Genomic DNA, 72,089 nt, shown 5'->3' with positions numbered 1-72,089 from the left:
CTTAGCCTTGTTCTTATCATATACATGTGGATAGGTACAAATAAATGATGAACCCAAGAATCCCACACAATAAGAACATATACGCGGCTTACTCTGTGCTATTGATAAACACCGTGCGTAGGCACAGATAAACTTTGTACCCAAAACTCCCACACAATAAGTACATATATGCAGCCTACTCTGTACTATTGCTTAAAACTGTGGGTAGGCACAGATAAACTTGTACCCAAAAACTCCCACACAATTAGTACATATATGCGGCATACTTTGTACATTATGTACTATTGCTAACTGAAAACAATACTAAAATCGTGTAAAACATACCAAAATGATAGAATCTTGATTATAACGTTTACCTGTTACCCAACAATCACTTTATATATCTTGTTGCCTTACGATGTGCAAATTAATGAAAAATCTAATTCAACTGAATACTGGGTAACGTATCAACAATTACTTAAGTGAAGCACACAGTGCAATCGCAATTGAACTTCCTCAAACAATCATTAGCAATAAAACAATAAAGAAGCTATAAATCCAATGTTTATCCCTAGGTACAAACCATAAACATAAGCACAGTTTAGAAACTTGATAGACAAAACCATTTAATCAAGTGCCACTGGTAAAAAAAAAAAAAAAACATGAAGGAAGACTACAATTCTGTGCTATTATCAAATACTTGGATAGATAGGTACATAACAACTTTGAACCTAAACTCCCACACAATAAGTACATATATGCGGCCTACTCCGTACCAGTGTTAAACATGGGTAGGCACAGATAAACTTTGTACCTAAAACTCCCATACAATGAGTACATATATGCGGCCTTAACTCAGTACCATTGTTAAACATGGGTAAGCACAGATAAACTTTGCACCTAGACTCCCATACAATGAGTACATATATGCGGCCTTAACTCTGTACCATTGTTAAACATGGGTAGGCACAGATAAACTTTGCACCTAGACTCCCATACACTGAGTACTTATATGCGGCCTACTCCGTACCATTGTTAAACATGGGTAGGCACATATAAACTTTGCACTTAGACTCCCATACAATGAGTACTTATACGGGGCCTACTCCGTACCATTGTTAAACATGGGTAAGCACAGATAAACTTTGCACCTAGACTCCCATACAATGAGTACTTATACGGGGCCTACTCCGTACCATTGTTAAACATGGGTAAGCACAGATAAACTTTGCACCTAGACTCCCATACAATGAGTACTTATACGGGGCCTACTCCGTACCATTGTTAAACATGGGTAAGCACAGATAAACTTTGCACCTAGACTCCCATACAATGAGTACTTATATGCGGCCTACTTTGTACTATTGCTTAACACGTGGGTAGGTTCATATGTTGACTGTGTACCTATACTTTCAAACGATAAGTACATAAGATCTATAAACGTCATACCGATTGTAATTAATAATAATCAGACAGAATATATACTTTGACTTCTAGTTTCCTACCTATATTGTACGAAAGAATCAACAATAAAGAAACGAGATAATGCGAAACAATGCCCAGATAAATAACTGCTTCATAAGACGAAACCATTGTCATTATGAGCCACCTGGTCCTGAATATGTCTCGTCAGTAACAAGTTCACCAAACATGCATGCATGATTCTAAATATTTCGAACATTGATTTTATTGCCTAACAGCAAACAACCATCAAGACATCAACTAGCCTTTAACGAACAGCACTGACTGACAGAGCAATTAATTCTCTCATATGACCTTAAAACTTGGTAGCCTACCACAAACATAAGCTCCCCAGTGTGCATTTCATGTAGAATGAGACAAAAAGTTATACTGGCCTTAATATGCTTGGCGATTGAATAACTGCATTCCTTATACTTCAAAGGAACTTCCGCTGAAACCTCTGTGGCTCCAAAAGTGAACCCTGACAAAGACCGTCATGATCTCCAGCTGCGTATTTGTTTTCCATCAACGCCATCCTGCAGATACTGCCTTTGATGAATATTATCACAACTTCTCGCCAAACAAATCCGTGTCTCCATTGATATAAATGTGTTCAGTTTTAGTCGTTTAGTTTAACAAACAACAAAAATCAGAAATCACGCGCATTATGTGGGTATATGGAAATCTCTGTCCTTTAATTAACGAACGAATGCCAGTTCAAAACACAACACAAAGTTAATAAAGTCCAGTTCAAAACACAACACAAAGTTAATAAAGACCAATCATCAGAAAATTATACTCCACATGACTCCACATGGGCATTGCAAAATCTGCACATGTGAATAACACACACGTCTATCACCAATTGTGGGCAACACCCTCGGTTAAGTAAACAAAAAATAATCTCAAACAGCACAAATCTTGCAAATTGTGACAATAATCAACAAATGATGGAATAAGAAAGCACTTCTCTTGGCTGACTATAACGATCACAAAAAATTGTGATTTCTTCAAAATAGACGTGCTTCATGTTAGCGGTGGTGAGCGCGCGAGTGCGAATGACTCGCTGAGCTGACCACGTGACCTTACACATTCCATTACAATTAGGCAAGGCGTGGATCTGAGAATTTTCACAATTTACCAACGTAAATGTTCCGAAAACCTCCAAACAAATTATCGCATTAAATACATAAATACAATTATTATTCTAATAATTGATGTTATAAGTTGGAAAGGATAAGATTGCATATAAAAAATTCCCCACTACTTGGATTTGAAAGTATGAAAAAATCAGGAGACACATATACAAGGTTTTATTGTATAAAATATAGGGGGGTCAAATTTCTATGAGGGTCATTTTTCAACGTGTGTGAAGTCGTAGAATTAATGGTTTGGAATGTTTTTCTACAGTCGAAAAATGACCCTACTTGTCGTAGAATATTGACCGGGGGGTCATTTTTTTACGTAGAAAAATGACCCCCCGGTCAATATTCTACGGGGGTCACTTTTCGTCGTTACACCGGCATCCTTTCAGTGTTTGCACATAACACGATAACGCATCTAAATTACGTATAGGTCGGAAAGTGGGCCGCATTCCAAAATGCAAATCTTGTTCCTTGGACGGGGACTGTACTTAATAAGAATATATTTATTTGTTTGCGGCTCTTAGTTTATGTAGATTTCTTCTCGGGGGTTCAAATGACCGTAGAAATTGTATTGTTCTGTTCATTAAACGGTTGCAGGATATTGTTCGAGCTACACTTCATCCGTTTTTATTACTGCTTACATCACAATACCTGCATAAGCGAGCGAAGTGAGGCGGAAATACTTTTTATCATATTTCATTTCGATTTGAGAAATTAAATTGTTGAAAACCCTTAGTAAAGACTGAATTCAAATTTACTATTAAAGAAATATGACACTGGATAAAGATATACCTCAATTGATACATCAGCATGACGCATGAGTTTTGTAATCTGAGGTGGATTTTTGTCTCAACTTTTTAAAAAATGTTTGTAAAGAGTAGGTAACAGTCAGTAAAAATTGTTATATTTCAAAGTTAAAGAAATCGTATATTCTTCCATTAGCTACTTTAACTGTAAGTAAAACTGAGTGAAATAAACCTGATAACTGTAAGTAATGGTGAATAACTAGAACATTATAATTAAGTGTCAAAAAACTTATCAGATAAATAACGAAGTAAGATATATAAAGCGACAGGTTATTTTATTTACCTATATCTTACACAAGCTCAGGTAAGCAATCAACAGCGATAAAATAAAATAATCAGGTCACACAGAGACCACAACAAGCTCCAGTGACATAATCAAACAAGATATCAAAGGGGTAGATCTATTTATATCATTGCGTCAGCGTACTTCTACAATAACGATAACTATTCAAAATTCAGATGTTAGGCTTGATATGTTTCCACCTGTTTTTCAGTTCATTCTTATCTTCATAAAAACAGCAAAAAAGTTAATTTCTCTAATTCATTGGAAAAAATGGAAGGTTTAAGATCATTGTGTATACATTGTGAGTGGTATACATGTATATATACCATATGTACACTTTAAATTACGGAGATGTACATCCCTGAGTTGATACATGTAAAGTTCTGTCAATACATATACTTATGATTTTTCGGTTTAACCCCCTTCCCCGCAGTCACGCATTTTAACGCATATACCATTTCCTATTTCTAACGCAAAATCACGCATATACCGTTTCCCCGCAATCACGCATTTTCACGCACTTTAAAAAGTTCATTTAACCGTTAACTTCATACCAATTTCCTTTTATTTTATACTTGCAAAAATTTCATCAAAAAAGAAAAGTTATTTTTGTATTAAAATATAGCGACATAATATTATTTACGTTAAACTTTAGAGAAACGTGTACCACGCTAAAACTTGCTTGCGGGGAAATGGTAAATTTCTATTTCTATGACGTGAACATTTAGTGTATGTTGCATAACAGTTCAATAAGTTGTAAAGAGTTAAGCTCGTAAGTAAGCTGGTCTGATCAATGTTCCTGTGTCCCTCAATCTGTAAACTTTCACTTTTTTGTCTTAAGAACCACCAGGCCAATTTTAACCAAAACTAGCACAAAGGATCCTAGGGTACAGGAAATTCTAAATTATGTTATGCAAGATCTAGCCCCTTGCAGGGGGGAGATTATCGAGGAATCTAATTTTTTTCCCAAAATCTACTTCTCAAGAACTATTGTACCAGAAACTGTAAAGTTTTCTGAAATTGTCTAGAGTTCAATAAAAAAAATCATTCCCCAGTCGTTGAGAGAGGCAGCAAAATTTTGCATTGAAAAACGTAAATACGCGATAATACAAATATATAAATTCATTATATTATCTATATCAGACATTGAATTTAAAAAGAAATTAAAATGAAAAGCAATGTTGGTCTTCAATGACTGTTCGAAAAATTTCAACCGACTCAAAAATCATGTCTCATCAATGGTGATGTATTTCACCCTCCTACATGCAGCAAAGTTATGTAGACATGTGACTTAAATATGTAAACATGTATAATAAATACGTTAATATGCAAGTTGCCAATCTCTTTAGAGAATCTAATTTTAATAGTGGTGAAATTACTTACGCACACCAGTATACATCATAATACTGGCATCATACAAACAAGATGTGACAGAATTATGTTGACATGATACTTATTAAGTTAACATGATGGATACTGGTAATTGGGTAATTGTGTACATGCAACTTTTCAATGTAACAATGCAAGATGTTGATGTTTATATGTATGCGAGTTAATTAAATAATTATGTCAACATAATGTATATTGTAAATGTATAAGTAGAAATGCAACTTATTTTCTTGCATGTTGACATACATATTTTGCATGTTAAAATATAATTTGTATGTTGACATGAATAAGTCGTGGCATAAAAAAGTCGCATGTTGACATAAATATTTTGCATGTTTACATAAATAAATCGAATGTCAACATCCATGTAATTATGTTCCATCTTTTTTTGTATGATGTTGTATACTGGCGTTAGTAAGTAAGTTTACCAAAATTAAAATTCGGTTCTCTAAAAGGGTTGGTAACTTGCATGCCAACATTATTTTTATGCATGTAGACATATGTTAAAATGTAACATAATTATGTAGACTTGTGATTTATTTTTGTCAACATGCAAGATAATTTTGTTTACATGCAACGTATGTTCAGTTCAGTTCAGTTCAGTTCAGTTTATTCACCCAGACCAATCTATTGGTACATGGGGTATTGTGCATAAATAACATATATACATTATATACAATATAAACAGTCTGGTCAGAGGTACATACACAATATAGAAAACATAACAAAATATTAATGGTAGAAAAAAAAGAGTGGGGAAACATATCAAGGAGGACAGACAGCAGCATAGATTTTTTGGATAAATATACAAAGTTTTTTCATCACTTTTTCGTTTGAGGTTGACATAATTTCAGTGAATTTAATAACATTCGGTCTAGAAGAATAATAATTGCCCAGGTAATTCTTTCTCACATTAGATAAAGTTTTACATTCTAAAATATAATGAAATTCATCTGCAATTTGATTGTTTTTACAAAGTGTACATATTCTATCGCACAGTGGTAAACCTTGCCATCTTCCTGTCTCTATCGGTAAACGGTGATTTGTGGTACGAAATTTCATAAATATTGCTCTAAATTTAGGAGATAACTTATTAATATAATTTTCAAATCCAAAATTTTGTTTAAAGATTCTGTAAGTTTGTCCTTTTGAAGAATTATTAACGTCACTAGACCACTTTTGAATAAATTGATCTTGTAATATTTGTTTTACGGTAGCAGTTATCCATTTATAATTCATATTGGCACTCTGTTCGTACCATACATTTGGTAAACCACATATATTACATATTTTCTGTATACAATCTAACCATCGGTTTGTTAAATTTCCATCACAGTACAATTTAAACATATGTTTGTATAAAACATTTACAATTTTAGTTTGTGGGCCTGAAAAAAGCTTTGCCCAAAATGAAATCATTCTACAGTATACCGAGATGTACAGAGGAAAGCGACCTGTTTCACCATAGACCATGTATGTCAACATGCGACTTATTTGTGTCATCGTGCAAGTTATAGTTTCAACATGCAAGATAATACTATAATAAGTTGCATGTCAACATACATATCTCACATGTTGACATAATTAACTCGCTAGTTAATTTAACTACCCTCTTCGCTCACATTGGAGCATAAGTTCAACACGAGACTTCACCACTCAGCTTTCATCTGGTTTTCGGTCCGTTCTGGCCCCCATAAACATAAGCGGAGCAGAGCGGACTGAAAACCCTAGTCTAGCGACGATGCTTAGCTCTCTTCTTGGTTACAGTCTGCCTCTCACGAAGTCAGGTGAAGGTCTCTCAGTTCACCCTCGACTGTCTTACGCCAGGTTGTTTTTGGTCTTCTCTTAGGACTTTTTCCTGATGATGTCCCTCTGACAATTCGAAATTCTGGTATTCTCCATTCTAAGGAAGTGTCCTAGTCATCTTAATCTCAATTATAATATTATTGTAATTAACTCGCATTAACATAATTATCCTGCATGTTGCCATAAATAACTTGCATGTTTATGTAATTATCTGACATGTTTTAATAAATATGTTGTATATGAATATAATCCCGTTCCATGATATCAAACAAATGCGTTAGTAAGTAAGTTTACAAACATTCAATGAAAGAGATGGAGATAACGAACAGTTTTCAAGATCAAAAGTCCATAAAATGAGTTTCTCAGAAGAGACTAGTAACTTGAATGTAAACATTACATTATTCTTTTGCCTGTGTACATACATGTAAAAAGTTACATGTGAGTTTCATCTCAACACGATTTATCTTGCTTGTATAGGATAGAACTTTTACACAATATTTTTTTTAAAAACCATGTATAAAATTAAGAATATAAGCTGGAACCACATTTCAACACCTGTAATTTTTAAGTCACTATAATATATTATAGGAAAGCGTTTCTTGGGAACAGCAAACCTCTGTGTCATCCATATACATGTGTAGGGTAAGTGCATGATAACATAATACTTTAAGTTAGTAATGATAGATATTATACTATTATAGAATAATTAGTATTTACAAAAATTAATAATTGGAAGACTTCGATGACCAACTACCTTTAAGCGAACAACTGCTATCTTTCTGTATAATTGCATGAGACCTGTGTTAAATTCAACTGTTAATCTTCATCATTTTAAACAATGCTTTGCTCAATGGCCCTTTACGTTTATATACGCAATGTACTCTAAAGAGCTTTAACTTCCTGTTTTTTTTTTTTTGCAGAAAGAGTAATCTTCCTTAGATCAGTAATGAAAGTATTAGAATTTATAGTGTATTATTTATACAGAGAAAATTGACACAAAACTCAATATAGAATTTATACTTATTTATTGTGGCGTATATTGGCCGTGGCACAATACAAAATTGTGGGATGCCATTTCAATTGGGCAAACCCACCAAATTCAAAGATCAACAATGTGTGTTTCTTTTTTCTAACCGTCCCGGGTTAACCGCGGAGGGTCAGCACACATACAAATTGTTCAAATCAATCAATCAATCAATCAAATCAATCAAATCAATCAATCAATATGTCATATCTCAAATTCCAATATCAAGCATATCAACTTATTTTATCAAATCTTGCATATCAATATCATTAATATCTCAAACTTCATAGATCAAACATCTCAAACTTCAAATATCAACATTTTTCATATTTCAAACCTGTACGATGTAGTACAGTTCTAAAGTATATATTACTGTCACCAAGAGTAAGCTTATTAGCTTAGTTTACACTAGCATTAGCATTTCAACAAGGTGACAGTTTATTACAAGTTTCACACAAACATTCAGTTATCAGTTGACTTGGTGTGCGCAGACATATGTCATATCTCAAATTCCAATATCAAGCATATCAACTTATTTTATCAAATCTTGCATATCAATATCATTAATATCTCAAACTTCATAGATCAAACATCTCAAACTTCAAATATCAACATTTTTCATATTTCAAACCTGTACGATGTAGTACAGTTCTAAAGTATATATTACTGTCACCAAGAGTAAGCTTATTAGCTTAGTTTACACTAGCATTAGCATTTCAACAAGGTGACAGTTTATTACAAGTTTCACACAAACATTCAGTTATCAGTTGACTTGGTGTGCGCAGACGCCACATGGCTGCAAGTTGGCACAGCTTGCAGTCACCCCACACATTGGGGGAAGCAAAGCAAGTCAACTGGACCACGACCAATACTGCCAAGACCCCCCTTCCCAGCAAGATACTTGCACACATCTTGATTCGTAGATGTGCAGGCCTTTAGCAGACTTAGAATTTCCCATTATTAAGAAAAGGTTTTACAACACATAAGGCAATTAATCCTTTACCAAATGTGATGTATCTCACTTAATTCCTCAATGCCTAATAAAGCTCTGTCTTGTAGAAACTTACATGTCTATTAATTCCTTCTGAAATGTTTGAGCAACCTTGCAATGCTCTTTACCCCCACTGTTTTTTGTTTCTCCATTATTCAAGGCATGTAAGATCTAAATGGTTGTAGTTAATCAAAATTAAAGTTTCCAAATAGGGAATATTTCACTCAAGAGAACTACCTACATCATAATTCCTGTTTAAAATTTGCTAGGAAAGCCATGTCCTGCTGTTTGAAAAGAACCAAATTTTATATCTCCGAAAGCGACACATTCACCCTCTAATTACCGGTAAACAATTTAAGCAGAGCAATTTGAAATTCTTAGTCATATTCAATTACAAGAAGGTACAACACTACTTAGTGGTGGTTACAAATGCCTGTAAAAAACAATACTACCATTTTGGAAGCATACTGGCCTTGTTTAATATTCCTACAAAAAATACATTACCTAGTATTCCAATTTGTATATCATACTTACCAATTAAGCTGCCATGAAGATATTTGGCACTTAATAGATCCCGATTTAAAACTAGGATTTTTTGGCTGCAATTTCATTACCCATGCTTGCAGTACTTGTGTACTCGACTAATCTTATTGATGTGCTAATTGACTAAATCCCTTCCCTCTTACATATTCTTTCAATAAATATTATCAATGCCTGTGAGACATGTATGTGCATCTGAGCTCTACAGCTCTATATGACCACAATCTTCCACTGTGTAGCCCAAATGCATAGCAAAGTCTAAAATTCTTTAAGGTATAGATGTTTAATTATTAATTACATCAAATGGAAATATTTTATTTTACACAATATGCAATGAGCCTGAATACACCTATTACATGTACTGCTATCAATATGTGCTTGACCTTTCTTAATAGTATTTGATTAAAAACATACACCAAGTGAAACTCATTTTAAATGCAACCCCAGGGGACAATGCAAAGTCTTAAGTTTTAAAGTCTGCATAATAAGAACAGAGTTACAAAATATAAGCACCCTGTGAGGAACTTTAATAGCCCGAACATCTCAAAATTGAAGCCAAATGCAAATTCAAGGTTGAGCAATTTGTATAAAATTCCAAAAACATATAAACTTCCTGTGAGAGCTCTTCCGAAAAATTATCGATACATTGTTATCGATTTAAGGAACTTGCCTAATTGTGTCACTTCTTGTGTGTAAAATTAACCAGAGTTTTATTAGGACCATATATTTTATTTGCAACATACATTCTGTCTACCTACATTTCAAAATCCAATATCTCTACTGAAAGCTTTTCCTGATCATCCCAAAAACTTTAAGAAAATAAGATTTAACATTTTCTTTTTGCTTTAATTATTAAGAACCAAAATATATTCATTTATAAATGATTTCAAAACATCCTTAACATTCGTTGGGCTACATATTGCAATTTCCATCCTTTCATTTCCACTTTATTAGAGCAAAACAAAGCTATCCTAGTAATTCCAGTCTTAGGCAATGGATGGTTTATGGTTATAAATAAGTATTTTGTATTTTCATTTTCATTCAAGAATTAATATGAATTGATACATTATGTTGTTTAACAATTAAGATGTCCCCCCTTCCTCATTTTCACCTTTGTATTACTATATTTCAATGACTGTCTCCAATTGAATAGCTAGCAAATGGAATCAATGACGAGAAAGCTCCAACAAATACTGACTTGAAAAAGGCACTTTCCAGAGGATCATTGCTCCCGGCTCCAAATTTAGATCTCTTTACTTTTTAAAGTCATCTATAATGAGTAGGATGCCCAATTTCAGTGTAAATCTATAAAATTTATGATATGCAACTGATCTTATCATTTGCTTTATAAATATCAGGGGCTTTCACAACATTAGAGAGTAATATTTCATGAATGCAAAGAACTAAACTCAAGGAAAATTGGGTGCATTTAAATAGCTATAACAAAACTCTACTCTGGAAAAGATATGTAGTTCATGCTCCTTTTTACTTACATTCATCACAAACTTGAGATATATATACTATATCCGCCTGAAAATTTTGGCATTAATGCATAATAGTTTTTAGCCATGTTGAAATGCCTAACAGTTCTGAGTCATGTTGTAAGTAATGCCTAATAATTCTGAGCCATATTGTAAGTAATGCCTAATAGTTCTGAGCCAGGTTGATCCATGTTGTATTTAATGCATGGTAGTTTTTAAGCCATGTTGTAATTAATGCCTAATTGTTCTGAGCCATGTTGTAAATAATGCCCCATACCTCTGAGCCAGGTTGAGCCATGTAGTTAGTTGTACCTAGTAGTTTCCAGATATATTGTAGTTAATGCCTAATTGTTCCGAGCATGCTGCAGATAATGCCCAATAGTTTGAGCCACATAGAGCCATGCTGTAAGTAATGCCTAGTAGTTTTCAGCCAAGCTGTCATTAATGCCTAATTGTTCTTAGCCACATTCTGAGCCATATTTTAAATAATGCCTTAAGCCTAATAGTTCTTAGCCATGCTTTACATAATGCCTAATATTCTACAATCAAACAAAACGTTGCAACTGTTTACATTCAAACCTGAATATCTACAATAGAAAAACTGAATATAATCTCACAAATAGAAAGTTAATGAAAATGTGCAATGGATCTGAAACATTCTTCTTATGTTACATATGAAAAATTAAGCTGCTGTATTATCTGCACCTAACATCACCTAGCATTACAAGAGCATATATCAAAACAATCTATAGGGTTATTTTGACCATAATTTCAGGCAACTGCAAGTCCTTATTCTGAGAGATATCAAAGTTAAATTTAATGATTTTTAAAATTGTAGATCTGCAGCTATTTTAGGAAATTATTTTATTGTAACCTAATTTGTAAGATTTACAGGTTGTCAAAATTCTCCCTCTAATTTTGAAAGTTAACATTTCTTAAACAAATTATTAGTTATAAAAGCAACATCAAAAGCCATGCTGACAGACTTTGTTTATGATTTTGTTTCAATCTACAGTGGAAAAGACAACATGTATACACACTCAGCTATTAAAGCAATACAAAGGTGACTGATGTACCTGATATACTGGACTGTGAATCTGTGATGATACTTATACTTATGTCTGGTTTTCCAAACGGTTTAAAGATAATTTTCTATGCTTTTCTCTGACTTTTAGTCTTGTATTTGGGTCCATGTCCACGAGAAGGTCCGACCGAGTTTCCTTATTGTTGTTTCATAGGACCTATTTTAGTTTGCATTTGCCGGGTTTCGAAGCAGTATGAAACAAAAAGAAAGTTATTAATGTTAATAACCAACATTACATCATTGTAAAACAATACAAAGGTACAAGTAAACGATTTTTGGTATAACCGCGTGCGCGTCGTCTGCTTTGTAAAATGTTTGAATCCAATCTCATCCGTCATAATTAATGCACATCGATATTAATAACAGCGTTAAAATGGTTGAGAACAATGCATAAATGAAAAATCATACGATTTTTTAAAGTTACAAAACAACATTTCATGTATTTTATTGCAATCAATTGTTATGCGTCTTTACCTTTGAAAGGTTCAGGAGAAAGGAATGTGAATAACAATCCCGACCTTTTATATACTACACTTGATGTGTCAACCGAACCCGACCCTTAAAAGCCAACGTTCAAATAACAAATACTTGGGACCTATAAACTAGGATATAGGTCCCTTCAAATATACTTTTCTCGTAAAATAAAGGCATCTATTTTGTATACAAAATAGATGCTATTAATGCATTACTTAAGTTTCTATCTAATTCTATTTGTCAAATTAAGATGCTTTAATTGAACACATTATATGCAAGTATTTTCCAGTGTTAAGTAAGAAACTGTATTATTCATCAATTTTAAATGCTTTGTCGTCTTTTTCAAAACATTTTTCTTGGGTGTAAACGTCTGAAAAATTGTAACTTTTGTTGAAAATGAAATACATGTACATGTATAGATCAACTCTATAACTATAATTCTATAACTCTATACATTACCCTTATGCAGTTTACATGTAATTATCCAAATGTACAATAACGTTCTTTTAATATTGTAAAGAGGTTCTGTAAGCTTACAAATTCAATTTTGTTTTATTCTAATTCATCAAAGTATGTTTATCCTTAATATTCTTACCTTCACCTTTCCCCCAAATGGAATACATATTTTAACTTAGCATTTATCAGAATTACCATTACTAATTTAATTATTGGCTAAGATTAAAGATACAAGAAACGAGCATACCGACTTTTTTTAAAATAAATTCTTCTGGAAGCGTGCATATCCTCCATACTACTGTATCATGAATTATAGATAAACAATGCAACATTACGTAGTTAAGTCAATAATTTAATTTGAATTCTTCGTTGCACCTGCCCATGACACCTGCTGCATACCGTCAGACATGGACGATAAGAATTTGATAGAAATTCTAGGTACCTGTCACAGAAGTTTTTACTATGGAAACATACATGATTCTTGTTAACACATTTTTTACTTTACTTTTTGTGAACTTTTCCCTGGAACAATGTATATTCACAGGTAAATATTTGATACGTTTTTCAATTTTTCATTTGTAAAATTCAGCATACTTTCCACTTTATCATTAATGATAGGTATACATATATATGGTGCTACTTCAACTAAGTTCTTAATAAACGGCTTAATTTCGTTTTTAAGCTTTAAGTTCTCAATTAAAAGTAATTTAATTGTACTTTTTAAGTTATTTATATTATAATTAGTAATGTAACTTCATTAAAATTATTCCAGGAAAAATTAATAGACAAAATGATGATAATACATGTAAAAAATAAAATGCTGCTATTTCATGTTCTCTTTTCAAATCCAACCATTTGAAGACAAGTGTGTTTCCGTTATCGATAAAGGAAGATACTATAGAGGAAAAGTCTCACTGACAAATAAAGCAGAAACCTGTCTAAACTGGGACAGTCATGATTATGACGTCACTCCAAAACAGTACCCGGATGAAGGATTAGAGAACAATTACTGTAGAAATCCTTTAGGTAGTGGCAACAAACCGTGGTGTTATACAAAGCTGAACCACACATCTAACGACTACTGGGGGTATTGCGACATTCCTGCTTGTGGTAAAAATATTTCTGTATCTACATGCATAATGTATGTTTACGATGTTCATTCGCTTTTTGCTCTCTTTAATATGAAATTTAGCATGTATAAATAAAGGAAATTCACATCATAAAGCAAGACAGAATATTAGATGTTACTTAACTTTCACGCAGTGTGTAGAAGCATCTGTTTGTAGTGAATAAAGCAAAAATTAACCATACATTTAGTTTGTGTGAATATATTGCAAATAATAAGCCTTTTTTTCTTTGGAGTTAAAGTATTAAAAGTTAAAGGAAAATGTTAAAATATTCAGAAAAGATTTTTTATTCGTTTCCAGATCCCTGCTACTTCAGAGGAATACAGTTTAAACAAGAAGACGCCTTCCATGATGGTTGTTCGCAATGTATCTGTTTAGCGGATGGGTTTCACTGTTATCGGTAAGTCTTGGTGGCCAGAAGATCCAATTCCAAAACATTAAACGACTAAGAAAAAAATGTGGATACCTGTGTTATTCTTTTATTTTATTTAGATATAAAAGATAATACATGAAATAGTCTTGAAGAATAGGGAAAGTTTAGACGAATTTTCTTAAGGTATTCTCTGAAAATATTCGCGAAAATCTCTTTGAAAGAGGGTCGAATAATATATTCCTCCAATATATTGCTATGGAATCTTTATGATGCTAAAGATTTTTGTATATATCAAATATATTTTGCTTTAAGTATTTCAACTTACACTCAAGGAGAGATTCGGTTCATATTTGTGAAATGTTCACACATACAAGGAAGGAGACAATACTACTAAGTGATAACGCCATTTCAGTTTAAATTGATCGTCTTTTTAATGGCAAGGACTCGAAAATTGGAAGAGTAAAAAATTACAGAAACTTATCTTGCCATTTTTTCTACAGCAAATAAATCAAAGATTTTTTTTCTATGCTGCTCTTTGCCAAAAATGTAGTCCCTTTTAAATTTTCAACCCGATAAACTAATTCTTTCTCATGTTTAATATTGGTAAGAGGGAGAAAATGTTATCCTGACAGGTAAAATTTCTCATACCTCAAAATAAAGGATACTAATACAAATATACTTCAGTATTTTAATAGGTTAGAAGCTAAACAAGAGTGACAACTTTACTGTATGACTTTGCACGGATTTTGACTGTTGTAGTATCTTCTTTTACATCATTGTACACCGATGTGTGACATAATTTAAAACAAGCTGAATATCAATCACAGAAATAAAAGATACGTGTACTCCTTGAAACATATTCTTTTTACTATAATTAATCAATGATAATTTTGTAGTTGTCGAGATGACCCTCCTCCAGCCAATGGAACAGACCTAGCTTGTTACATTAAAGAAAATCCCAGAGCTAAATATCCAGCCTGCTGCAAGAGAACGGTCTGCCATGGCAGGGATGCAGATTTTAACTTCGAAGAGTTCACAAAGTTCCTTAAACAAAAACTTCACATTTAACATAGTGAAGTTTGAAAAAAAAATTAGAAAATTATGCAATTCTGGATTTTCAGTTACATTAGACAAAATGATTGCCTTATATTATTTAATTCTTGTGACAAATGTCTTTTAAGATACTATCGACCAGTCTGGTATAGATATTCTTTCATTTTACCAACTTCACTAAAGTAGACAAAATTAGATGGAAATTAATAAAATTCTACTTAATGTCAGATTAGTGTTGTTTTCGCCGGAAAGCCTTAAGATGTTACTTAACTTCACATAACCTCTTGGAAATAATAAGGCCGTCATTTTAATCTACACACATTTATTTTTATTTGTGATCAATTAATAAGCAATTACATCTAATACTATAATTGAAGTTGTTGATACATAACTTTGAGAAAAAGTGAATTCAGATCATTGGAAAGCTCAAGGTAAAAAAAATTGATCGATGATGTACTTGAATAGCTACTATAATTTTGAGTGAACATATAAAGTTTGATAACAATATCTTGAATAGTTTCTTTCAAATATTTAATTGTGCTAAGCACGAAACGGAAGAAAGAAAGATGGGCATTTCAAACACTATATCCCCGGTCATATTTATGGCGGGGCATTGAATCGTTTTTAAAGTGACTTCGATTTGACTTTGTAAAGCTTCTTATATTCTAAGTCAATCTCGTAATACACGTCAAATAATTATTCCTTTGCAAAAGGAAACAAGAGACTGGACAACCTTTTCCGCTTAGATTTTTTCAGTTTCATTGAAAATACAGAATCACGTGCTCCGATCGTCTGTTTCTCAGGACAAAACAACAATTTGTTTGAGGAAGAATGGTAGAAGATCAAAAATGGAGAACACGATTTATGCATTTCCGTGTCAATAGTACGAATCATCTTTCCGGAAAACGAGAAGCACTTAAAAGATGTGGACTCTTCAGAAGCCACTACAATGCGATTTTTGCCAACTATGGTGAGTGACTTTGGAATGGATAGGTCAGTTGCCTCCCATTTTATCGATCCATCTTGATCTAGCGCCACAATTGTCCGATTTCGTTGATCTGTTAGAAAAATGTGTTTCCCATCTGCACTACACACAACATATTTTGGCGAAGCTAACCTTGGGATTTCAAAAGTTTTCAGTAAGCCACCTCTCAGATCATACACTCGAATGAGTGGCTTGGGTACAATGCAATCTGTCTGAAGTTTGCAAGAGATATAGAATTGATTTGCAGCAAAGTGTATGCCGTGTATGGAAGCTTGCCCTGGAAAGATACATTTAATACATTTTTCGGGAAGCTCGACAATCTGTGCATTTCCGATGGTAAATATTTTGATATTGCAACCACAGGTTGCGGCTACATCCGTCTTATTCATTGTTGTGATATCCTCAAAACGATCGGTAAACTCTTTCTGAAACAAAAACTTTCCTTCTAATCCGAAGATTAGCAACTTGCCATCTCTTGTCGTGATGGCGATTCGGCCATCATTTAAGGCAACCATTCCAGTGCATGAAAGCTTTAACTTTTTGTGTGACGCCTTCCTCTCTTTTTTCTCTATTGGTTTTGGTGGTTGGCAGACCTCTCCAACCTTACTATATGGACCCTCTCCAAAAGTGCTAGTTCTACATCGATGTTTCGCGTTGTAAAGCTCGGTTTCTAGTTCCATATCAAGGTAGGAATGAGTATCGGAAGAAGAATCGTTAGGTTCCTCATCCGTTAACAGTTCAAGCTTCTCAAACAATCCTTCTTCAATGTTGTCCCCAAATTCAGCACTAGTGTGGTGGTTTGGAGAATACGCATAAACTGGTCCTTCTTCAAACACACAATATGCTTGATGAGAAGAGTGAAAACATCCTCTGTCAAATACTAAATCAGCGTACACGATATTAAAACGACTTTCATTGGTATGTGTGGTGTTCACGTAGTCAGCCATGCTCACAAGTATTGTCTTAAAACTAAATATCAAAGTGTGAGATTAATTGTTTGTGCGCATTTTTTAATCAGGCCATTACGTGGAAATGTATCGTTATGAATAAAACTATTTCATTTTCGATTGAATTCGGAATGGAAAGATAGGGATTGTATCACTCAAATACATCACTTTAAGTGTTTTGTTTCCTTATTGTATATATTCTCGTCGAAATTTTAAGGATGTAGAAATGAAAGCATAATTATTGGAATTTCCTTGTTCCTCAACAAAAATCTATTTTAGAAAGTCAAAAACGTCCTTATTTAAAAAAAATTACATACAGATGTTAACATTTTAGTTAAATTTAAATATTTTTAACAATTGTCTAATAAGCTTTTTTAGTCAAAATTAACATCCTCTACTTTTAAATTTAAAGAAATGAAAACATAGAAGCAAAATTCTTCTTTTTTGAACTCTTCATCTTCAGAAAGAAAATGAAATCCTTTTTTCCAACAATATGTACTGTTGGACAGAAAAGCAGCAGTTCAGATTGAGTATGGTATGACAAAAGAATAGGCAGAGGTATCCCATCAGACTCAGCAAGTACTACTCGCCGTAAAGTACCTTGATAAGAATAGAGTTTCAATGAAGACGTTCTTTGAAAAGACACAACAAGCGTCTCTTCTGGAAGATTTGCTAGTGATGTAGGAATTTCTTCATCTTCCTTCTTCCACCTAATTTGTCCGTCTCTGTTAAGGGCATATAATGTCTTTATTTTCGGATCTGTGACAAAAATATGTTTCTTGTCAAGACTAAATGCTACATCCTCTGGTGATACAAGTCCGGGAATCTGGATTGTCTTTGTAATTTTTCCTTTCTTGTCAACAACTCCAATAAAAGGGCTTGGATTCACGGATTGCAAATTGCATGTTACAACAAATTCTTTGTGATCGTAATGAATGGCATGAACAGTCATAAATCCATTGCATTCAAAGTCAAGGCATTTGTCTGTTATTTCATAAACATTGCTTTCCTTTACTTTGTAAAAACGAATACAGAATCCACAAGTTGCAGCTATACTTGAGTCCGGTACTGTCGTTACATCCTCAAAATGTTCCTCAAAATCTCTCAAAAACGAAAAGGAACCAGTGACCCCGAAAACGATAATTTCTCCGTCAAAGGTAACTACAACAACACGATGATCATCCAACACTGTCATGCCAGTGCATGCCAATTTTGAAGTTTTTAACATCGTTTTACGTTTGTTAGAGGGGGAACTTGGAGGAGATCCTCTTTCATAAGGACCTTCTCCAAAAGTATTGGTACGACATCGCATTGTTTGAATCTTGATCTCCTCATCAACATCTATATACGAATGTGAGCTTCCTTCGGAATCAGAATCGGAATTTTCATTGTCTGATATAAGGATCACGTGTTCTTCAAAACATTGGTTTTCATACACGGGTTCCTTTTGTGATATCAGGATTTCATCTGCATCCCCATTGCTTTCGTAGACACAAAATGCTTGATGACAAGAGCTTAGTGATCCATCATCAAATACTAAATCGGCATATACCAGACAGTTTGTATTTTTCTTCGTTTCATTAACATATACAGAGCTTTCATCTATATTTTCATCTATGCTTTCATAATTTTCATCCTCGGCAACGTCGCTTGGAGAAGATTTAACCATTTGAGGATGACGGACTGACGGAATGCTTTTTGATTCGTTGAAATAATCATGATTTGTGTCATCATTTATCTCATTATACTCCTCGCTGTCGCTACTCCTTCTATCTTCTGTTGTAGAAAGGTCCGCCATTCTATTCAGAATGATAGCGATTAATGTCAAATTTCAATTATCACATTTAGATATATCCAATATAACAAAATTGGATTCACACGAATAGTTTCCCTTTAAGTCATCTAAAATAAATCTCGATTATAAATTTTCTTCCTCTGTTTTTGGAGTAAAACATTTTTTCTGGTGAGCAATTTTTTTTTCCGGACAAAATGAAGCAAAAAATAAGAGCAAGCTGATTTTTAAGTATATGTTTATATTAAAATCAAACCATTTTTAAAAAAAAAGTAATGATAAAACATCTATATAAACATGTGTTTCTGCATATATGCTATAATCAGGAAATACTTTATTTCAGGAAATAAGTCGAGAATAACTGATTGAGAATTCTGTACCACTAAAAATAGGAAAAGATTAAACATTCATTACCCAATCAAATAAACTGAGGTGTTCCGCAAAGATGTATAACAAAGAGTTTGATAAAGGGTGAAATAGGGAATGCGCGTCCGTTTTTATATTACATTTTCAAAACTCTTGTATAATAAAACACATAAAATAATATTCGATAAAAACATTCATATAAGGAATTTCAAATCGGTCAAAATTTTAGAATCGACTACTCCAAGTTTGATCTTGTTTGAGAGATTCTGGGGGATATGAGATTAATGGCCAGATGGATCCGACATGTTGGTCGACAAATTTGCTGCAGAGAACTGAAAGTTAATAGATTTAAGACATACATGCACAATGGTAATCAAGAAAACTGCTTAATTTTCTTCTCTCAGAGTAAACAAAAACTGCAATAACTCGGCATGTCATGATTGTATTTTGATATATTACGAGAAGAGATGGTTTATATTGTAGATTCACATAGTTCTCCTGTGTATCCGATTGGACAAAAGCAGTAAAATTCGCCATCACCGGCCGCGCTGATGTCTGAACACGAGCCGTTATTTTGACACGGAGCAGAGGCACAGTTCACTAAAAAAAAAATCTGACAAGTTCATACAGTAAAGAATAATTGACAATTGTTAATTTCTTCATTTTATGAAAATATTCCATTATGTGTTTTGCTATATAACATTGACTATTGGTGGCTATACATTTTATTCTATAATAACTCTGCTATACTTGAGCATGTCTTCAAATTATATATCAATTTTAAAAATACCTTTCTCTTCGCATCGTGTTCCACCATATTGTATACCACACAAACATTTGTAGAAATCTCGATATTGTTGACAACTCGAATGATTTAAGCACGGGCTACTGTCACAAAGATTGGCTACAAAACATTGTGATTTATACATAATTCCATGGCCGAATCAATTTCAAAAGTAAGGCGAAAGGTAGTATATTGAGTTAAAGTTAGTACTCGTATTATTGTATCAATTGGAAAAGTTTAGTGGCGATTTTGAAAAGGCTCTCTGAAACCATTTTGAACTGTCTGAACACAAAATTTGAATATTTTAAATTTTTGCACCTGCTGGTTTTTTTTTCTTTGAATTGATTATGATTAATTGAGAAAAAAATGGCCAACCCTTCTCTTCAAGAATTTTTGGAAGGTTTTTTTTTTAATTTTAAAGATGAGAGTCTCTTATTTTAGAAAAAATAATTCCAAAATGAAAATCATTTAAGATAATTCAAAACAGAAGGTTGTGCATTTAAGGGGGCCGAGTGGGGTTTTATTGTGTGAAAACTACAATAGCGAAACTCTTCATTTTTATACCATATATATAACTTACATTAACTTTAGTGCACATGTAAAGTTTGGGCGAAATCTACCGTCCAAGTATTTTTAAGGGACCGTCTCAAAATATAGGTACATTTACTATAGGATTATATAGGAAAGTGTCAATTTTTAACACTTTAAAGCAACTTATACAAATACAAAAACAAATAGAGTTTTTGTTCAAATTATAATATATGATGAGTAATACTATATTGTACGTTATGTGTAAGAGACACAAAATTCTACCGTCTTTTTACTAGAGGGGGCATCTCAAAAGGCAAAAAATTAACGAATTTTCCTGTTTTTATCGAGTGCTCCAAATTATGACGGGCACAAAGGTATTATATGAAAAAATGTATATATGTTTATTTCTTTTTATTTAATAACATTTTTATTACCCCTCTCCTTAAGAGTTTCAGATTATCTTAACGTCAAAAACAAACTATAACGACGTTAACCTACCCACTTGTATCATTTGCAAAATCGGTTAAAACTTCAGTTATATAAAATTGTAATCACATTTTTAAACCTGTAATTTCTTAATTTTGTTTAATTTTATTAATCAGGAGAAAAAAGCTGGTTTAAAACAGTAAAAACGTGTCATTTTACTATGATGCGCGAAATATTGCGCAATGAAAACTACAGTCGGCCCCCTTAAAATTATAAACATGTATTAATACTATGCATTATATAATCATGTAAATCAAATAACTGAGAATAACAGAATCTTTATAAATTGTTTCGCGGAAATAGATCTAGACTTTGAAAGAAAAAAATATCTCCCAAAATGGCACTCTCAACATTTAAACAAGAACAAAACTTAAAGAACAGTCATATTTCTTCTAAATCATAGCAGTATTTTAATTTTTTTGTATAATTATATGGTAATTATTGAATAGATACAAGTTTGACAGATGGATTGGAAATCGAAATCAATTGCAACGAATTAATTACAGGATTCAATTGAGGCACTCCCCTTTTATGAAAATTTTCCAAAGTTAGACAACTATTTTACATTTTGACTACTCATTAAACTTACAACTTTAAATACATTTGGTTTGACATAATAATACTTCTTAATGTACATACTTCTCAAATTTTCATAAAATGTACGTTTTAATATGAAATGAAATTCATTTTCAATATCATTAGAGGAGCATAGTGTGCAAATTCTTTGAGATCTAAGTGTATTATTATATATCTATCAATTCCATTCTTAATTGGTGGTTTGATAATCTTATTCTCTTATATCTATCATCAATAGGTTTTGTTAAATATCTTTGTAATACAAAATTATTTACAACGCACTGGTACAATTGTCCTTTTGAAGATGAAGTTACAAATGAAAAAAATATTTTGTCTATAAGTATCAGCCATCCTTTGCTCATTATTTTATATAATATATATATTTACATATGTTAAATAACTTGCTCCCCAGCTCCTCTTTAATACACATAATCCAATGTATTTATGTATTCTTATGCTTATATGCAAATAAAACAAATAAAACTTTCATAGAGATGAATAATGTCATTTATTAAAATGACGGTATAAATGTGAACAATTTAACAAACAAGAAGGGGATCAGATTCACAAGCTTTGATTAGCAGTTACGTAAAATATGATAATGTCTGATCCCCCAAAACTGACTAGAAAAAAGTATCTGTAAGACAAGACAATGAAAACTTCATATGAAAAAGTTAGCAAAAAGATGGCACATCAAAACAAAATAGGCACTTCATATGAAAAAGTTAGCAAAAAGATGGCACATCAAAACAAAAACAAAGTAGAATCAAAACATCATATTAAAAAGTTAGCAAAAAGATAGCACATCGAAACAAAATAGGCCAAGGATAGTAGTGAAACAAAATACATAAAACAGTATAAACAAATCGAGTCAGAACTAATGAAATATATGATTTTACATGACACATTAATACCCATTTTTAGGGGTAGGAATGCAGGGGTGGTGGAGGGTCTTCAAAATAGACTTGCTTCATTTTAGCGTGGTCAGCATGCGGGTTATCACAATACAAATAAATGACTCGCTTAGCTGACCACGTGACCTTACACCTTCTATCACACGTAATACATCAACCAAGGCGTGGATCTAAGAATTTTCACATTTTACCAAAATTAATCCTATCGAAAACCTCCAACTAAGTTATCGCATTCAATACACAAATACAATTATTATTCTAATAATTGTTGTTTTATGTATTCTTATGCTTATATGCAAGCTCACCGCAGCTTGTTTTTGCTAATTTTGTATAAGTCAAATAAAACACTTTCATAGAGATGAATAATGTCATTTATTAAAATGACGGTATAAATGTGAACAATTTAACAAACAAGAAGGGGATCAGATTCACAAGCTTTGATTAGCAGTTACGTAAAATATGATAATGTCTGATCCCCCAAAACTGACTAGAAAAAAGTATCTGTAAGACAAGACAATGAAAACTTCATATGAAAAAGTTAGCAAAAAGATGGCACATCAAAACAAAATAGGCCACAAGATGTGACATGCAAGTCACATCCATGTTAGATGTGACATGCAGATCACATCCGTGCCATCCAAGGTGAGCTTGCACACAATACGAATTATTCATGGAAGCAGTTAATCACTGGCCTCTCCATACATTTCGTTTTAAAGTAATGAAATGAAAAATCTTCCTATCATTATTCCAAAATCACGGTTTACACGAAATTGTCATATGTAATACAAAATGAAGGAAGAACATCTAATGATATAATATCCGAGAAATGTTAAGAAATATAGGCATTACTAAGTAATTAAAAGTATGAAAGAACAATAATTTCAGAATAAATGATATAACAATCACAAAGTATTCTATGAGCCAGCAAGCAAGCTAGGTGAAGAGGGTTGTATTTTAATATCTAACAGCAGTTATTCACTGACCTGTCAGTGTGCAAAAGAACATGTTCTTTAAGGTACTATACTTGTAGGAGTAAAACAATACAGCAGTTAATCACTGACCTGTATTTATACTACATTCTATTAGCTGACTATTTATCATGAGTAGAACAAAACAACAGTTAATCACTGACCTGTATTGAACTACCTCCTAGAATCTGACTATTTATTGTTTATAGAACAAACAGCAGTTAATCACTGACCTGTATTTTAAGTACATCCTAGTATCTGACTATCTATCATGAGTGGAACAAAACAGCAATTAAACACTGACCATCATTTGAAGTATCGGTACATTATAGAATCCATTCTAGAATCTGGCTATCCATTGGGAGTAGAACAAAATTTATATGTTTGAGGTCTAGTAATTTAAGCAAACTTAAATTTTGCAATTTCTACCTTGTGATGAGTGATAGTGTCCTTGAGTATGACACAAGGTTAGTGAAAATTTTACATACTCAACCTTGAATTATTTAATTTTCCCTACTTATACTACTTTTAACTGTTTAGTTCCAATTTGTAAATTATAGATTTGAATTAGAAATTGAACAAAATCTTCAACAATCCCAATAATACCTGCAAAACAACTGTTCCTCTTAGAACTGTAGAACCAACTGTGGTATACATTAATTTCATGAATTATTTCCTTTTAATGGAGGAACATACCATGCGGTTATTCCAGACAGTATGAATAAGTTTTACAAGGTGAAGGTTAATATTATTATTATGATCTTAAGCAAATCGTGAATATAATGTGAACTTCCCAGATTATACTGAATTTTGTAAATAGCATCTAATATCCCTAAAATAAGATTGCATGGAAAGTCGCCTTAATTTTAAACTAGCAAACTTAAAGGTGTTTAAAGTCTTAAAATCTTATTACTAAAGGCATAGTACAGAGGTAATTAATTGAAGGGGTATAATTAGCCTATACCAAAGCCTATTTAAGCAAACGATAAAATATTTTCTTGCAAGATACATAACCTATGATTTTATTTGTAAGAATACTTTGTTTAAGGACAAATTCCTTCCCTATAGATTATGTTTATTATTAAAGACACATTATTTAATTTGTTGCATTAAAGGAACATTAATCCTGATTTTGTCATGTTCAAATTTGTCACATCTTTAATCTTGATTCCAAACAAGATTACTCATTCCTTTGACTGGATAGTCCTAGCATATAGAGTGGATTGTTTACCTGTTGAAGGACATATCCCTCCCATAAGTATTTAAAACTGAAGAAGTGAGAATCCTATCCTTAATTTATTAATAGAAAGGTCAGTTGTAAAAGGGGATCATTTGTGATGTGGATAATTGGAATCTGTAATACAATTTGCTTGCTGACTCACCTGCAAATGTTTTATAAGAAACCAAGTTTCAAGATCTAGCTAGTATGGATGCTTTCTCAACCAACGTTAGCGGATATCCTGGTCATTCAGCTGATATAGGGCACATCCATGGCAGCACTGCTGCAGTTTTGCTGGCACATACATGTATCTGCATCTTATATAAGGTTATTGCATGGTAAAGTCAAAAAGTGTCAACCAAGTTTTGAACTTTTAAATATAGATATAATATATAAAATTCACGGCATTAGGCACAGCTTCATTTGGTTCCCTAGGCTATGGAGATTATCTCAGTTCCCTCTTAACTGGAATTAGTGGAATGTTATGATGAGGGTTATAAGGATTCTTTCCTGAGGATCTGTGTTCTCACCGATTGTTTGGGATGTATCTACAATGTACTTTAAAGTTAATTTTTTATCATTACTCATCCAAGTACAAAGTGCTCACAAGGGAGGATACAACCTTAAAACTGGGATGCAAAATTAGGTCTACATGAGCAAACAATGCAACAACAAAAGAAAGGAAACTTTCTTTAGAATGAATGTACTATTAATAACATTAATATTAGCTTCAATAGGAAAAACCGTGCCAAAAGTTAGATATGCTTTATAAGACACAATTTGAATGTTATTACGAGCAATTAACAATCAACACTATAAGTAACTTTGACCCAACCAACAGATGTGCTTCATAAGACACCATTTGATCAAGTTGATTGTCATTATAAGCGAATAAAAACAATATGGGTAATTCTGACACAACCATAAACAGATATGATATTTTTAGTAACCACGGCACATAAGATGCCAATTGAGGAGGAGTAGTATTTTGAAACAATTTTACAGTTATTAGAGGCAGTAAATAATCAACAACATCAGAAGAAAAATTGTAACATTTTGAAAGAATTTCACAGAAATTTCTATTTTTAGTAACCAACAATGAAATCAGATATGCTTCATAAGTTACGTCAATTGATTGTCATTATTTTTAGTAACCACGAACACCTTTCATCGAAATCAAAAACCGATACACGGAATTATGAAACTTACTACTTGTGTGCCAAGTTATACTGAAATCAGACCAAAACAATAGCATTTTGAAACAATTTTACAGAAATTTCTATTTTTAATAACCACGGCAACACTCTGACCCATTATGTATCTTAGTGTAGTCTACTTGTGTGCCAAGTTATACAATAAACAAGTATAAAAACCGATACACAGAATTATGGTGTAACTTGTGTGCCAAGTTATACTGAAATCAGACCAAAACTAAATAAACAATATGGGTAACACCGTTCACCGAAATCAAAAACCGATACACAGAATTATGTATCTTAGTGTAGTCTACAAGTGTGCCAAGTTATATTGAAATTAGACCAAAACTGTAATAGACAATATGGGTAACTGTGATGCTAACAATAAATAATCAACAACATATGGGTATGCTTCATAAGACGTCAATTGATTGTCATTATGAGCAGACAACAAAAGACACTCTGACCCATCAATAAACAATATAGGAAACTCTGACCCAACAATAAATAAACAATATGGGTATAAACAATATGATGGGTAACTGTGATCTAACAATCTGACCCAACAATAAATAAACAACAACATGGGTAATTCCGACGGAACCATAAGCAGTATGGATAAATCTGACGCAACAATAAACAATAAAGGTAACTCTGACCCAACAATAGACAATATGGACAAGTCCGACCCAAACAATAAACAATATAAGTAACTCCGACCCAACAATAAACCGAAAAGCTTCATACGACGCCAATTGATTGTCAGTATGAGCATCCAACAATAAAACAATATGGGTAACTCCGACCCAAACAATAAACAATATAAGTAACTGAGACCCAACAATTAACAATGTGTGTATCATCGACCCAACAATAAACCGAAAAGCTTCATACGACACCAATTGATTGTCAGTATGAGCATCCAACAAAAAAAAAACAATATGGGTATACTGACCCAGAAGGTACAAATCTACTGTGTACCAAAACAATATGGGTATACTGACCCAAAAGGTACAAATCTACTGTGTACCAAAGCCAAACAAATTTGGGTATACTGACCCAAAAGGTACAAATCTACTGTGTACCAAAACCAAACAAATTTGGGTATACTGACCCAGAAGGTACAAATCTACTGTGTACCAAAACCAAACAAATTTGGGTATACTGACCCAGAAGGTACAAATCTACTGTGTACCAAAACCAAACAAATTTGGGTATACTGACCCAAAAGGTACAAATCTACTGTGTACCAAAACCAAACAAATTTGGGTATACTGACCCAGAAGGTACAAATCTACTGTGTACCAAAACCAAACAAATTTGGGTATACTGACCCAAAAGGTACAAATCTACTGTGTACCAAAACCAAACAAATTTGGGTATACTGACCCAAAAGGTACAAATCTACTGTGTACCAAAACCAAACAAATTTGGGTATACTGACCCAAAGGGTACAAATCTACTGTGTACCAAAACCAAACAAATTTGGGTATACTGACCCAGAAGGTACAAATCTACTGTGTACCAAAACCAAACAAATTTGGGTATACTGACCCAAAAGGTACATTCTACTGTGTACCAAAACAATGTGGGTATACTAACCCACAAGTACAAATATTGTGCACCAAAACAATATGGGTATACTGACCCAAAAGGTACAAATCTACTGTGTACCAGACAATAAACAACAAAGGTAACTATGATCCAATAAGTAAATATCTACTGTGTACCAAACAATATGGGTAACTCTGACCCAATAAGTACCTATCTACTATGTACCAAACCAATAAACAATTAATATGCCAATGAATAACTTTGACTCAATAGGTAAAACCTTGTACCAAAACAATAAACAACTTAAGCAACACTGATCAAATAGCTACATATCAACTTTTTATCAAAACCATAAACTTGAAAGAGTAATACTGATCCCATTAGTACATAATTATAAACTTTGTACAATGTACTAAAATAATCAACCACTTGAGTAACACCGATTCAATTTGTAAGTATCAACTTTGTATCAACAGTTTAAACCATTAACAACACCAACCCAATAAGTACATAAATTATCCACTATGTACCGAAATGATAAACATCTTGAGTAATCATGTAAATATTGTCTACACCAACCAATTTAGTACATATATTTTGACTACATATTACATGTACAATATTCATTTAATATTTATCAATATACAAAACATGAAATGTTACCTATAAACTTTGTACCAAAACTGATCAAACAATAACGGGCAATTCAAGAAATACCACAGTATAGTAACTATTTGAACTATGTATATAAAGCTTAGTCCACAACCCTTAAACTCCCAAGAGTGAAAATGAGATGTTGGTACCTGTATTAACATGATTACAATACACATTTCTCAACTAACTGTACAAGATAGCTGACATTACCTATCAGATGCCTGTTAAGGAGGGACAGTGTCTTAACGATGCTGCCTAGCTGTTTTACATCATGTTGAATGCAAAAACTTGAAATATGCAGACTATGATAGGTAATTCTTGTAGTTCAACAAAACTAAATAACTTTGCATAAAGTTGCTAACTTAAAAGCTTACACCATAGAGCATGATAGAGTATATATGATTTGAGTATTAAACAATGCCTTTGAATAAATGAAAGTGATAACTTGTACAGAAAAACTATTTGGGAAACCCCAAACGCGTTATGTATAATTGTAAATCACTTATATTTAGTAAACATAATACTGGCCTTCGTCCTCAATTACACGGGAAGGCAAACTCTCTTATGCACGCGGAGAAGCAGCACAGGTGTACGCCGGCTGGACCTAAAACGCGCAAGTCGTTGAGGTTCAGGGTCTCTCGCTGTGGCCCCAGCTGTGAAATAGCGATGCTTGCAGCAGATACTTGCAGGATGTTCGTTATCTATCACAACTTTTTGTTGATCAAACTCTGTGTCCACTGATCATGGAGATCGATATAGAGATAATAATCATTAAAGGTATCCATTTGTTTCGTTCAACCAGTAACAAATAGCTTACTTTGAAATCCTTTCAAAACTCAGACTGTAGGAAAAAGTTCCACGTCTGATGTCGCAGTAAAGTAGCTCAATAAAATAATATGTTCTTCTCATGAATATCTGCTCATAAACATGATAAATAAAGTTCATATCGGCAAAAAATTGCACCAAATGTATCATACAGTAATCTGGTAATATATATGATAACCCGCGCACATATTATGTACCACCGCATCACTAAACAATAAACCAGAAAATCCACACGTTCTTGTAAACGGCACTTTATAACACGGACAATATTTTGTTCCTTTCAATTCTTTGGAATTTCATCTCGACAGAAAGCCAGGGCACGTTCAGCTAAGTTAAACAATCACAGACGTTGTAACAAATCTTCAAAATAGACTTGCTTCATTTTAGCGTGGTCAGCATGCGGGTTATCACAATACAAATAAATGACTCGCTTAGCTGACCACGTGACCTTACACCTTCTATCACACGTAATTCATCAACCAAGGCGTGGATCTAAGAATTTTCACATTTTACCAAAATTAATCCTATCGAAAACCTCCAACTAAGTTATCGCATTCAATACACAAATACAATTATTATTCTAATAATTGTTGTTATCTTCATTCAATTATCATAATTGTATTTAAAAATTTTTAATTTCATTTTTAGTGCTAGTGGATATCTTCCCAGTTCGCAATATACGAAATAATTGACTGTTTTCTGATCCACCCCTAAGACTCTTTTACAATAATTAAGATGGATTTTTTCAATATCGGTAGCTTTATACCATCCCCATCCCTAGACAACCATATGATAAATATAGTGAACGATCCATTAAAGAATAAGACGCTTTTTTTCTTATAAAAAATAAAATTTGTATCCATTCTCTTTAATGATGTTTCAATATATATGTGTATGTAAAAAAGTAAAAAAGTATACTAGCTACCTTCAAATAAACGATGAACTGAGATTTTTGGCACCTTCGCTGTAGTCAGAGGGTTTAGGCTTGCGATATAAGAATTTTGATCTCACTCAATAGCACATACATGTATTTTCCGGCAGAAAATGCAATTCTGCATGTTCATCATTGGAATACAGTAACCTATAATGTGAAATTATAGCCATTGGACTAAAAATTATAACTGAAAATCTTACGTCTTATCCAGAATTCCCACTCCGTGTTTGAGTGCCGCATATCATTGGACAGGTTTGGTGTGGTAAAGAACTTGCAAAGGTTAGCGTAATGGCCAACAAAATTACAAAAGTCGTTACCAAGGCAGCGGGTCAGGCAATCAATTCGCGATATGACAAAGTGTGTCTCTAGCGGTGGATAGTTGGGTTCCTTCTTTTTGCAATCACCATCCTGGCATTTTGCAAATGTTACACCGGAAGCATTCGCAAAATCTGAATCGGCGACAGCAATAAAAGAAACCGAAAACCAGAGGAATGACATTAGCATGGTGATATTGTCACTTGATCCTGGTACAGCGGGTGTAGGATGAAAATCACGAAAGCTCATCTAATCATATGATTAACAAACAATTTACTAATTCAGTATTTATGAACACTAGGATTAAAGTCAATAAATCTAATGATTTTTCTTGATGAGTATTTACCTATGGGGAAAAGCAATGCCTTTTTTATCATCTATTTACAATAGCCTAGATAAATCAAAATAAGGTATTGCTCGTTTTATGATAATTATTGTAATAATTTGTGAATTCTATATCAGGGAGAAAATTTATAGAATTTTTCTTAATTTGATTGAGAATACTTGCACATGTATTTAAAGTCATATATATTGTATCGATATTAATTATCAATCATTTTTTCTTAAATGTAGAAATGAATTCAATTTGGTGTTCAAAATATTAATTGAAAAAATTCTTTAAAGTATTTTTGTATTTGTGAACCCACCATAACTTTTTCTTTTATTTGAATACTAGATCGACACTGTGAGTAACATAAAAGACAAGTAGAAATTAAAAACCTGCAGACATGAATGTATGTATAGAGACTTCATACAAAGGCTCATTTTCAGAATCCTGTAAATGAATTGATTATTACTTTATTAGTAGTTTTACTTTATGCAAAGTATAAAGTTATTCTCTTCATTGTACTATTATTGTACATTCTAGTCGAATTCTCAAAGCTCTCGGATTTGTATGAAATCTGTATATCTTGATTGATTGATTTATTTATTAGGTCTTTCCACCTTTCTGTGAAAAGACCTTTTGTATTTCTACTGTTTCTTATTATTAAGTCTTTCCACCTTTCTGTGGAAAGACTTATTGCTTTTCTTCTGTAAATTCCTATTATTTTTCTTCCGCTAATTTTTTGTTTCGACAATTATCGAAGGGACTTTTTGTTCATCGTAAAGGTCATAAAAAGTTAGGAACAGATTTGACCCAACGCATATGAACTATGACCCCTTTCGAAGTTATTGCCCCTTTCGCAAGAAATGCTCGTTATCGCTACTCCTCCGAAACCGTTAACCATAGAGGTACGCGTGCTTCACCAATGTCTTCGACTAATTTAGTCGGTTCTCCAAACTGGGAAGTGCGAAAGAATTCCTAAACTCCTTCGAGTAGTTATTGCCCCTGAAAGTTTCAAAGCTTAAAATTTTTTTTTTAAACTTTTAAACGACAAGTGGTAAAGATTTGGGACCAACTGCATGAGATCTTATGACCTTTGACCTTGAAAAGTAGGTCAAGGTCATTCAAAATATGAAAAAATTAAGTTTTTTTTTGTAGCTCCTCTGTTCTTCAACAATTTTTAAACATGTTTGCATCTTTAATATGTACTCTTAAAACCATTTCAGAGATTTCATGCTTGTCCCCTAAGATTGACCCCTCTAAAAGTTAATGCCCCTTTTAGTGTAAACCCTTGTTATCGCTACTCCTCCGAAACTGTAAACCGCAGACGTTCGAAACCTTCAACAATGTCTACGACTAATTAAGTAGACTCTTGAATCTATTCATTGCAAAAGGATTCGTCAACCATTTTTAGTAGTTCTTGCTCCTTACAGTTTCTGATGTTTGCGAAGAACTAAAAACTTTTTAACGACAAGTTGTAAAGACATGGGGACAATGCATGAGATCTTTCTACCTTTGACCTTGAAGATAAGGTCAAGGTCAAAGGTCAAGGTCATTGGAAAAGTATTAAAATTCTTATATATGGGTTTTTGTTAAAATGACATTGACCTTTGACCTTGACCCTCGCTCAAAAGTAATAAAGAAATATTCATTACCTTTACCTAGATTCAGCTTCAAGTGTTAATCTCATGTCTATCAGTGTTGTGTGTGTGGGTTTTTTTTTTTGTGGATAACCTTGACCTTGATAAATGACCTTGACCTTTGACCCAAACGTCACATTCAAGCTTCAGTATGTGGAGGTATTTGTAACTCTCACGTTTACAAACGCTTATATAATATACCCCCCCCCCCCCATCTCTCTGAAACAAAAAAAAAATCAATAGCGACATAGAAAATTTTTGTACAACGCAAAGGACATCACAGATCAAATTAAAATCCAGTTTAGCATGTAGAAGACACCTCAAAGAAAGTGCCCTGAGAGTTTTACGGTGAGTCTCTTAAGCACGATTAAATTCTAGTGAATATCGGCAAAATCTACATTTTTTTTCTGTCTGAAATTTAATTGTTGCTGAGTATAAAAATTAATTTAAGCTTGTATTGGCTATTTCTTCGATTGTTCTTAATGTCATCCGATTCTCCTGCTCTAATACGACATTTTAATACCAAATATTCTTGCTTTCTTTAGTATGTGGAATTTATTTCAATTTTATTTAGACTTAATATTAATTTGAATGAATCTCGAAAATAGCGATTTTTCCTGTCAAATAAATTTCCACGTTCTCAATGACACCGTTTTCTTCCTGAGATGCATGTTTCAAGTTTAATTTATGCTGGTAACTATTAATTAAATTCAAATAGAAATGATTATTTAATCTGACTTATGAGTTCAACAAATCTGTCAAAACGCACGTGGCCTTTTTCAAATAAATAAATTGCTACGCAACCTCAAATGCATGTTTTCCCGTTAATAGCAATATCATACTTGTAATCAGACAATATCCCTTACATTTTAACTCGAAAACAATCTCATTCAAACTCACATATACACCCAGGAGCTTGTCAGAAGTTTATTTACTGGAACTTCTTGACTGGTCAATGAAACCCCGGTAACTTTAACTCGACAATAATACCAGTGATTTTCAACGGAACCCGTGGTCTAGTGGTTAGAGCGCTCGACTGCTAATCCGAAAGTCCCTGGATCGAATTCTCCTGGAAGCATTTTTTTTCTTTTTTTTTTTTTTTTGGTTGAATTTTTAATTTTTTGGCGTTTTTCTGGTGTTTTTATTCATTTTTTCAACCCAAATGACATGGAAAGACTTGAAAAGGTGGAAAGACGTGTCTTATTGTTCTCTGAACAATTAGTTTACTAGTTATTCTTCTTCCGCTGATTTTTTGTTTCGACACTTATCGAAAAGACTTTTTGTTCATCGTAAAGGTCATTAAAAGTTATGAACAAATTTGACCCAACGCGTATGAACTATGACCGCTTTCGAAGTTATTGCTCCTTTTGCAAGAAATGCTTGTTATCGCTACTCCTTCGAAACCGTAAACCGTAGAAATATGAAACCTTTACTAAAGTTTTCGACTAATTGAGAGGACTCTGGAATCTATTCATTGCGAAAGTATTCGGTGAACCCTTCAATGAGTTATTGCCCCTGAAACTTTTTAAATTTTAGATATAATTAAAAATTTTCAAAACGAGAAGTGATAGAGACATGGGACCAACTGCATAAGATTCATTGACCTTTGATCATGAAATTAATGCAGAGGTCAAAGGTCAAGGTCACTCCAAATTTGAGAAATTAAGCTCTTTTTATATCTTTTTAACATATACAAACTGTATTAGCATCAATAATATGTACTCTTAAAACTATTTTAAAGATTTAATTCGTATTCCTTCAGATTGACCCTATTAAAAGTTATCGCCCTTTGTACGAAAAACCTTGTTATCGCTACTTCTTCGAAACCGTAAACCGTAGAAATATGAAACGTTCACTAAAGTCTTCGACTAATTGAGAGGACTCTGGAATCTTTTCATTGCGAAAGTATTCGGTGACCCCTTCAATGAGTTATTGCCCCTGAAACTTTTTTAATTTTAGAAATAATTAAAAATTTTCAAAACGGGAAGTGATAGAGACATGGGACCAACTGCAAAAGATTCACTGACCTTTGATCATGAAATTAATGCAAAGGTCAAAGGTCAAGGTCATTCAAAATTTGAGAAATTATGCTCTTTTTATATCTCTTTTGTCTTTAAACTTATACTTAATGTCTTTGCATCAATAATATGTACTGTTAAAACTATTTTAGATATTTCATTTTTGTTCCCTAACATTAACCCTTTTAAAAGTTATTGCCCCTTGTGCGAAAAACCTTGTAATCGCTACTTCTCGGAAACTGTAGACCGTAGAGACACCAAACCTTCACTAATGTCTTTAGGATCTTGAGGCATAACTTCACTGTAAAAGTGCCAAAGGATCTGATGACCCCTTATATGAGTTATTGCCCTTTAACGTCTTTGTACTTACTATTAAACCTTATAACTTAAAAACTATAAGTCGTAGAAGCATGGGGTCAATTGCATTGTGACCCTTGAGCTTTGACCTTGAACATTTTCTCAAGGTCAAAGGTCAAGGTCATTTCAAATTTTTTTTTAATTTTCATTTTTTTTCTATCCTTTAAGACAATTTTGGTTTCTTATTCATGGAATTTAGTTTTAAGGAGTCAGATATAAAACAAAATTAAAATCAAAGAAGGTGGAAAGACCTCTTATTGTTCTGTGAACAATAAGTCTCCTAGTTTTCATTAAAGTTTGGGGAAGAGAACGGGAAGCTGTTTTAAAAAGAATGCATTAGTGTTGCTGAATGCTACATTCATGCAATAAAAAAACGTTATTTTGATAACTCTTAAAGAGCGCTGTGCACTTTCATGTTTCACGGCTGATAAAAAACACATCTTGAAATTTGACAGAAGAATATTTTAAGTAAAAGCAAGGCATATTGCATAAGAAGTAAACATGTATGTATCAACTTTTTTTAAAAAAAAATCGTAGTAAAACAACTACTGCTGTCAATACAATGATTTACCCACTTGCAAAGTACAATATTCACTTCGTTCGTCAAGTTCAAAAGAATTTTGTATTTCTCAGATGGAAGTTAAATATCATCGTATTGACAACTGCAATAGTTGTCTAATAAAAAGTCGCACTTATTAAACTAGTTATTTTCATAATCTTTGGTATAAAACATGAAATTGAACATAGAAATTATTTCAAAATCCTTAACAAGACATGGCTTAAAGCAAATATACGAGTATTGTATATTCAATTGAAAAGTATAATAGATAGTTGAAAATATTAAACAGAATAATCTTATAAAATAGATTACTTTTTAAACAATTTAGTAATTTTCTGCATTTTTGATTTCTTAATTCTTGTGGAATGGACAAATTCTCTGTCAAAATGGTTGTGTACTTCACAACAGAAGTGCACAGTGTCGGTCATCGCAGCACAGCAGACCGGGAATGGGGCGGAAAGTGGCCCAAGTCTTGTTTCCAACGGAGGAAGGAGTTTGCCACTGGTCGTAAAACATGTAAGTTCCGAGTCTCTTTCAAATGAAACGACAACAGTTTTCCTTTCGCAAAGAGTCACATACTGTGGCACACGGTCAGTTGGAATTTCCCATTTGATTGAGCCAGTACTTTGGAGAGCTATGACTTTTTTCTGAACTTGGTCCGTCAGAAATATTAAATGTCCATCATCCGAGGTACACAGGTGTCCAGGGGAAATAATATTCGGTATTTCAAAGTTTTTCAGCGTTTGTCCTTTCATGTTTATAATGCGAATAAAAGAGTTATGTTGAATACAGGATTGTAGATTGCAGGAAATGACGAACTTCTTTGGGACAAAATGTATTGCGTGCACCGTTATCTCCCCGGAATATTGATAGTCAATACATTTTTCTTCAATTTCTTCAATCTTGTTTTCTTCAACTCTAAAGACTTTAATGCAAAATCCACAAGATGCTGCAACTTCGTTCTTGGACAATGTTGTTACATCCTCAAATGCTTCCATGAATTCTGTCAAATATATCAGCTTTCCAGAATTTCCAAACACTAAAATGTCACCTGTTTTCGTTACTATGACAATTTTATCTTCGCCAACTGATGTGATTCCTGAACAAATGAGTTGGGGATTGTATTTTTTACTCTTCCTCCCAGTCCTTCGTTTTGAACTCTTGGTAGATCTACCTTTTGAAGCACCCGTTAATTCCTCCAGATCTATGTAACTGTGAACACTGCATAATGATGATCTATTGGACTTTTTTCTTGGCATATTATGCATGTTTGGTAACGAGTAATATTGGTTCCCTTCGGACCCTTCCACGTCTGTGCATGAACAAGAACGGAGCATCTTTTCTGGAATCAGTTCCGGGGTGATGTCTGGATAATTGTAAGAATGGTCACTCCCTTCACTGGAATCGGACTCGGGAATCTCTTCATCCAGAACATTATCGCTTATATTGCCATCATCCTGAACAGAATTGTTATATTTATCGTTTATGTTGTCTTCTTCTATTGAACTACATGTATTACTCGGAAGATTTGAGCCCGACCTATTTCCATAATCGCAATCCTTTTCCTTGAGTCGTTCGATGGTATCTGCAACAAAACTTTGATTCACATAAGAAAAGTCAGCTTCCTCCATTTTGGATCGTCCCTGAATCTGCTTATAAGCACTAAATAGATAAACGCTTGTGAATCACTTCCCTATATGCACCTATGTTTTAGATAACAAAACTATGTCAAAATGTCTTGCTATACTTTCACAATAAGGAACTTTTAAAAATAAAATTAAAAATAAAAAACGAGATAAATAAGTACGATGCATGCAATCCATGACACAACAGTGCTAAGCTCACTAAATAAGAATGATGCATGATTCAAAGATCTGAGAATACAGCTCTCTTCAAAAGATGTGTGTACAAGCACTCGATATTGTACGTGTCGAGGGTTGCATTACAGAGTGTAACAACAGATTATAAAGATGTTGAATAACATTCTCAAACTTTTTTTTCTTAAAAACATAATATTTTCTTTTACATGTATATGGTTAGAAAAATTAATTTTATCCGTATAACAAAATTATTATAATATAATAAAACAACTTAACATCAATAATGATATGTTCTAACTATTTTTGTTTTGTTTTCTTGGAAATAAGAAAATAAAACTTCAATATTTTTTTTTGTTTTTTGTATCTCCACCGGGAAGTGAAACAGAAGGAAGCATTATATAATTAAAGCATCCCATTATGTTGTCACTGTCACCATACATTGTGCTACATTGTCACAAACAAAAAAATCCTTCTCGTTATACCATCGTCCATAACAATACATTCCGTTTCATGGTTACAGTCATCTTGGACAAAACAATTTTGGGATTCAAAACGATTCCATTGTCAAATGAAGACAGATTTATACATGTCATATGTAATAGATAAACCATACATATTTTGACTGTTTTGTGGTGTATTGTAAATTATACCATGGTTTGGGTGTCACGACCCTGGGTAACCTAACTCGACGAAGTATCATAGCTTAAGCATGTATTATCCATGTATCTTACAAAATTGTGTCGCATGGAAAGGGATCGCTTTGTCAGGCGACTGTACTGTCTGACTGTCTATCTGTCTAGCTGTCCGTCCGTCTGTCGGTCAAACCTTATATCTTGAATACTGTAAGAAGTATATAAATCTGATATAAAATATTTGGCTCATAAACTACATTGCATGGGAGAATGAATTTTACAAAGCTTTTACGACCTCATGACCTTTGAAAATGCTTTGCAAAAAAATACATTCACTTATTATTTGACTTTTTAGATGTAGATTCGAGCTATATATCTTTAATGTAACCTAAAGGGGCAAAAATGAATTCAAATATTTCGCAAGAACGATAACCATTGGAAATCAGTACTGATATTTATGTAACACATTTATGCACGTCCGTCTATAACAGCAGCTAAAAAAATAGGGCAAATTATAGTGTGGATAATAATTCATCACTGTCTTATAATCGTTGGAATTTTCTTTAGATTTTTTAATTGAAATTCATGGTCATGGTTAAATAAATAATGCCCCATAGGTATACGACAAATGATCATAAATGTTAGGCAAAGTCGTTTTCATTAAAATTCCTTGTTTAAGTACATAACTATACACATAAACATAAAGAGGGAGTTTAGAAAATGCCAAGATTACTACGAAGATTTTTTTATTAAATAAAATTCAAATATAAATACTGAATACATATGCAAAAAGAATATCAGTTCATATCTTTAAGTTGAAAATCTTTGAAAATTAGTTATAAAAAATGTTTGTCGATATTCTTTACCTGAGTTTGTAAAATCCATAAAAATTTACAAGGAATTATTAAAAATCTTGCCGAGGATTAAAAAAATCGCTATACGTAATCTTGTTTTTATTCGTATTTACAGTTTTACTGAATTAATTTTAATGTATAATGCATATTTTGTGGGAATTACATTGAAATTTTCTTTCATAATGCAGTTATTTTATAAAATTCTATGATAAAATGTAATTTAATTGTACAAATGAAAACGTACAAGACAAATTCAATTTTTTGAAGTATTTCCTCGAAAAAATGAATGAAACGAGAAATGAAATTGTAAGGCTGTTAATCTTTCCATTATTATATTGTGTACAACACTTTACTTTTCAAAAAAAAAAAAAAAAAAAAAAAAAAAAAAACTTTCGCTTCGTTCAAATGCACTTTACTATATAAATTTTCAATTTCCATAAATTCTCAAAGGAACATTAAACAAACATAAATTATTATTTGCTTTGAACAATATGTTTTAAGATATCAAACTACATGTAAGTTTAAAATTCTTGAGGCGAAAAACTCATATGTCCATCAGTTGACTTTCATAAAAAAGAATCTGAGTAAAAACGGTGATCTCGACGATATGATTAAAGAGGGGAAATCCTTTTCCGATGAAATACTCTTATGTGGAATTCCCTTCGGAGTAAAATCCTACTTTAGAGTGCAAATTCCAGGGGGGGGGGGGGGGGGGCTCGCATTGGGGTTTACTCTACAACACTGAAATTTCCTAGATGAATTTTAATATTCCCTCATATCATTGCTAAACAAATATTTCATAATATTTTTTCATTTGTTTTAGAAATAAGATGGATTCAGAGATAGAAGTTTCTTTAAACATTTTAAATTAATTAACAGTATTGTACATTCCATTTTAAAATCTTGCTTTTTATATAACTTTCTTCAGTTGCAACTGTTAGCAAATGGTACAATATACTTAATCTTATTTTTCGACTTGAGCTGTACAAGATGTTTGCAGAGATAAAGGAGAAATTGCGTCAGCTTAAGTTCTCAGAAATGTACTTTTTATCCCGTCGTCTGAATAATGTTCGGAATGCGAGGTGATACACGGGTTGGGCTAAAAAGTATTACTAACATGTAGCAAATATATAAAAATAGGGCTATGAATGAATTGATAACATACAAAAAAATATAAGAACGTCTATAATTATCTCTTGATATCCTTCAATTCTGTTTGAGTTATTTTTCGACGTTACCCTCTCACATGCCATTCATGATAAATGTTGGTTAAAATATGCACTTCTCCAAAACTCCGAAATTATTTACATTTTACTAATATACAAGTTATAAAGCAAAGGGGGATAGACCCCCACCCCCACCCCGTCCCAATTTGTTTTTTTTTATTGTATAACAAAAAGGATCAAGGAAAAAGACCTTTTATTATTAAGAATCCCCACCAGGTTTTTCACTCTAGACCCACGGGCTTCAATGTAGTCCAAAGATTCCCTTGCATTCTACTGATTTCCCACCGCTTCTCTTGTAAAAGTAAAACTTCGGAGGTCCCAAGATTATCATGAATGTAAACGTGCACGTATTGACAGCAACACCTATACAGTGTATGTTAATATAATTACAGAACGTTTTAGTTGTAAGGAATTTTATATAAATGCTATAATTTTCAACATCAACTCATACAAAAGTATCCAACAACTTTCCTGGGCTCCTGTTGTCCATTTTTACAATTCAACGTTCATAGTCATATGGTGACAGAAACTTCCAGGATTTTTCCCCCCTGAAATTCAATTTCGAAACAATGCTGGAGGATGTTTTGGACTGTTTAGTTGCCTCCTTTCGGAATGTGAATTTAGCAAGAGTTATTGCCCGTTTGCCGTAATATACATGTAATAATATTCAAGGTATCACACCGGTAATTGACCAATCAAAATGAACTTATTTTGATTCTGATTTTATCAGCAGTTTTTGTACACCCAGCCACCTCAAAGAATTATGGAGGATGTCCTGAATCTGGTCTCTGTGATGCATTTTGTCACATAGAAAAGTGTTCAAACTCATAAAAATGTTTAATATTTATATTTTAAAATTTAAATGTTTATTTTTTTATGTAAATTTGTTGAACCAAAAAGATATAATCTTGCATAAATCATGGAAATTCCTTAAACACCTTTGGAATTCCTGAGTAAATTCATGATGAGAATAATTATGCATGTTAAATTGAAATTTCATGGCTAATTTGTGTCTTAAGAGAAAGCCAGTTACATAAATCACAACAATAAATTACATCTGAATTGTTGTCTCCAGTTTCTTATCATCAAAGCCAGTTTAATGGAGTGTGGGAGCTGTGAAGAACCTCCCTAGATGCTGATATCATTTTGACTGCCCTGAGTTACAACACAGCATTTAGATAAACTTCTGCACAGCAGCTTGTAGACAAATACCTAGGCTTTATTTGGAACATAAATTGACCAGATACAGTTTTCATTATCAACCCAGTATTTAACAATTTCTGTATTTTTGTTCATTCTTTGAAGGGGAAAATGCAACTTTGTTATGTAATAATTACATAATGGTCTTAGACTTGTAAACTCTTTTCTGTTTGTGGTGAAGAACAAAGCATATACTCTCCACAGATAAAAAATTGGTTGCCAAGCTTATTCTTTTAATGATGAAATTCTGCTTCAAAAGATGCACAAAAAACTGCTTCTAAAGTGCTCTGTGTGTTATTCTTGACTGCTCTGGAGTAAGGGAGATAAATGCTTCATATCTTCAGAAATAAGGGGATTTAGATCACCAGACTTAAGGATGTTGGGGACAATTATTTAATGAATCTCAGGTGCAAAAATGGAAAAAATCGAACACCTTCAAAGGTCCTTCAAGGTATCACACCGGTAATTGACCAATCAAAATGAACTTAGTCAAATGTAGGTCCATATATATAAAATTGATTTTCTTTTCTTTTGAGACGTTTTTCTATTTTCTTTCATGCCATTTTTACAACTTTGGTACCTGTGCCTAGTAAATTTTATGTACTTTGAGAATAAATAAAGGTTTTTGACAGGAACTATTTTTTTCATGGCATAGGAGGCTACTTCCTGTAGTGCACTCGAGGTGTTTATAAACACAGTGAAAACACGTGGATTTGAGGGTAGCCGTGTTTGCAGATGGAAAAAGTCCGAAAATGCCGTGTGGGTACCCTGTTTTTTGGTGTCAGCTAATGTGACAGGTAATGTTTAACACCTCCTGCTAAATATTTTTTCATGTAAACAAATACCCGATTTTTAACGATTTTTTATTCTATATAGAATTATATAGTGAAAACAATTACCGGTGTGATACCTTGAAGGTGATTATGAAAAATCATTTTAATCCTTATTAAAGACATTTTTCATTTTTATAAGGAATATTTCAACAAAATATATGATTTTATTAACTTTTTGTTTGAAAACACACAATTTTAAAATTAGAATTAGAATTACATTTTTTTTCACAGATTTCTGTGTAAAAATTAACAATAGGTTATTTTTTACACTCAAAACTTTAAAATATGACTAAAAAGGTAGCATTATGCATCTAAAATGTGAAAAAAAGTCAGAGAATATTGGTTTTTCATTTTATATGACTAAACATTATTTGCACCAGCTGACCGCAGTCTATTATTGTGTCTACAGACTTTGCGGTAAAGGGTGTTATAAAGCTGATTTTTCAAAAATTGACTAATTCTAGGTTTGCGAATGAATTTTCAGCACAAGCGACAACTGCGATAAAATGTAAACAAGTAAAATATGTTCTCACAGAATGAAAATTTCTACAGACACATGATTTATTTTAATTTATTCACACCTCCAGTGATACATATATTACTGAATTGGAAGAATAGAAATAATGAAATGAGTCAGATCTGTCTAACAAACTTAATACATAAGCTACATCAGTAAAATTCATTAAGAATTTTTCACAGTAAGGATGGTTATGACCAAAAAATCCTGAAATACTGCCCGGGTCTGCATGATAACACTTATGCTGAGTTCTAACCATGCATCATACATGTAGTTCAGAATGTCACTAAGCATTATGGCATGCCTCTTGTGGTTCTCAGGACTTTATTCATGCTTTCGCAGCTGACATTCATGTTTTTTCAGTTTGCCGGAGACTGTTTTTTGTTATTTTTTCATTTATATGTAAGTGTTGACTGTCACTTTTGAATTAAGTCTCACTCATTGAGGCTTATATGAGCATGATCTATTAAGTATATCATTGTACTGAAATATTAATAAATTCTAAATTTAACTGATGAAGAAATTTGGCATATTTACATAATTAAAATATCAGAATAACTATAATTCAGCTAATAAGGTGCACCTTTCTTCTCAGACCACTTCCTATAAATTTTATCAGCAGTTTTTGTACACCCACCCACCTCAAAGAATCATGGAGGATGTACTGAATCTGGTCTCTGTGATGCATTTTGTCACATAGAAAAGTGTTCAAACTCATAAAAATGTTTGAAATTTTTATTTTAAAATCTTAATGTTTATTTTTTATGTAAATTTGTTAAAACAAAAAGATATAATCTTGCATAAATCATGGAAATTCATTAAACACCTTTTGAATTCCTGAGTAAATCCATGAAAAGAGAATAATTATGCATGTTAAATTGAAATTTCATGGCTAATTTGTGTCTTAAGAGAAAGCCAGTTACATAAATCACAACAATAAATTACATCTGAATTGTTGTCTCCAGTTTCTTATCATCAAAGCCAGTTTAATGGAGTGTGGGAGCTGTGAAGAACCTCCCTAGATGCTGATATGATTTTGACTGCCCTGAGTTACAACACAGCATTTAGATAATCTTTTGCACAGCAGCTTGTAGACAAATACCCAGGCTTTATTTGGAACATAAATTGACCCGATACAGTTTTCATTATCAACCCAGTATTTAACAATTTCTGTATTTTTGTTCATTCTTTGAAGGGGAAAATGCAACTTTGTTATGTAATAATTACATAATGGTCTTAGACTTGTAAACTCTTTTCTGTTTGTGGTGAAGAACAAAGCATATACTCTCCACAGATAAAAAATTGGTTGCCAAGCTTATTCTTTTAATGGTGAAATTCTGGTTCAAAAGATGCTCAAAAAACTGCTTCTAAAGTGCTCTGTGTGTTATTCTTGACTGCTCTGGAGTAAGGGAGATAAATGCTTCATATCTTCAGAAATAAGGAGATTTAGATCACCAGACTTAAGGATGTTGGGGACAATTATTTAAGGAATCTCAGGTGCAAAAATGGAAAAAATCGAACACCTTCAAAGGTCCTTCAAGGTATCACACCGGTAATTGACCAATCAAAATGAACTTAGTCAAATGTAGGTCCATATATATAAAATAAATTTTCTTTTCTTTTGAGGCGTTTTTCTATTTTCTTTCATGCCATTTTTACAACTTAGGTACCTGTGCCTAGTAAATTTTATGTACTTTGAGAATAAATAAAGGTTTTTGACAGGAACTATTTTTTTCATGGCATAGGAGGCTACTTCCTGTAGTGCACTCGAGGTGTTTATAAACACAGTGAAAACACGTGGATTTGAGGGTAGCCGTGTTTGCAGATGGAAAAAGTCCGAAAATGCCGTGTGGGTACCCTGTTTTTTGGTGTCAGCTAATGTGACAGGTAATGTTTAACACCTCCTGCTAAATATTTTTTCATGTAAACAAATACCCGATTTTTAACGATTTTTTATTCTATATAGAATTATATAGTGAAAATAATTACCGGTGTGATACCTTGAAGGTGATTATGAAAAATCATTTTAATCCTTATTAAAGTCATTTTTCACTTTTAAAAGGCATATTTCAACAAAATATGTGATTTTATTAACTTTTTGTTTGAAAACACTCAATTTTAAAATTAGAATTAGAATTTACATTTTTTTTCACAGATTTCTGTGTAAAAATTAATAATAGGTTATTTTTTACACTCAAAACTTTAAAATATGACTAAAAAGGTAGCATTATGCATCTAAAATGTGGGAAAAAGTCAGAGAAAATTGTTTTTTCATTTTATATGACTAAACATTATTTGCACCAGCTGACCGCAGTCAATTATTGTGTCTACAGACTTTGCGGTAAAGGGTGTTATAAAGCTGATTTTTCAAAAATTGACTAATTCTAGGTTTGCGAATGAATTTTCAGCACAAGCGACAACTGCGATAAAATGTAAACAAGTAAAATATGTTCTCACAGAATGATAATTTCTACAGACACATGATTTATTTTAATTTATTCACACCTCCAGTGATACATATATTACTGAATTGGAAGAATAGAAATAATGAAATGAGTCAGATCTGTCTAACAAACTTAATACATAAGCTACATCAGTAAAATTTATTAAGAATTTTTCACAGTAAGGATGGTTATGACCAAAAAATCCTGAAATACTGCCCGGGTCTGCATGATAACACTTATGCTGAGTTCTAACCATGCATCATACATGTAGTTCAGAATGTCACTAAGCATTATGGCATGCCTCTTGTGGTTCTCAGGACTTTATTCATGCTTTCGCAGCTGACATTCATGTTTTTTCAGTTTGCCGGAGACTGTTTTTTGTTATTTTTTCATTTATATGTAAGTGTTGACTGTCACTTTTGAATTAAGTCTCACTCATTGAGGCTTATATGAGCATGATCTATTAAGTATATCATTGTACTGAAATATTAATAAATTCTAAATTTAACTGATGAAGAAATTTGGCATATTTACAGAGTTAAAATATCAGAATAACTATAATTCAGCTAATAAGGTGCACCTTTCTTCTCAGACCACTTCCTTTAAATTTTATCAGCAGTTTTTGTACACCCACCCACCTCAAAGAATCATGGAGGATGTCCTGAATCTGGTCTCTGTGATGCATTTTGTCACATAGAAAAGTGTTCAAACTCATAAAAATGTTTAAAATTTTTATTTTAAAATTTAAATGTTTATTTTTTATGTAAATTTGTTGAAACAAAAAGATATAATCTTGCATAAATCATGGAAATTCATTAAACACCTTTGGAATTCCTGAGTAAATCCATGAAAAGAGAATAATTATGCATGTTAAATTGAAATTTCATGGCTAATTTGTGTCTTAAGAGAAAGCCAGTTACATAAATCACAACAATAAATTACATCTGAATTGTTGTCTCCAGTTTCTTATCATCAAAGCCAGTTTAATGGAGTGTGGGAGCTGTGAAGAACCTCCCTAGATGCTGATATGATTTTGACTGCCCTGAGTTACAACACAGCATTTAGATAAACTTCTGCACAGCAGCTTGTAGACAAATACCTAGGCTTTATTTGGAACATAAATTGACCAGATACAGTTTTCATTATCAACCCAGTATTTAACAATTTCTGTATTTTTGTTCATTCTTTGAAGGGGAAAATGCAACTTTGTTATGTAATAATTACATAATGGTCTTAGACTTGTAAACTCTTTTCTGTTTGTGGTGAAGAACAAAGCATATACTCTCCACAGATAAAAAATTGGTTGCCAAGCTTATTCTTTTAATAATGAAATTCTGGTTCAAAAGATGCACAAAAAACTGCTTCTAAAGTGCTCTGTGTGTTATTCTTGACTGCTCTGGAGTAAGGGAGATAAATGCTTCATATCTTCAGAAATAAGGGGATTTAGATCACCAGACTTAAGGATGTTGGGGACAATTATTTAACGAATCTCAGGTGCAAAAATGGAAAAAATCGAACACCTTCAAAGGCCCTTCAAGGTATCACACCGGTAATTGACCAATCAAAATGAACTTAGTCAAATGTAGGTCCATATATATAAAATTGATTTTCTTTTCTTTTGAGACGTTTTTCTATTTTCTTTCATGCCATTTTTACAACTTTGGTACCTGTGCCTAGTAAATTTTATGTACTTTGAGAATAAATAAAGGTTTTTGACAGGAACTATTTTTTTCATGTCATAGGAGGCTACTTCCTGTAGTGCACTCGAGGTGTTTATAAACACAGTGAAAACACGTGGATTTGAGGGTAGCCGTGTTTGCAGATGGAAAAAGTCCGAAAATGCCGTGTGGGTACCCTGTTTTTTGGTGTCAGCTAATGTGACAGGTAATGTTTAACACCTCCTGCTAAATATTTTTTCATGTAAACAAATACCCGATTTTTAACGATTTTTTATTCTATATAGAATTATATAGTGAAAACAATTACCGGTGTGATACCTTGAAGGTGATTATGAAAAATCATTTTAATCCTTATTAAAGACATTTTTCATTTTTAAAAGGCATATTTCAACAAAATATGTGATTTTATTAACTTTTTGTTTGAAAACACACAATTTTAAAATTAGAATTAGAATTTACATTTTTTTTCACAGATTTCTGTGTAAAAATTAATAATAGGTTATTTTTTACACTCAAAACTTTAAAATATGAGTAAAAAGGTAGCATTATGCATCTAAAATGTGGGAAAAAGTCAGAGAAAAATGTTTTTTCATTTTATATGACTAAACATTATTTGCACCAGCTGACCGCAGTCAATTATAGTGTCTACAGACTTTGCGGTAAAGGGTGTTAAAGCTGATTTTTCAAGAATAGACTAATTCTAGGTTTGCGAATGAATTTTCAGCACAAGCGACAACTGCGATAAAATGTAAATAAGTAAAATATGTTCTCACAGAATGATAATTTCTACAGACACATGATTTATTTTAATTTATTCACACCTCCAGTGATACATATATTACTGCATTGGAAGAATAAAAATAATGAAATGAGTCAGATCTGTCTAATAAACTTAATACATAAGCTACATAAGTAAAATTCATTAAGAATTTTTCACAGTAAGGAAGGTTATGACCAAAAATTTCTGAAATACTGTCAGGGTCTGCATGATAACACTTATGCTGAGTTCTAACCATGCATCATACATGTAGTGTGGAATGTCACTTAGCACCATGCCATGCCTCTTGTAGTTCTCAGGACTTTATTCATGCTTTCGCAGCTGACATTCATGTTTTTTCAGTTTGTCGGAGACTGTTTTTTGTTATTTTTTCATTTATATGTAGGTTTTGACTGTCACTTTTGAATTAAGTCTCACTCATTGAGGCTTATATGAGCATGATCTATTAAGTATATCATTGTACTGAAATATTAATAAATTCCAAATTTAACTGATGAAGAAATTTGGCATATTTACATAATTAAAATATCAGAATAACTATAATTCAGCTAATAAAGTGCACCTTTCTTCTCAGACCACTTCCTATAAATTTTATCAGCAGTTTTTGTACACCCACCCACCTCAAAGAATCATGGAGGATGTCCTGAATCTGGTCTCTGTGATGCATTTTGTCACATAGAAAAGTGTTCAAACTCATAAAAATGTTTAAAATTTTTATTTTAAAATTTAAATGTTCATTTTTTATGTAAATTTGTTGAAACAAAAAGATATAATCTTGCATAAATCATGGAAATTCATTAAACACCTTTGGAATTCCTGAGTAAATCCATGAAAAGAGAATAATTATGCATGTTAAATTGAAATTTCATGGCTAATTTGTGTCTTAAGAGAAAGCCAGTTACATAAATCACAACAATAAATTACATCTGAATTGTTGTCTCCAGTTTCTTATCATCAAAGCCAGTTTAATGGAGTGTGGGAGCTGTGAAGAACCTCCCTAGATGCTGATATGATTTTGACTGCCCTGAGTTACAACACAGCATTTAGATAAACTTCTGCACAGCAGCTTGTAGACAAATACCTAGGCTTTATTTGGAACATAAATTGACCAGATACAGTTTTCATTATCAACCCAGTATTTAACAATTTCTGTATTTTTGTTCATTCTTTGAAGGGGAAAATGCAACTTTGTTATGTAATAATTACATAATGGTCATAGACTTGTAAACTCTTTTCTGTTTGTGGTGAAGAACAAAGCATATACTCTCCACAGATAAAAAATTGGTTGCCAAGCTTATTCTTTTAATAATGAAATTCTGGTTCAAAAGATGCACAAAAAACTGCTTCTAAAGTGCTCTGTGTGTTATTCTTGACTGCTCTGGAGTAAGGGAGATAAATGCTTCATATCTTCAGAAATAAGGGGATTTAGATCACCAGACTTAAGGATGTTGGGGACAATTATTTAACGAATCTCAGGTGCAAAAATGGAAAAAATCGAACACCTTCAAAGGCCCTTCAAGGTATCACACCGGTAATTGACCAATCAAAATGAACATAGTCAAAAGTAGGTCCATATATATAAAATTGATTTTCTTTTCTTTTGAGACGTTTTTCTATTTTCTTTCATGCCATTTTTACAACTTTGGTACCTGTGCCTAGTAAATTTTATGTACTTTGAGAATAAATAAAGGTTTTTGACAGGAACTATTTTTTTCATGTCATAGGAGGCTACTTCCCGTAGTGCACTCGAGGTGTTTATAAACACAGTGAAAACACGTGGATTTGAGGGTAGCCGTGTTTGCAGATGGAAAAAGTCCGAAAATGCCGTGTGGGTACCCTGTTTTTTGGTGTCAGCTAATGTGACAGGTAATGTTTAACACCTCCTGCTAAATATTTTTTCATGTAAACAAATACCCGATTTTTAACGATTTTTTATTCTATATAGAATTATATAGTGAAAACAATTACCGGTGTGATACCTTGAAGGTGATTATGAAAAATCATTTTAATCCTTATTAAAGACATTTTTCATTTTTAAAAGGCATATTTCAACAAAATATGTGATTTTATGAACTTTTTGTTTGAAAACACACAATCTTAAAATTAGAATTAGAATTTACATTTTTTTTCACAGATTTCTGTGTAAAAATTAACAATAGGTTATTTTTTACACTCAAAACTTTAAAATATGACCAAAAAGGTAGCATTATTCATCTAAAATGTGGGAAAAAGTCAGAGAATATTGTTTTTTCATTTTATATGACTAAACATTATTTGCACCAGCTGACTGCAGTCAATTATTGTGTCTACAGACTTTGCGGTAAAGGGTGTTAAAGCTGATTTTTCAAAAATAGACTAATTCTAGGTTTACGAATGAATTTTCAGCACAAGCGACAACTGCGATAAAATGTAAATAAGTAAAATATGTTCTCACAGAATGATAATTTCTACAGACACATGATTTATTTTAATTTATTCACACCTCCAGTGATACATATATTACTGCATTGGAAGAATAAAAATAATGAAATGAGTCAGATCTGTCTAATAAACTTAATACATAAGCTACATAAGTAAAATTCATTAAGAATTTTTCACAGTAAGGAAGGTTATGACCAAAAATTTCTGAAATACTGTCAGGGTCTGCATGATAACACTTATGCTGAGTTCTAACCATGCATCATACATGTAGTGTGGAATGTCACTTAGCACCATGGCATGCCTCTTGTGGTTCTCAGGACTTTATTCATGCTTTCGCAGCTGACATTCATGTTTTTTCAGTTTGTCGGAGACTGTTTTTTGTTATTTTTTCATTTATATGTAGGTTTTGACTGTCACTTTTGAATTAAGTCTCACTCATTGAGGCTTATATGAGCATGATCTATTAAGTATATCATTGTACTGAAATATTAATAAATTCCAAATTTAACTGATGAAGAAATTTGGCATATTTACATAATTAAAATATCAGAATAACTATAATTCAGCTAATAAAGTGCACCTTTCTTCTCAGACCACTTCCTATAAATTTTATCAGCAGTTTTTGTACACCCACCCACCTCATAGAATCATGGAGGATGTCCTGAATCTGGTCTCTGTGATGCATTTTGTCACATAGAAAAGTGTTCAAACTCATAAAAATGTTTAAAATTTTTATTTTAAAATTTAAATGTTTATTTTTTATGTAAATTTGTTGAAACAAAAAGATATAATCTTGCATAAATCATGGAAATTCATTAAACACCTTTGGAATTCCTGAGTAAATCCATGAAAAGAGAATAATTATGCATGTTAAATTGAAATTTCATGGCTAATTTGTGTCTTAAGAGAAAGCCAGTTACATAAATCACAACAATAAATTACATCTGAATTGTTGTCTCCAGTTTCTTATCATCAAAGCCAGTTTAATGGAGTGTGGGAGCTGTGAAGAACCTCCCTAGATGCTGATATGATTTTGACTGCCCTGAGTTACAACACAGCATTTAGATAAACTTCTGCACAGCAGCTTGTAGACAAATACCTAGGCTTTATTTGGAACATAAATTGACCAGATACAGTTTTCATTATCAACCCAGTATTTAACAATTTCTGTATTTTTGTTCATTCTTTGAAGGGGAAAATGCAACTTTGTTATGTAATAATTACATAATGGTCTTAGACTTGTAAACTCTTTTCTGTTTGTGGTGAAGAACAAAGCATATACTCTCCACAGATAAAAAATTGGTTGCCAAGCTTATTCTTTTAATAATGAAATTCTGGTTCAAAAGATGCACAAAAAAACTGCTTCTAAAGTGCTCTGTGTGTTATTCTTGACTGCTCTGGAGTAAGGGAGATAAATGCTTCATATCTTCAGAAATAAGGAGATTTAGATCACCAGACTTAAGGATGTTGGGGACAATTATTTAATGAATCTCAGGTGCAAAAATGGAAAAAATCGAACACCTTCAAAGGTCCTTCAAGGTATCACACCGGTAATTGACCAATCAAAATGAACTTAGTCAAATGTAGGTCCATATATATAAAATTGATTTTCTTTTCTTTTGAGACGTTTTTCTATTTTCTTTCATGCCATTTTTACAACTTTGGTACCTGTGCCTAGTAAATTTTATGTACTTTGTGAATAAATAACTGTTTTTGACAGGAACTATTTTTTTCATGGCATAGGAGGCTACTTCCTGTAGTGCACTCGAGGTGTTTATAAACACAGTGAAAACACGTGGATTTGAGGGTAGCCCTGTTTGCAGATGGAAAAAGTCCGAAAATGCCGTGTGGGTACCCTGTTTTTTGGTGTCAGCTAATGTGACAGGTAATGTTTAACACCTCCTGCTAAATATTTTTTCATGTAAACAAATACCTGATTTTTAACGATTTTTTATTCTATATAGAATTATATATTGAAAACTATTACCGGTGTGATACCTATACCCATTTTCATTTAGACCCCCCCCCCCTTAATTTTCAACAGTTTTTATTTTGTTTCATATATGAAAATCAGTGCTGGATAAAAATGATTACAACATGGAAGCGTTTTCACTACAGTAAAATATATTTTTATAGCCACCTTGTGTTGGGGGGGGGGGGGGGGGGTTAAGACTTCAAACATTAAAAAATTACTCATATCACAAGAACAAGAAATATACTTTTATACAAACATGTACATTTTGAATAATTAAGTTTTAACTAATGTCTTAAAATTGTTTTCCGTGCAATTTGGTATTCTCCATCTCAAAAGTTTAAACTTGAATTAACAATACACTCCATCTCCATAATTTACAATTAGAAATTTGAAAAGAAGTGAAGTTTATCATAAAACTGCCCGAATTCTGAGTTTTGTCTCATATTCATACTAGACTTGAAAAATGTTCTATCATTTAATTTCATCGAAGAATGAGGGATAACCCTCACCGGCTAAAAAGACTTCTTTCTGAGTAAAATTCTTACTATATTGAAAATTGAATTAATTTCTATTTCTGTCAAATTTTGCCTATAGATGTATTTTGAATCTGAATGGAGTTTAAATTATCATATTTTTTTATCTAAAAAGGTTAAAAGCAATTTATGAATAAACAAAGGGATGGATTAGTAAGCCTAAATTATTTCATAACACTATTGGATGTGAAGGTCATGATGACTAAAATAGTCCAGGAAAGTTCGAATTTATTTCTGCATACGATAAAAACTGAAAGCTGCTGCATACGATAAAAACTGAAAGCTGAGACCCTGACTGTATAAAGCAAATCTTAGACTTTGGAAAAAAAACCTTCCAGAAACCTATCATAATAAAAATTGCAGTAAATATAAGAATGAAACAAATTTTATGAGTTTGCAGTTTTAGTCTGTCAAAAGATAACGAACGCGAGCATGACAGATAAAAGTAATTAAAGAGGCTGATCAATAGGAATTAAACTTTTAAATCGGACGGTCCCACGAAATAGATCATGGGAATGCAGCTGCTACTTGCTTGTTTATGAAAATATGGATTTGGTAAGGGTGAATAAGGAACCAATGGTATTGAAGTGACCAGAGGTCAGATATTTAAATAAATTAGCTACAACACATAATATTTAAGGATTATGCAAACGATTGGAAATTATTTTAAAAGTGCATTAGAAATTTTAAAAGTACTCAAGGTCAGAATAATAGTAATTAAAATTCAAATAAAAATTTAAAGTAATTATTGTAAATTTTGAAGGAGTTACAAATATGGAGATATAAATCGACAAAGGTACACCTAGTATAAAATGACTGGCCGGGATAGACAGGACTTCAGTGGAAAGCTGAATCTTGACTGTCTTGGTAGCATTTTATACAGGTGAAATTATTTTGTAGACTTGCGCACGTTTTAATCAAAATTATTTCAATTTTCACATGGCTTATTATATTTACAAGTTAAACTTTTTATATTTTAAGTAGTCATATTTCTAATAAGGTTTAGTATATTTTGTAAAATTATTTATTGTAATTATAAATATGAGAAATAGATTGTTTACTTTAATAAAGAGTGGAAAGCTGAATCTTGACTGTCTTGGTTGCATTTTATACAGGTTGGGTAACATCTCCACTCCCCAACCATGGCAGCCGCTCTGGTCAACAAATTTAAAAGGAATTATAGAATAAAAGAGAGAGCGCAATTGAGCCATCCCGGTACCTCCACAAGCCAAGCGAGTTTACGCAATTAAGTTCGAGTCAATGAAATAATCTGATTATGGAAAAAAAGAAACAAGAACAGAATAGCTTTTATTTTTTTTATAATAAATGGTGGAGAAATGGGGTCAGATTCAGAAGGATGGAAATAGCCTTTAACAGTTCTCTAAGTCACCCCCCCAGACGAGGATTAGTGCACAATCCCCCGCTGGATTTTCGAACAGAGGACTTGTAAACAGGCGAGACACAGACCAGAGCCGTCAGACGATCGACGAGGCCTGACGCTCCCTGGGCAGGACCAACTAGGACTAAGACGTTTTAACAAATTTGTGCCGACCGCGAGTCCATTGAAACAGACGAAAAGAACTAAAAACTCTAAAAACTTGAGCAAATAGGACATTCGATACGACTACTACCATCCCGTCCTTTGGTGGCCGAAAAAAGAAACAATTTCATATACGTATTTTAAAATAACGACTATAATTCTGTGCCGGAACCCCTCCTTCCGAATCCAAGTGCCGATGTGAAGACGAATTATCCAATTGTTGGACAATTTAATTTTCAGTCCTACGAGTAAGACTTTGAAAAAAAAATTAAGTACAGGTAGGATAGCATTTTTTTTTTCAAAATGCCTACCTTTGTGATGCAAGAAAATTTTTTTACGACGACGGTATTTAGAATATTGTCACATTGTTGATAATTTTTTTACATGGGCAATGTTTTATGAATTACCTGATAATAAGATTGTTGACGCTTATAAGCAAATATAAAGCGACTTGCATAATAAGAGATGAAGTGTTCTTAAAGTTAAATATATGAGACGAAATCAAGAGAAAAAAAACCTATCAATGGGAAGGGTCTTAAAAGTAAATGAAACCCCGTTGACCATTTGTGTAGGTAAAGCACGTTACAAAAATAAATCCTAAATGGGAAGGGCCTTGAACGATAGTAAAGGAAAACCATGTTTCCATTCATTTAGGTTGAAAGTAAAGTCACAAACTCTTGCGAGAGGATCTAATTAAAACCTAAAATGGTAATTTTAAGGGCCTTGAATGATAGTAAAGGGAAACCCTTATACCATTCATTTAGGTTAAAGGTTAAGTCGGGACTTTATAAAAGTCAACCAAGCATGAGGTTTGGGGAGAAAAAATTGAAGGAAAATGGTCGTAATGGAAGGGATAAAGTTATTTCCATTCTTCCGAAATAATTACGAGAATCATTCCTCCTTTCATAAAGACTTAACTTTTAAAGATTTTTTTTCAAAGCAGACAAAAGAGCAGAGTATGCGTCAGATGTAGGATTATTATGCATGTAAATGGAAAAGTGTATACCTTTCGGTACTGTGAAAAACATATTTTTGTCAATTGTGAAAAAGGGGTTCATTCAACGAAAATGATATTTTTGTGAAAAGTGTCTCAATCCATACAGCGAGTGTTTATATTCCATGAATTGTCAAAACATTTTTTTTTGTGTATCAAGATTTTTTTTACGTTTGTTATCACTACTGTGAATTTCTGAAAAAAAGGTGCCACCACTGCCCAGAGAGAAAGAAAAAACCAAGACAATTGTACATAGTGTTTTTCGTATCTTTTGTTTAATTTTTATTTAGAAAGTGTATTTTGTAATTCTGTACCTTTATGTGTGCATTTAGATAACATAATATTTAGTAATATGCGTCTATGTATTTCATTTGTTAAAGCCATCTGAAAATACGTTGATTTTAAATAAATTTCAAATAAAGATTAAGTCAGTGCGATGATATCAATTAATATCACTTTGAAAATTCAGTTTTATGTGAAATTCGCAGCAAGACAGATTATTTCGTATCATAATCTCTTTAAACAAATCTTGGGGACAAGATTTTCGACAGTAGGGGGATTTATCATAATAAAAATTGCAGTAAATATAAGAATGAAACAAATTTTATGAGTTTGCAGTTTTAGTCTGTCAAAAGATAACGAACGCGAGCATGACAGATAAAAGTAATTAAAGAGGCTGATCAATAGGAATTAAACTTTTAAATCGGTCGGTCCCACGAAATAGATCATGGGAATGCAGCTGCTACTTGCTTGTTTATGAAAATATGGATTTGGTAAGGGTGAATAAGGAACCAATGGTATTGAAGTGACCAGAGGTCAGATATTTAAATAAATTAGCTACAACACATAATATTTAAGGATTATGCAAAAGATTGGAAATTATTTTAAAAGTGCATTAGAAATTTTAAAAGTACTCAAGGTCAGAAGTAATAGTAATTAAAATTCAAATAAAAATTTTAAGTAATTATTGTAAATTTTGAAGGAGTTACAAATATGGAGATATAAATCGACAAAGGTACACCTAGTATAAAATGACTGGCCGGGATAGACAGGACTTCAGTGGAAAGCTGAATCTTGACTGTCTTGGTAGCATTTTATACAGGTGAAATTATTTTGTAGACTTGCGCACGTTTTAATCAAAATTATCTCAATTTTCACATGGCTTATTATATTTACAAGTTAAACTTTTTATATTTTAAGTAGTCATATTTCTAATAAGGTTTAGTATATTTTGTAAAATTATTTATTGTAATTATAAATATTACAAATAGATCGTTTAGTTTAATAAAGAGTGGAAAGCTTAATCTTGACTGTCTTGGTTGCATTTTATACAGGTTGGGTAACACCTCCACTCCCCAACCATGGCCGCCGCTCTGGGTCCACAAATTTATAAGAAATTATATAATAAGAGAGAATAGCAGGAATTGAGCCATCCCGGTACCTCCACAAAACAAGCGAGTTTACGCGAGTTCCAGTCAATGATATAATCATCTTATAGGGAAAAAAAGAAGAACAAAGTTCGTTTTATTTTTTTTTTACGAAAAACCTTGCAATCTTGCTAAGTCGCTCTTTGTTTATAAATGCCATTAAACTGTTTAAAAAGAAACTGGAAAGGGAAGGAGTAGAAGTTCATTTTAATTGTTTACCGTATATATTAACCTTTGTTATCTAGAAAAGAAATGGGGCTAGAATTCATGCTTTTCTAAATTTTACATAAACTGAAGCTTGATCAAAAGAAAATTTTCACACAAGAAGACTTCTGTGATGTTTACAATGTGAAGGCCTTTTATAAACTCTAAAATCTTCACGTAGAGAAAGCTTTATTTGAATTTTTGCTTCAAAAAACTTCTGTATAAAGTTTCATTTTTAGATATCTAAAAAGTTCTTTCTTGACAATCGAAAAAAAACTATAACTCAGAGAAAGTAAGTATTTCTAAAATCAATTATATGAACACTAATTTTGTAATTTAAAAAAAAACCCAAAGGACAAGGTATGGTAACGCGCGAGTGTGTCCCCCTTATTTGATGTAAAAATCAAACACAGTTAAAACTGAGATAGTTTGTAATTATTAAGAACCTAAAATGATGCGTGTTCTAATTATAAGGGAGATCAACCCGAAATAGCTTTTATCAGCCTCTGTTAAAATGTTGTTATAGGGTTCACGCTGTTTGTAAAAATAAGATACCATTCAGTCCAAATTCTTGAAAAGTAGTGAGCTTTTTAAAAATACGCATCCCATTTATTTCACATTAATTTCCAAATCTAGCTCCTTTTTCATACTTGTGTGACAAGGCGATAGCATCGGGTAAATAGGTGGAACTTTTATCTTTCAGTCAGACAATCAGATGTTTACTATGCATGCAAATCAGTCGGCAGTCGATTATAAGCTTGCTTATCGATGCTGAAGAACATGATAATGATCCAAGGGGTTTCAAAACTGCTCTTCGCATGTCAGGCAGAAAATATGAACGTCTTATGAACGTTTTACTGATAGATTTAACACATGATACGAAATAAAAAAAAACAGCGAAACATTGATGCGGAGAGCCGTGTTACCTACAGCAGGTTGTCTCAGTTCTGACAGGGTCAATTACGGCAAATAGACTGAACATCAGTTTTGTCATTTTCCCTAAAATTGAAAAGAAGTTGGACGTTAATTAGAAAACCGACCCTGTGTCTCTACTTGAAAATTTAAGCAAATAAATGCATGTGTTTAGGTAAATTGGGACAGTCTGGAATCTGGTTAGCGTCTTTCCTGACAGACATGGAACCGGAATTTTCTTTTACTTCCGTTCGGATTTCTTTCTTAGTGCTTATGAGTCTCTTCCCGCCGGTTACACGCTGTTCTTTATTTCAAGTTTATTTTCAATCATCATCTTCATACACATCTAAATAAATATTTCTCCAAGCACGCGTCTTTGTTTATTGTTGATTGCCGTCAACTTGCCTGGTATTAGCAAAACTGAAGAATGTACTGAAAGATGGTTATAGGCACTGTTTTCGCACATTTGCTTGCTTAAATAATTTTACTGGATTACTACAAGTAGGCGTAAGTTTCATTTCTAGGGTTAAAATTTAAGCAGTATATTGCACCTGAAAAAAAAATTAAAAAAGGAACGTATGGAAGAAAAACAAGAGGAATGAGTTTTTCTCATAAAAAAAGAAATAATTTTAAAATTATTTTAATTCTTCAGTATTTTTTTTCAGCTTAAAAAGGATTAAGAGATCTCAACTCAAAACACTTGATTTGTGGCGCAAGACCTAGGTCTTTACAGCTGTCGAAATAGAAAAAGAGTCCAGGTGTGCAACACAATACACAGAATACAAGCTGCAGATCTGTAGCTTGCTGGTCTGAAAGAACTGGGATGGACGATCAGATAGTTACAGTGCCACCTAATGAAAAAAACTGTATATTTATTGCGCGCAAAAAAGTTGCGCTCTCATTCGGATTCATTGCCCCAAAATCTTACCTCAACTGCACAAATCATGATTTCAAACATCTTCTTAGACCTCTATCAACTACTCTTGTAGTTGACATATGCAAAAAGAGTATTGGACCAAATTATTTTGCCACTCAAAATAGTCGATCGCGAATTGTTTTTTCTCGATAGTCTCAATTTCAGGCCCAGGAGAACTTGAATTACAACTGTCATAAGGAAAGTTTTGTTGTGAAAAAAGTAAAAGAATATGTTAGGAACACACGGTTAGTAATATTTTTAGATGACAGTTTAAAAACATGGAGAAATAAATCGAGAAACAGCGCACTTTTTTGTGCGCAACAAATATACACTTTTTTCAGTGGGTGGTTCAGTAGCTCTCCAGTCTGTCAATTTATTTTTTTTTCGGAGAGCAGCAGTTCTGCATTTAACAGAATACCTGAGTTGTCCAAACGGGAATTTTGTAGATTAAGAATACCAAATACCAACATACATGTAGTTGGTACGAAAAGTAGCATAACCCTTCAATGAATTGCCGATGACTGTTTTCTTTACATTTGCCTTTGTATCTGATATCAAAAATCCCCGACGTACTTAATGATTTAATTATGCTAAATAGATGACTCCATGTTAATGATACTCAATGTTAAGCCCAAACTTATGTCATATATTTTGTCATAGCGAAACGTGTTGTCTTTCAAATTAAATATGCATATAATTGAGTTGTTGGTTGAAGGTCATCTTCGGTGAAACGTTGAAATGTAAACAAGTATATACTTAAAAATAAATCAATTTCATTCATTTTTTTTAAGGCTCTACAAGAACCGCTGCTAAACGTCATCGAAGTGTCAAATCCGACGAATGGTCACACTAATAGCGTGAAAACATGTCTAAGCCCTGCAGTTATGAAAACGGGAGCTGATAAGGTTGTCATATGTCATTCATTTGGATGGAAATTAATGTTTACCTGTAATGTATCCATTGTAATCAATTAATAACATGATTTATGTACAGATACATGTAATATCTGAATCTAATTTTTAAAAATCTGTTTTAATGATTTAAAGAACAACATCCCGAACTTTAGAAAATAAAAGAAAGTCATAAAATTATTCGAACACTCCTGGAAAGTTCTGCTCGTCTCTTGTCTACACTTTTTACAGACATCATTATCCGAGATAAAGAGAATCAAAACCAAGAATGTTATATCTATCCTACTCTATTATCATCTTAAATCAAAGCAGAATGAAAAATTTATGCTGTCATATTAAAGTTTTCCTGGCAAACACTACAAAATTTATTCCTCTGTGCTGACAAAGTGAAAACTCCTTTCTTTTGAATAATTGGTTTCTGTGATTTATTCAAGTACCTCACGTTATAAAGTATATATCAAGTTTTTAAAAACTTTATAATCAACTACAGCCAACTTAATCAGGCTTTTAAAAAATGGGATCGAGAAGTTAATATAAAAAACGATAATGATAATAATAGTCAAGTAGACTCTGAAATAAGGAAACGGCGCATCCAAGTCGTTAAGACGGGCATTCTGACATCCGGCAAACAATCAAACATCCAAATTTAATTGTCTTCGGCTAAAATTAACAAGATAGCACGATGTTATAATCTTAAAATTTGTCAATTATCCTTTGAGACGCGATTATCCGGGTGTTTTCATACTCGGGATCTAACAGTTTGTGCGTAGTGATTGAGAGTTTGATGTTTCAGGTGCCACCTCGATTTGACGTTAGAGTTATAGTGTACCAATATACGTGTCTTGCTGGTTTTTGCCTCTGGTATATAAATATACATGTGTTCAATATTCCGTCAATCAAGGTTTTGTGAGAGAGATAAGTAGTTCTCCTGTGGCTCATTATATTGATTAACTTGGACATGCATCTCTAAGGTAAGATTATGAATTTAATAGAGCAAATATAAAGGACTTGGATCAATTAATGTACAAAATGGACTTACGTTTGTTATTTTCGAAATCTAAACCATCCATGATTTCATTTGAATTACTTTTAATGCACAAAAGCAAAAAACAGAAATAAGAGGTCTTACATGAACATGTACATGTAATTTATTTTTAGCAGAATAAAAAAAAATGTATGCATGTATACGTTGAAATATTTTTATCTGATAAAAAATTTAGATGTAAAGACTATTTTGAAATTGACAAATATTGCGATTGGCGTCGTAAAGATTTTCTATTCTGTTAGCGCATTTTCGTTGTTAGGGAGTCGGGTCCATAAAGTTAATGATACAATAAGCCTCATCTTTTGAGTCATTAACTTTAACGTGTCGCTGTTGTTTCATCTGTAAGAGGCACTTTATTATTCCCGATAAACCAAACAAAATGTTAGAAAATAATATGGAAAAAGATTAATTCATTTGGCATAACATAACTTAATAAATATCTGCAAGTATTAGTCACCTTGCAGAAATTTTGTCGATGACAAACTGTGTTTATGAACATTATCTTTGATTGAATTTTTTTTTTAGAAAAAAAAAAGAAATTTGGAAAAGGGCTCTTCATACATTGATTAACCCATTGAAACAGTTCGTAGTTTTAAATACTAGTAAACCAAAACGAAAAAAAAAAACATTTTTCGATATCTCCCCAACCCTTTTTTTTTTTTATTTGAGGGCATGATGATTTAATATGATAGATACAATTGCTGCACCTTGAGAAATATCCTTTTTTATCTTAGATTACGTCTTATCAGATGGACTCTGTTTCTATAAACTTCGCTGTCCTCTTAAGAGCTGTTTGTATATACAAACGGAAGCGTTATCGTTCCCAGAGAGTAGTGTTTTATATACACTTAGAGTAAACTCATTCCTTTCAGTTGTGGAACTGGATTAGGTGATAAATTGTTTCGACAATGCTTAAGATAGCAGAAGACTTGCGGTGCGAAATTAACTGAGCTTTTCACTTTTTTGCCTCCTTCTTTTTTTCCCTCCTATTTCAAATGGTTGACCTTTTGTTCGATACTTTTGGCGGAATACACCTTTTCTAGCAGATGTAAAGAGCATTGCGGTTAATTTGTGCCAGCTCATCTTATAAGGCGACAAAGTGCCAAGGGGATAACAATGCGTAAAGGGATTAGAGCACCTCGTAGTGTCCCCCCGTCCCGACATTTGTCCTATTTGACGGTCACTTCGCAGATCATTATCTTTCTATTTTTTAAATCCTCTATTTCGCCCCCTGAGCATATAATTGAGAGGACAGTCCCGGCATATACGGTCTTACATCATTACAGATGTACGTAATTAGATGTCGAATGTAAATTCCATTATTTTGAAATGCTTTCATTTCAGTTGAAATCGATTTTGTTTTATAAATTTCATTATCAATGCCATTAATTAAACAAACTGTACCCAAGGAATGGCAAATATATAGATTTATCTTGCTTGCTTTGAACAATGTACATACCGGTATATATTAAGTATGTATATAGAAAACGCAGTGATTTCTCATGACAAATTGGCATTGAAATAATTAACAAGTTATGCCACATTAATAAAAAAAAATTCATTCACAAATTTTGCAAGTCCATACATTTCCTACATTACAATAAAATAATTATAATTAACACATGATTTTCCGATGTAATATATCTTTGATGAAGCATGTAATGAGCGAATTATTCCTTCTGGAGAAGTTATTAAGGTGTTGAAGGGAGGAGGGGAAATCGCTGAAATCTGGCAATAATTCTAAACTGTCTAACATTGGTGTATACATCTACAAAGCAACAAAAATTAACTATACTGATATATAGCCATGTCTGTCGACCGAGTGTCATTCAACGCTTGTTTGAAGCTGGCGTAAAATTGATCTATTTTAGCGTCTTTGGCTTAATAAGCAAAAGAGAGGATTGATAATTTTATTTTCTTAATTTCTCATGTCATGCAAGGAATGTTTCTACGGGTCTTTGGTCTCATGCAGTTTTGTAGGCAAGAAAAAACTCCCTTAGAAACAGCTGTTGTTTTCATAAATCATTAAAAAAGGTACAATCACTGTCGGTTACCTTTTCCAAGTTTGAAGTTGTAATCTTACAAAATGTCAGTGGCGATTAGTGGTGGGTGTTTAACTGACCGATCACGTGGGGCAGCTCGCGTGAATGATCAGTACTTTTTTCCCCGTCGCGGATATTTACGATATTTCACGTCAAGTTGCTTTTCATACTTGAGTTCGAGAGCTTTTTGAAAGTACGCAACCAATTCTTAAAACTCGGTCTGTAACTGAGAAATGTGTGTGTTTATTTTTCACAGTTGACAAGTTGGTGACATGCATTCAAAGCATCTTAATTAGCTGTTGCGACTAGACCTCATTCTACAAAAGTGTTACAGTGCTTTAGTTGCCCAGTTTGATCATTCAATAGAATAGGATGGAATTTCTAAGTAGAAAAGGAAGCTTATTTTTAATAGGTAAGTATATTGTTTCAATAAATTTTATTTAATAGCCTTTATTGATTACATAACAATATGTACTTTGTTTTAAATTATTTGTGTGGTAAAATATTTATTTAGGTGTGATCATATAAATTATTTTAACTTTTAACGTTAAACAAAATAAAAGTTCAAATATTTTCTTTCTGTTTTTAATAATACACTTTTACACTGTTACAACCTTTTAATATGTTATAATTCGCTAAAATATAAAATATTCAATAATGTCGGTTAGTGGGTTTGCTGAACTATTAGCTCTATTTTTGTATGAATAAACAAGTATAAAATAATGTTAAATAATAAAGTAAAATATTTAAATAATGCAAAGAAATTTTCAAAAAAGGGCCACGGATTCTAAGATGTTGCTCTATTGGAATTCTTTTGATATGTGAACAATATATTTCATTTCAACGCATTTCTGCCCCAGTGTGATTGCTATTTTTTCCCCTTATCAACATTTCAACATCTTTGTTTTTATAGGAGAGAGAAATTGGCTGAGTGTAAATAAACGTCTACAAATTTAAAAATACTATAATCTAACACAGAGTGAAGAATACTTCAAGCTTTAGTGATGTTTTCGCAGTCGTTTTATTTTAGTTAAATAATTTAAGTGTACTTTTCGTTTCGTATCGCATGTTTGAAATATGACATGTTGTTATTAGCATTTCTTCTGGAATGTTTCTAAAAAGATAAATATTGTTTTAGTTCGATATCTTTGAAAGGTCTATCAGTTCCCGAGCGCAGGTTGTTAGTGTATATACTTTGCAACTCTTAAATAAAGCTTTGTTGTGGTAATCATATTTAGGAAGTAAATTACTTTCATCACTATACTAGTATTAAGGAAGGAAAAATGGTACCGGGTAAACAGTAAAAATCATCAAAGCACAAACCCAATACACACGCGCTCTTCAGTATACAAATATATAAAAAGACAGACGTTTTTCAATTAAATTTTTGTCATAAACAAATAATGAAATTGTGGTAAATGTCAAATAAAAAAATGTGATAGCTTCAAAGAATCTTCCTAATTGTAAAACTTTTAAATTAAAATTTAAATGAGGTTTCTTTATGACTTTAAACTCCGTGGTAGAAAAATCAATTTGCAGGGAGGCGTCGTGTCAGTTGCCATGTATCGCTTTAAAAAATGAGAAGAAATTCACTCATAATCTTTTTTATCTACTTTATATGTTCCAGATTGGCTATTAACTTCCACTTTAATAATGTCAGGGGCCTGTCTTCAGGTCGGAAAGGACAGAGGTTCGTGAAACTCTAATTCATCATTTTGTTTTACTTCAATCAAGCTAAAACGTTGTTATCTTTATTTGTTTATTAATTCAAAGTAACTTGCTTCTTCAGATGCTTGAACACACAGATTTACATGTACTAAGTAGACCACACACCCTGAAGTCAGAACTCCTATAATAAAATCATCAGAATATAATTTATCGTAATTGATATTGTTGATTTTGCTTCATCAAATAAATTCATACTTTAAACTTGTATCTGTTATCAATATTAGGCACGAGGGTCCAGAACTTAATGTAAAACAGTAATACAAGTAATTTTTATTCTTATTAAAAGATATCCATAGTTCTTTAATAGTATGCTTTTTGAATTTTCAGGAACAACGTCATGTTTTCAAAATCACGAAACAGTCAAATTTTCTGTGGAGAAAGGAGATTACGGATATGTGACGTCATACGAATATCCTGATAACTACACCTCGGACTTTTACCTCGGGCATTCTTGTAACGTCGAGATCAGAGGCTGTAGCACCTGCAGAGTAAAGGTCACGCTAATTGATGTAAACTTCCCACCTTGTCCAGCTGTCCAGAAATCCAAACATAGAAACTTGTGTATTCCTGGGTAAAAATCAGTTTGTTCTGCAGAAATCTCTAACGTCTATAATTATATAATAACAGTGATGCCTATTTTGATTTGTATATTAGTACATGTCCATGCAAGTCCAAAATTAGCATCCAATAGGAAAATTGATTTGGTATAACAATTATCAATATATCGAACAAATATAATGAAATTTCCAGAGTTTCCTATCGAAGATTAAATTACATGTAGCTCACGTCGAATCTGAAAGTCGCAAATTGGCAAATTAATTGACTTCGAAATGACATCTTTTAATGAATACATGTATTACCAATGTTCGTTCCACACACTTGTATCTCTTAGTCGTTTTTTTTTTTTAGTTGTGACCATCTTCAGATCCATGAAGTTGATCAGCCTTATCACACAAAAAATCTCCAGAATTACCATAGCGACGAAAACGAGGCTGAGTACATTTCTATATCCTCCAACGTCAAAATACGTCACTGTATCTCCAACGGAACCGGAATAACCGGCAAACGCTTCCGGGTCAAATACGAGGTAACTGGTACGTAGACAAAATATTTTTGCAGTTACTAGTATTTTATTTTAAATGCAGTACTGTAGTGTATCAATTAATATATCGGCTTAACTAGAAACTATTTTGCTCAGAAGGGGACACGTTTTGAAATTCCTGTTTCCAATTTATCGTATTTGCAATAAACAATAAGTTTATTTAGTTCTTTGATGATTTATGGGACTGTTACGCACAAAATATTATAAAAATTATGCACATTGTTTTTGAGATAGTGTAGTAAGTTTAAAAGAGGTTATGGTATATAATGAATCTGATTTTTTAAAATGAATTTCAAATTGGTTGTACCTTTTCCGTGGAAAATTTAACCAGACTATCCCTAATTTATGAAATTTGATACATTATACAGAAAAAGTCGAACAAATCAGGGGAACGGTTTCCTCCACGATGTTTGGTGGTGACAAGGGAGAAATATCATCCCCAAACTTTCCAGACCGATATGCCCTCAACGGCGAAACGTTTACATATATAATAACCAACCTGGACCCGTATGGCAGAATCCGGATGATATTTGATGATTGGGATTTGGCGTCCGTCAGTACATTACAGGTATGTTCGCCATATAAAGCTGTGTTCTAAAAATTACACTTGAATGCCGGATGTAGCATTCAAAGAAAAAGGTAGGAGGTAGCATGCAATTGACCAGATTCTGCCGCAAGGTGGAAACACCATCAAAGCCAACCCGCTCCTTGTACCGCAGTTTGCAGACGTCAGTTATAAAGGTACTTTGGTAATACACTAAATGACAGGTAATCTGGGTTAATGCACGTGCCAGCAGGAGGTTAGCTTCAACAAGAGTTGTGCTGACTATGGTTAATTGGTAGGAATGGATTATTAGGACCGTGTACTCTAATCTTCACTGTCACATCCAAAGCTGATAATATTCTGCTTTTGACGATATTAAGAAGTGTCTTTGAAATTCATGTGATTTTTTTTTTCTTTGAGAGATTGCATAATTGAGTGTAAAATTCATCAAAAGTGGAAATAATTTCAAATCCTCCAAGCCATTTCATTTATCTGTAGGAGATTTGATTTTTTATGATATTTATGCAGAATTGTCTGCAATTCCTATAGAAAAGTGGCACTGTACATAGTTAAAATATAAATGTTCCTTTATATTAAAACAACGCATATATTTTATGGCTTTTATATTCTGATTTGAATTATATATATCTTCCACAGTTTTATGTATTTGTGTCACATTTTACTTACTAGAATATTCAATTAAACATAACTTCGCCTTTAGACATTAAGTTTATATCCACCAACAATAAATTTTCCTGGGTATCTAAGCAATGTATGTCACGAAATTGCAATAAACTTCCATAATTACGGAGAATTTCATTCATAATCCCCGTAATAATCGTATCTAAGGATAACATTAGATGGCAGCCAAAAGCTTAAAAAGAAGACATCTTTTTGTTATATCGCACCTTGTCCCTTGAGGTTAGATGCGAATATTTTAGTAATTTTACACCTGAAATAATGTCTAAAAACTGCTGATTTTCCTTTTTGTTTAGGTTTATGATGGTCCACGCACAACTTCACCATCAAAGGTTTATACCCGGCATGAGCGACCGGTGCTGGTTTCCAAATCGAGCACAATTATCCTCGTTTTTAACACCGGAAGTTCCAGTCATCGGTGCTGCCACCCAGTGGGGTGGAAGGCTAGCTATCAGTTTGTTTCCAGTAGTCAATGGAACACGATGCCAAGTACAAGTGCGTGAAAGTAAAAAGACGAAATGTGAATGCAGTTAAGGTTCTCTACCCCCGAAAATGTGGAATATTTTAAATTTTCAATAAGACAAACGTCTTGTCATATTTTAAATTTTTAAATTCTAAAGCTTATTTCTACTACCTCAATCCTTCTCCCTATTATTTCTGTAAAATCCTTAATTTAAATGTAAAGTTCATATTAATGAATCAGGGAATGGTTACCTTTCTGGTCCGAAAAAAGTTCATGTTATGGATAGCAAATTTTCATTTTTGAACATTATTTTGAGAAATACACAAACTAATGAACTGAAAACTTTCTGACAGATTGTAGCAAAATTATGGAATATAAATCAGGAGGTGTTATTAATCTGGATTACCTGACCCCACGTTTACCCGGCATGTTTGACTGCATCTGGATCATCAGAAAACCAGCCAAGAAAAATCCAGATGGCATCCTTTTAAGATTAACGGAAATCGTATTTGGTCAAGGTAATTTTTCTGAATTTCAATTCATTCAGTTCACATGTATTTCATTATCAAACTAATTGTGTATTTACTTTAATGTGTTTCGCCGGTTTCTACATGTAAATAAGCATATCTGAGTTAATTTCGATTTGTTTTGTTATATTAAGGATGGGCAGAGTATCCTGGCAATAGTTTAGAGATTATAAGTGGCACAACATCTAGGGGTGAATTACTGGGCAGATATTCCGCCACGAATATGACCATTGGTCATTGGTTCAGTCCAGGTTCCAGTGTGTACATAAGACTGCGGGGGGCATTGTCAGCCGAAGACCAACTGAACTTCATTTATACAGCTGTGGATAATATAACAGAGGGTATGTTGTTTAAATTTATTTCAATAACAAATAAAATTGATATAGAGATGAATCACAGATTTTTTTTAATTTTTTAAGGCTTAATAATTCTAGTTTTATTGTTCCTTACTATGAAGATTAAATGTGTTTTTACAGCAGTCAGATTCTTGTGAAAAATGTAACCTTTTTCAAGCGAAGAAACACAAAGAAAGCGAGTGATATGTGCAAAGTAGGATGGGTATCGCCAAAAATTTCGTATCGCAATAAATCACGATTTTTCCCCACAATATCACGATAATATCATGATATTTTCAAAAGCAGTATTTACAATGATTTTATATGAAAAGTCTTTATTTTTCTAAATTATCTGCTAGAAAAACAACATTTTACTTTCTTGAAATTTTTATGTATATAAAATCAGTAATGTTTGGACGGTAAGATGCCGTTCTTTTCACTTTTTACAACATTTTTTACACTTTCTGTAATTGTAATTTGAAAGATTGAACAAATAAATGAATAATTTCTGGATTTTGTAATATGTACCTAAAGACCGGTATTTAGATCTCCGTATCACAATACGTATCACACAACAAAAAATCGCGATATACCGGTATACCGATAAAATCTCACATCCCTAGTGCAAAGCACTGCCACATATTGACTTCTCGAGTGAGTTCACATTTTTTTTCATATTGTATGTTTTTTAATCAAATTGTAGCCGGGTGTCCTAGACGTGGTGACTATTTGTGTAAAAATCTGTGGTGTATCGATAAGTCCCTGAGATGCGATTCTGTTGATCACTGTGGAGATAATTCAGACGAAAGTCCTGACAAAATGTGTCAATACGAAGGTAAAATATATTCATCTTTTAAATTTATTTGCTGAGAATGTTATTTTAGCCCATCGTCTCAAGCCACGGTTCGGAGTCCGCATATAGCTCTCTCCTATACAGAGTGGGAGAGGATCGTACATTTTGATCGTGGTTTGCGACGATGATTTTAGCCTTTTCATTCTTTTAAAATAAAATAATGCAACAGTCTAGTATATTCTTATGTTCTTTTTTTATGTCTTGCTTAAAATTTAATCTGAATATTTTCTATGCTTCAGAAATATGGAAACTAGGAATAAGGTGGAAACTTTCAGGTAACAAGTCATTATATATTTGATTGGTGATATTATAGTGATGTTGGTTTAATTCACCTCCGTTTTACATTTTAAATATACTTGGTGTAGCCTTCCTATAAAAGTTATGCAATTATAAGAGTATTAAATCATTTTCTTCTGTCTTTTCACTTGATTCACTCATATCTTATAAATTCTGAGCAATCTATACTCAAATAAAATGCCAGATTTAATTTCTCTTAGATTCATCCACAAATGATCCATGCGCGGGAAATTTTAAATGTGGCGGGAACAAATATGATTGCTTGCCAATGTCACGTGTTTGTGACAGAATCAGTGACTGTTATGACGACTCAGATGAAAAGTGGTGTGGTAAGATTACAATACTACCTTATTTCATAAAAGAGTGTATACATCATTCTTTATTTTTTCCTGCATTGATAACTTAGATTTTTGTAATATATATGATTTGAGTGGTAACTTTTACCTCAAATATTTAAAGTCTCAAAAAAAAAAAAAAAAAAAAAAACTTGAGAGCATTTTCAATTTTTCTTGCAGTGAATATTTGAATTTGAATTTTGATTCTTAAATTTAGTTTATTTAATTTTTACAGCTTACCATTCTAAACAAATCAATGATGAAAGTTCCTCAACTTCTTCAAGTTACGTTGCTAACACAATGACAATTACCGTTGGACTTCTTATTTTATATTTCTTTGTCACGTGACCAGTAAAAAACTAACAGTTTGATCTCATTCGATGGTGAGCCGGGACCAGAAAGGTACATTCCAAGATAGTCGGTGCAATTGGAGTTCCTGAAATAGACTTGCTCTGAGTGTTTCTGATATGAAAGTTCATCCAAGTCTATATTATTGAGAGGGAAACAAAATGTGAAGATTGGCTTTCAAGTGAATAAAATACGTGTACAAAATGTCCATTATTTGTATAATGATAAGTTAAACTAAGAGGAAAATGAAAAGTTTCATTATGAAATTCTTTCTAGTTCAATAAATGATTCTTATTACAATTTTTTTTCAATTCAAAATTTGATGGCTTTTCTTTTAATTTTGAAGATTTTTTCGTTTAGTTTGGTCCGCGCAAAAGAACAATAAAAAGAATATGAGTGTGGTTCCAAACAGTGAAACTTAACATGCTAACAATGTAGGCCTGTTATTTTTGTTATTTATAGGCTTCAATAAGTAAACGATCCTTACATGTATAATTATGATAAAAATTACAATAAAAATATAATTAAGGTTGACATACATGTAATTTGAGGTTTTCATATTTTCTAAAAAAAAAAATTAAAATGACGAAGGTCGCAGCTCTTTTATTCTGTTCCATTTTGGTTATTTGTTTAAAAAACATGTCTGTTAATCTAAAGCAGAAATTAAATACTGTAAAAAGGTCTTGATTGTCTTTGAGTGTATTGTTTCTGTCTGTCCAACTGTCATATACATGTACATTGTATTTTGAGAACTGTTAGAAGTGCATGGGGATTTGATTTTTTGATCATATATCGGTTCCATAAAGGACTTTAGTAAAATAAATGTAGCTGGGTACTCTTGGATCTTTGAAGTACCGGGGTACTTTTCAAAATACACTGAAGTGCCTAAATATACGTTGTTGTTTTTTTAACCTGCCATGGGTAAATGCTGTTGCTATTCATTAAGAAGACTGCTTATCACCAGACATTTTTGTTTTATTCAGGTAAAAACATCACAGAATGTCGTAATTATAAATCATTTAAATAGATCAAAAACAAAAAAACAGACATACATATATTTCTCTATAAGTTACGTGACATACAGAAGGAGTACTGATAGCTTATGGCGGCCAATTTGGTCCTTGAATTATTAGGTAAGTAAATAAAATTAATACTAGTATATGCATGAAGAACAAGATGTGTTTCTGAACGCTGATCAATTTAATGCCTGTGTATGGCAACTCAAAGACAAAGGTTATGCATATGTATGTCACAATCTATATAAACGTCAAAAGTTCAGGACTTTTTAATGATTTAAGGAATCACTGTCTAGTTAGAAGAGTATGCCAAGGCATCAACGAAAGTTAGAAACGTAGGATAATTTGCATAACGGCTGTTATGCATAAATTATCCCATGTTTCCAATTACTGGTATCGTTGATGTCTCTGGCATACTCTACTAATTAGACAGTGATTTCTTATACATGTATTTCTATTTCATTGTGAAATAAAATTGTAAATTTGGATTCTAAAAATGTTGACCAATAGATTTATATTACACGAAGCCTCTCATGTCAATTTCAATAGTCCCCGCCAATGACGTCAAACAAAGGCAGCCGCACGAGATTTACATGTACTAGCACGTGCATATTATGCCTTCTTACCGTCAGACACAAAGACAGACGCACGAACTATTAAATGCTATTTTTATCAAACTTCATATACAGTACTAATACATACTAAATAAAAAAATTTTCAACTGCATCAACATTTTACCTTTTCTTTGACCTTGACCTCACTTTTCTTATTTAGTGTTTGGTTAAATTTTTACAGAAAGAGTTCGAGATATTTCATCAAACTTAGTATGCTGATACATATATAAGTGAGTGCTCTTCAACTGTATCAAAAAGTTTTGACCTTGCACTTTTCTGTGACCTTGACCTCAATTGTCTTTAATTTACATTTTGCTTAGATTTAAAGAAACCATTTAAGATCGATATTAGCATGTAAGGTTATAAACTTAATACATGTACATATTAATTTGGTGAGAATTTATCACCTTTATCCCTCTTTTAGACTTCAATTTTAAAGAAATTATTCATGATTTTTCCCATACAGTAATATAAATGTTCATTTTGCGTTACTAATATACACTCTTCGGAGCATCCATGTAGACATTTATACATGTTTAGTTTATTGTAAAACCAGTGAGCGCTCTTTCCTTCAAGCGCTATTCCACCGATATCTCAAACATTAGCTGCAGAACTGTAGCTCTTTGCTTGAGAAAGTTCGAATTTTCTCAAGTAGAGAGCTACAGTTCTGCAGTTACACTGTACTCCAACATGTGCGTCAACATAGTACTTTTTTTTGCTTACATTTGCCCTAATGCGCTTAATGAAAATAACGTTAGTGCGACATTATTACAATGTATAAATAAAAATATAACCAACCCCCCCCCCCCCCCCCCCCGATTTCTAGCTTACAAAGAAAAATATACGTATTTAATTATGTTTTCTAACTTGCTGTGTTTAATAAACGGTTTATGCACATTAAAAAAAAT

The 72,089-nt window shown here is 32.6% G+C and overlaps 3 protein-coding genes and 2 long non-coding RNA genes across 5 annotated transcripts; 3 read left to right on the top strand and 2 right to left on the bottom strand.

Annotated features, from left to right (window-relative positions):
- Positions 1–13,190: 13,190 nt before the first annotated feature.
- Positions 13,191–15,605, top strand: LOC134253495 (hepatocyte growth factor-like protein). Its single transcript, XM_062736023.1, has 4 exons — positions 13,191–13,463; positions 13,781–14,029; positions 14,347–14,446; positions 15,316–15,605. Exons 1-4 carry the CDS (start codon positions 13,382–13,384, stop codon positions 15,485–15,487), a joined length of 603 nt encoding a protein of 200 aa, XP_062592007.1. The 5' UTR covers positions 13,191–13,381; the 3' UTR covers positions 15,488–15,605.
- A 547-nt stretch (positions 15,606–16,152) lies between these two features.
- On the bottom strand, positions 16,153–17,682 carry LOC134253498 (uncharacterized). The gene has a single exon (XM_062736024.1). It carries the CDS (start codon positions 17,402–17,404, stop codon positions 16,169–16,171), a length of 1,236 nt encoding a protein of 411 aa, XP_062592008.1. The 5' UTR covers positions 17,405–17,682; the 3' UTR covers positions 16,153–16,168.
- Positions 17,683–40,949: 23,267 nt separating this feature from the next.
- LOC134253496 (uncharacterized) lies at positions 40,950–49,422 on the top strand. Its single transcript, XR_009989135.1, has 4 exons — positions 40,950–41,946; positions 44,245–44,386; positions 46,686–46,827; positions 49,125–49,422. It is a non-coding gene; the product is annotated as an uncharacterized LOC134253496 (long non-coding RNA).
- On the bottom strand, positions 48,564–49,502 carry LOC134253497 (uncharacterized). Its single transcript, XR_009989136.1, has 2 exons — positions 49,380–49,502; positions 48,564–48,913 (listed from the first exon to the last, which is right to left on the bottom strand). It is a non-coding gene; the product is annotated as an uncharacterized LOC134253497 (long non-coding RNA).
- Positions 49,503–62,408: 12,906 nt separating this feature from the next.
- Positions 62,409–69,784, top strand: LOC134253492 (uncharacterized). The gene is made up of 12 exons (XM_062736020.1): positions 62,409–62,732; positions 63,948–64,010; positions 64,376–64,619; positions 64,958–65,142; positions 65,519–65,718; positions 66,690–66,888; positions 67,210–67,374; positions 67,518–67,724; positions 68,422–68,553; positions 68,811–68,846; positions 69,069–69,197; positions 69,439–69,784. Exons 1-12 carry the CDS (start codon positions 62,693–62,695, stop codon positions 69,549–69,551), a joined length of 1,713 nt encoding a protein of 570 aa, XP_062592004.1. The 5' UTR covers positions 62,409–62,692; the 3' UTR covers positions 69,552–69,784.
- Positions 69,785–72,089: the final 2,305 nt, after the last annotated feature.

Source organism: Saccostrea cucullata, unplaced genomic scaffold (genome assembly GCF_032062105.1).
Source record: "Saccostrea cucullata isolate Sc308-1 unplaced genomic scaffold, CSIRO_AGI_Scuc_v1 ctg1385, whole genome shotgun sequence".
Lineage (NCBI taxonomy): Eukaryota > Metazoa > Mollusca > Bivalvia > Ostreida > Ostreidae > Saccostrea > Saccostrea cuccullata.
This window is presented reverse-complemented; position numbering and strand designations above follow the sequence as displayed.

Coding starts and splice junctions, on each gene's coding strand:
- LOC134253495 (XM_062736023.1), top strand. CDS start 13,382: ATGGAAACATACATGATTCTTGTTAACACATTTTTTACTTTACTTTTT. Junction 13,464..13,780: donor GGAACAATGTATATTCACAG/GTAAATATTTGA, acceptor AACCATTTGAAG/ACAAGTGTGTTTCCGTTATC. Junction 14,447..15,315: donor GATGGGTTTCACTGTTATCG/GTAAGTCTTGGT, acceptor ATAATTTTGTAG/TTGTCGAGATGACCCTCCTC.
- LOC134253498 (XM_062736024.1), bottom strand. CDS start 17,404: ATGGCTGACTACGTGAACACCACACATACCAATGAAAGTCGTTTTAAT.
- LOC134253492 (XM_062736020.1), top strand. CDS start 62,693: ATGGAATTTCTAAGTAGAAAAGGAAGCTTATTTTTAATAG. Junction 64,620..64,957: donor AGAAACTTGTGTATTCCTGG/GTAAAAATCAGT, acceptor TTTTTTTTTTAG/TTGTGACCATCTTCAGATCC. Junction 66,889..67,209: donor GAACACGATGCCAAGTACAA/GTGCGTGAAAGT, acceptor ACTTTCTGACAG/ATTGTAGCAAAATTATGGAA.